Genomic DNA, 62,556 nt, shown 5'->3' with positions numbered 1-62,556 from the left:
GTAACATAATTCAAGTTGCAGTTCAAGCCCTAGCACATATGCAGAAGGTGTGCAGCTTCGTGTATTTAGTCAATTCATAATCCAGCCCTAGGCACATATGCAGAAGGTGTGCATCTTCCAAGACATAATTATTATTGCATAAATTCCAGCATAGATCATATAAGTCATGGTTTTGCCCAAGTAAAGAAGTAGAATATTTCCCAAATCCCTATCATGCTTACATGTTCCCATAAAATACCCTAAGATCATAATTTTACCTAGTGATAAAGCATAATACTCCCCCAACATGCTCACATGCTTCCACGAGATAAAGTTCAGCGAAGTACCTGAATTACCACTTACAAATGGTTTACCGTTTTCATGCTATGGCGGTTCCCATGTTTTGTTCAAAGCTTTCCCAAATGTAATTTCCCTGTGCTACAAGATCTCTTAGGCACAGACATTAATATAAATATGAAAGCCCCTTTAAGACAGGGCTGCAAAGAGAATTCGAACCCTAGATTATATAATCCACTGCCACAACTTGGTTCCCATATTCATATCCCGCTGAATTCATTCAAATTTTCAAATCCCATCAAAGATCATATATTATGCCCGATTGTTAAAGTATAACATATCCCAATCATACTCTTCCCGTTGATAGAGTTCAGCGAAATACCTGAATTACCACTTACTAGTGGGCTACCCTGTTTTACATTATGGTATTTACCATAATTGTTCAAATCGTTCCCCAAATTTGTTTATCCTGTGCTACAAAAATTCTTAAGCACATATATATTAGTAAAATATGAGAGCCCCTTAGAGATAGGGCTGTAAATCAATTAACAAGTAAAGAAGTGTACGCTTTGCTTTTCCCAAGCAACAGTGCCGCCCTAAACATTTATTCCATCGAATAAAAGTTGTGAGAATCCCAAAAAATGACACATAAATTAGAATATTGGTATCCCAATGGCTGAAATTCACAATCCTGAAATCACGATTCTCAAAGAGAAAATATAATGGATAAACAAATAATTATTTGTCAGTGCATATGATCTGAAACCACGAATTTAATAATGTCTTTAACCCAAAAACCCATATCACGATTAGTCTCTTTTTTTGTGAGTATGTTCAGCAGCCCTGTTTTAACGCTATAACATGCCCCAAAAGTTGAGCTTAGGACCCGAGCAAGTAACTAGCTGGGCTGTCATTTGTCCCCTTTTGTCAAGAGCTCCCATGAATAAACCATATTTGGCTCAGCTAGGCAATCGTAGTGTTCTCAACAGCGAGCAAATGTTGAAATACCCGTCTTGGCGGTCCTGAACTCACCATGCGAAATCAGGGCTAAATTAGTCCAACAAAATGACAGAATTAATCCCCAAAATCAGAGCAAAAATCATAGCTAAATCACTCCCAAGTTCAGAGTTATATCACAGTAATATCAAGTCCCAAAACCCATAATAGCATCATAGCTTACCAATAAAGTAAAATCACAACAATAACAAGCTCAAAAATCCCAAGAATCAGCAAACGGCAGATGATGAACTTAAAAAGGTCAATCGCTACATGATTAATGTATAACACATTTTGTCAAACCCATCATATTTGGCATCTTGGTGCCCATACACCTGTATATATATGCAAACATAAACCTTGCGCAGACACCACAGAGTAAACATCAAGGTTGATACGTAAACTGCAAATTCAGATCTCACATAAAATTAAGTATAATGAAGACTTTCCAGAGATGCATTTCGTTCCATGTTTTGCCCTCACATTACTCGATTCAAACCAGCCAAGGTAGAACAACTCTCCCTTTTTTTTTCTTCAGCAAAGCATCAAGAGACAAAAATCATAAAACAAGCAATCACTTACCCCAATATGCACTCAAAAATAAATCCATATACACACAGATTCATGCATATATCGGTGCCTATGATTTTTCCACAAAAAGTAGGCCCAATATCCAAGGGAAAGATTAGAGACACATGAATTCAGTGGATTAGAGCTGACCCTAAGAATTACTTGATACTCGAACAACCTTGCTCTGACTCCCTATTTCTTTAAGCTCTAATAAAGTAATCATAAGCGTAAATAACCAGACCATATGTCCGTAAATCCATCCCACAATTAGATATGCAAAATTCCTTGAGTTTGAGCAATTTAAGCAACACACAAAATTCCCCAGAGATCATAAATATTCCTCATATACACGCAAATATCAATGATTAACATCATAAATTAAAATCGACGCTCCAGAGCCTATTCTTCAAATCAAGAAAACGTAAACCTATATACCCACATACAACATTTTTCAAAACTAGTTCATCTTTTCCCTAATTAGTTCAAAGAGAGATCAAGTTGAAAGAGATGTAGACCCGAAATCATAGCCAACTTAACTCCAAAATCACAGCAATATCAGCTTCAATTAAACCTCGCAAAATCAGATATAATTCAGCCCACTTTTCCCTAATCAATCCCAAATCAGATTCAATATGGAGAGAAAAGTCAAAATAACTTAGCTTCGATAACTTAGTTGATACCAGTCCTTGCTGCTCTGTCGTAAGAGACATCAGGGTGGTGCTGCGACGAACAGAGCCGGCGATAGCTACGGCGGAAAATGATTTCGTCGGACGAGCGCTAGCTAAAGCCAGAAATATACAGCGATTGGTGTTGTCGGATCTTCCAGAGCTCGATGATTTGTGGGTGAAGCTGCTTTGCCATGGAGATTGATGAGCCGCGTCGGGCTCCGGTGCCACCTCCACCGCCCCGATCTGTGGCTTCAGGGTCGCCCCGGAGAGCGGCGGCGAGCAAACGTGTGCAGCGGCGAACGCGACGGCGACTGCATCGATGATGGGCGGAGTAGGGTCTTGCGGCCCTTGATTTTTGTGGGGTTGTCCAGATTGGTGGAGGATAAACTCCCCCCTTCCCGTCGAAATCTGGAAGCTCAATGTTTAATGAAAGCAGCAGAAGGCTCTCCGGTCGAGAATCCAGCGGCTGTACTCGTGAATGCTGTTTTCATTTAAGTGGCGGAAGCCTTTGATTTGGATCTGTGAAGGCGATTTAGATGAAGAATTTGGTGGGGATCCTCGATTGGCTTTGAACCTAGTCGTTATTGAGAATGACCAAAAACGGTGAAGAGCCTCGCTGCCGGAAACTCTCCCCCTAAAATCTGGAAATTGGGACCAATTTTTCCCCCTGCTTCTCCTTTCGAATTTTTTTTTTTTTTGACATATTGGATCGGATCCCGACTCGATGAACAGTAACCCAAAAACAGATGAACAGTGATCTCACCTCCATGAACAGTACTCGATGAACAGTAATCACGCCTCCATGAACAGTACCTTCGATGAACAACGAATCTCACGCCTTAGCTCGATTTTCCCACAGACGGCGCCAGTTGGTGAAACGAGAAACCAACACCTAAACTAAAAAGCAGTAAACGACACCGGATTTACGTGGTTCGATCGAGAAGACCTACGTCCACGGGGTGTTTTGGGGTTTTTTCACTATACTTCGAGAGAATTACATTTTACAAGAGATGAAAGAGTAAAAAATGAGATGATCCCCCCCTCTAACCTACCACTAAGTCTCTATTTATAAGCATGTAAATAAAGCCTTAGGGCCTCAAGCCCATTCCCTAAGATAATTGGGCTTAAGCCCCTTTAATACATTGAAGGGTAAGATAGTAATTTCAGTTTTACGCGGGAGACCTCCCCGCGCCTTTAGTGACTCCTCTGGTGAAAATGTCTTCTCTGGCGAGGATGACCTCTCTGGCAGATACACCTCCTCTGGCGAAGATGACTTCTCTGGTAAGCACGACTCCTCTGGCGAGGATGACCTCTCTGGCAGATACACCTCCTCTGGCGAGGATGACTTCTCTGGTAAGCACGACTCCTCTGGCGAGGATGACCTCTCTGGCAGATACACCTCCTCTGGCGAGGATGACTTCTCTGGTTTACACCATTTCCCTACTATGCACATATCACTCCTCATCAACTTTAAGTCCCTAATTTACCTTACCTTAATCTCCGTGCCCAAATGAAGTGTGTCTTCATTATTGGGACGGAGGGAGTATATTTTAGGAACATACAATACAAGCCTCATTGATTTCTCCTTTAGATACAAACAATTAACGGATTTAAATTATTTAAATGGGCCTTAAATCTGATAATCTAAACCAGGCCCAAGATCTGCAAAAGTCAGATTAACTGTAAGATCATGGGCTTTCCAACCTATAAAAGGCAAAAAGAATCTTGAGTTGAAAGAAGCCACGTGTTTAAAAATCATCTCTCCCTCTGTTCAACGATATTAGCTGTTTCTACACCAATCACACACACACTTGGACACAGATCGATAGATCTAAACTCTGAACCCTAGTGATACAGTTTTCCCAGATTATTTGATTTCAGGAGTAATTCGGATCTGCAATTATGTCTTCGACATTCAGTGGCGATGAAACTGCTCCCTTCTTCGGATTCCTTGGCGCCGCTGCTGCCCTCGTATTCTCATGTAAATTTTCCGATCTCATCTGATGTTTCACAATTTTCGCTATAATTTTACCTTTCTACTTCCAGGAGTTTTGTTTTTCTTAAATTTATTGTAAGCAAGTTTTTGTTTTTCAGCGACTAGAGATTATTGATTGATAGTTGTATCTGTTTGTTTAGTCGCCTCCTCTAAATTCTTTGATCTCATGTTCTTATTAACTGTGTTCGTTCTAATTTCTATTTTTCTAACTTGTTGTATGAGCTATATTTCAATATCTGAGTTACAGTTCCTTCGAATTAATAAAGAAAGTAACGAAGCTTTTATGCACATAGATATTTTACACACTGATCTGGTCCATCTGGATCACTGTTGGTTGGAATTCATCTTTGTTTTTTTCTTTCTTTTGGCTGAGTAATTGTCTAGCTTTCGTTTTCTAAAATGTATTTTGTTCGAATTCAGCTCAACTTTTTAACTTCCCATACAATATTGCTCCTTGGTTCTTCCTTGACTGAATTTCATATCCTCTTATGAAATCTTGTTTCCGTGCATTAGATTGTGTTGTGGAATGTCCTGTATTCATACTATATTTTTGTATGGTAGTATTGTGTTGATTTTTTCTTAGTCTATTTGTTGGGGATCTGGTAATGAAATTGTTATTATAGGTATGGGTGCGGCCTATGGGACAGCTAAGAGTGGTGTAGGTGTGGCATCAATGGGAGTGATGAGGCCGGAGCTGGTAATGAAATCGATTGTGCCAGTGGTTATGGCTGGTGTTTTGGGTATATACGGTTTGATTATTGCTGTCATTATCAGCACTGGTATTAACCCTAAAGCCAAGTCCTATTACCTTTTTGATGGTTATGCCCATCTTTCTTCTGGTCTTGCCTGTGGCCTAGCTGGGCTTGCTGCTGGAATGGCTATCGGCATTGTTGGAGATGCTGGTGTTAGGTATGGAAATCTTAAAACCTCTTGGTCGTAGTGATTATGATTCTTTGTTTTGGTGGATAAAGTTGTAGTCGATTACCTTTGTTGTTGGATTAGCATGCCAGGTTCAATTGATTTAACTGTTTCTACTTCTTTTTTTGAATATGAGCAAAAAAATGGTTATATTCAAATTAATGTTCTATTTGTTTGTAACTTTTTTACTTCTGCAATTCTTAGTTAATAGTTACTCATTTTCAGCAAATTAATTATCTAAGAATTTTCCAGTTTGAATCTAACATAATGTAATTCCACTCCATAGCTCGTCGTGTTTGTCAACTTTTGACCTGATTTATGTTATGTCATACTAGTATGGAAGGCATTCCTGATTATGTGCCGCATGAATGCTGAGTTGTGTAAGGAACAAATGATATGTAAATTAATAAATTTTTATGCTATGGAATCAAATGTCTCTATTTGGAGGGTGAGCTTATAAGATGTAGTTTCTCAAGAGCTTATAAGTTGCGAAAGTGTTTGGATAATTGAGCTTGTAAGCTAGAGAGAGAAAATCTTTGTTAGAGAGAGAAAATCGACGAGATGAAATTAAAAGAGTATATGATGAAAATTACAAATTGTAGTTGAATAATATTTGTAAAATGATTGTTGCATATAAGATTATGAATACATAAGTTCAGATAGATGAACTTATTTTTTGAGTAGCTTATAAGCTCTTATTTTTAAAGCTTATAAGTTTTTAAGAAGCTTATTTTGCTAAACACTTTGAATGAGCTTATAAGCTCCTAATTAACTTATAAGCTGTTTTAAGAAACTTATAAGCTCAGGCAAACACCTCCTTAGTCTAAAGACCTGAAGGAAACAAAGCCTATTGCATATAGAAATTACATACCGTGTAATTGTCTTCCTATCAATATCTTAGTAGATATAATTTACTTATGTTGGCTTGGTATTGGACACTTGGATTATACTAGTAGTTTCTTCTTCTGTCTTTCTCATAGTAAGCATGCAATTTTATTTGCAGGGCCAATGCACAACAACCCAAGTTATTTGTGGGAATGATCCTTATTCTCATTTTCGCTGAAGCTTTGGCGCTCTATGGTCTTATCGTTGGAATTATTTTGTCTTCGCGGGCTGGCCAGTCTAGAGCCGACTAGGAAGCACGCCATTAATTTAATTGCACTTCAGAGTATATAGTACTCCTGGAAATCAGAGTCTGGAGAAATTTCAATTGTGGCAGGTTTGAGTGAACCTTGTTGTACTACCATTAATTATCACGGTTGATGATGCTGGATCTTTTTTGTTTCTTGATGCTATTTGTATACAATTATTCGTTTTCTGCAGAATAAAAGCTTGTAGAGCTGTCTGTATTGGATTTGATTGATTTTGTGTACCTTGGAGTTGTGATAACAGTTTATAAGTCATGGACATGGAAATCAATCATATTTGGCGTCGTAAGGTTTTCCTGAAGTTGATGTTACTCTTATTAGATTTCTAATAAAATATCACTTCACGTTGTCTTCGTTTGATTTTTTCTTTCATGCTAGAGAATATTCAGTCATTATTAGCCTCTTTACTACGAAATGCTGAAATTATGTTATTTCAATTGTTGGACTCCTGGAAAGTAGCATGCGATATCGTAGTCAGGTGCATTTAGATGCATGTTGTATCTGTCCTAATGAAAGATGAATAAATCTTAAACGATAATAATAAATTTCAATTAGGAATTCGTGAGCTCTAATTGAGGTGGATGTCTTAAAAAGTATGTGAGGGTTGACTTTCTAAAATAATGGCTATATTATTTTTAACGGTTGACTTTGTAGGATAATGCCTTTTTTTTAGAAACGTTGTAGGATAATGCTTATATCTGCGGATAGCGGTGTAATCGAATCGAGCCGAACCGAATAGTGATGTTCTCAAGTTTGGTTTGATTAGTATCGAATCAAATCCCGAACTTTACTTACCGAATACTTTGAGGCTCACGAGCTTAATCGAGCCTATACGTACTTTCTAAATTTATATTTATATTCAAAATATTGATTATTTTATTTTAAAAATAAATTATTTTATTTAAAATAATAAATATATTAATTATTTTCTTATGACAAATAAAATTAATTAGAGATTTAATACAATTATTATTAATTTTAGTGGATAAATATAAATTGTATCTACTAATAATTTATATTTTTCAAGTTGAATCACTTGACGAACATGTTCACGAGCTAATGAGTTGAATACTACTAAGCTCAAGCTTAGTTTGTTTATTTATCGAGCTTCTCTAATTGAACTCGAACAATTTTTTTTCGAGCCGAGCTCCGAATAGTTCGCGAACGGCTTGGTTTGTTTTTATCCTTATGCTACTTTGGAAACATCCTAGTTATTCTTCAGAAAGAAAACTGCAGCTTGTTGATATAAGCTCAATTTTGTCGAATTTATTAATTTCTTCCTTCACTCGTCACTCCCTCTGGTTAGAAGCGCTCTTTGCCTTTGCCTTTCATTTGTTGCTGTCACTCATTACCCTTTATATTTTATTAAGATTTAGGCTTTACAACGTAACTGAGCTCAAGTTAGATAGTTTTTTTTTTCTTTCTTTCAAGGATCAATAATGGTTCTCTATTTCTCCACTTGGTGACTTGAACTCTCGACCTATTAGTTGAAGGGAAAATGTGTTACCAATTGAGTTGCGCTTCGTTGTCGTTCAATTTTGCAAGTTGCTTGTCTAACTTTTATAAAATAAAGGGTTAATTGCATCAAAATATCTGACCTTTTTTTCCAAAATTTGGTTTTTTGACAAACTTTTTAATTGTAGCAAAATTTTTAGCTACGTTTCAATTTTTTGCAATGTTCGTCCCGCGTATATTTCCGGCCAAATCCATGCTGAGGTGGACCTCCGTAAAGCTTAAGTGGCATGTCGTGCCGGGTAATGAAACATTGTCGTCTCAAATCCATTGCAATAAATTAAAACGTAGCTAAAATAAATTGGTCGGAAATGAATGGATTTGGCCGGAAATATACGAGGGACGGACATTGCAATAAATTGAAACGTAAAAATTTTTGCTACAATTAAAAAGTTTGTCAAAAAATCAAATTTTGGGAAAAGGTCAGGTATTTTGATGCAATTAACCCTAAAATAAACTAATATAGTTGCTAAGTTTTGTACCCTTACGCAAGATTCTAACGAATTTATTAGGCTGCGTTTATTTTGATGGATAAATTTATCCATGGAAAAGGATGGATAACATAAATGTCTCCTTCATTTTCCAATATTTGACACAAAAATGATGCTCACCATTTTTCTTTCCTTATTTTCACTTCAAAGATGGATAATATTATCCCTCCATTTTTGGCGTGAGAATATTATCCATCCTTGAAGTGAAAATAAGGAAGAAAAAATAGTGAGCATCTCTTTTGTGTCAAATATTGGAAAAGGATGAAACATTTAAAGGCATGAATTTTTGTTATCCATCAAAATAAACACAGCCTGAGGAGAAAAGAGTAGAATCTAGGCGGTTTGTTGCTCGATAAGTTTGTATATTAACGATTGTGAACAATACAACTAAAAGTTCCTTGGAGCTTCATATAGTTGATTACCGAAGAATATGAAATTTGACTTTTAAAAAATTGATGACGAGCTTGGGTGGTAATATTTCAGAGGGAAAATCTGTAAGTGGAAAGAAGGAACCATAATTCATTCACAACTTTATAATTTATGTTGTTTTCAATCACTGTGGCGATGCGGCGATTGATTAAGTGATTGAAGAATACTCAACTAATCTGGCGTCATTTCTTTAATTTTTTTTATATTACTTGTCAATATTATGCTGCCTAAAACTTGTTTACTCACATCAATAACTCATGAGTACCTAAAATGTAACAACATTGGCTCAATAGGGAATTCTGCAACAGAAACTGATTCTTTGCATTGCACTATAACTCATAAATAACACCATGTTTCCCAAAGTTTGATGCTTTTGTCGATCAAATTCCACATTTTGTTTGCTTGAAGTATAAAAACTAAATTATTTAGTGACCAATTAGAATCGGACTTATTTTACAAAAATAACTTAATTGTGATTTTTTATTTTCATCATATATCATTCTAATTTTATTTTTCTTCAATTTTCTTTCTCTAACAAAAATTTCCTCTCACTAACTAAAAATTCTCTCTCTAGCTTATAAGCTCAATTACCCAAACACTTTGACAACTTATAAGCTCTTAAAAAACTATATCTTATAAGCTCTTGAAACATCTTATAAGCTTCAAAAGCTTATAAGTTTATAAACTCTTTAAAATAAGCTTAGTCAAACACCCTCATGATCAGATGCTTCTAATAGTTTATAACGGAAGACATGAAATCAAGAAATGGAACTTAGGTGTTAAGATCAATATAATTGATCAAATTTACTTAGGTTTTACAGTTCAGAACCTGTTCTGTACTGTCTTGAATTTGATCATGTTCCGCCAACTTACCTCAAAAGAATATTTAATTAAGTTAAGCTATTCAACATATGTATATATATTTAGGAGTAGGCTAAAATAATAACACCTCTTAAAATATAAAATAGGAATAATTTTCTGCCCTTAAATCATCAAGATCTACGGTTGATTCATCACCTTATTGAATGAATTCATGGTCTTGAGTTTGAATCCATATGTAGCAAAAAATTTAATTTTCACAATTCATACATTTATACAGCGAATCCATATGTGTTCTACATAAAATTCATACATTTTAGTTGGTTCCTATTTTATAGGGAAGAGCTACCGTGAGAACACCTCTTAAAATAATAAATAAGAACAATTTTCAATGTATGAATTTTATGTAGAACATGTATGAATTCGTTGTATAAAGTTATGAATTGTGAAAAATAATTTTTTTGCTACCTTTGGGATTTGAACTCAGAGCCATGAATTCATTCAACAGGATGATGAATCAACCGTAGATCTTGATGATCTAAGGGCTAATAATGATTCTTATTTTATATCTTAAGAAATGTTCTTATTTTAGCCCTCCCATATATATATATATATATATATATATATATATATATATATATATATATAGGAAGAGGTTCTAATAAAAACCTCTGTAAAAATGAGAACTATGAACCTAATCTTGACATTTTAAATATTAGATCTAATGGTTAGGATTTAGTCAACAAAAGAAACTGTGCATGTATTATATTTTACTGTGCAATTAAAAAATATGCAATTTATGCAATTGAAACCAACAATGCAAAATACTCAATCAAATCGAAATTGTGCATCTATGCAATTGAAACTGTGCATCTATGCAATCGAAATTGTGCATCTGTAGTTTAATCTCAGCCCTCTATTCTATTTAAATCAATGGTTTTAAATTGGTTCCTAGTTTTCATCTTAAGAGGGGTTTTTATATATATATAAAGTAGACGGATGGCTAAAATAAAAATACATTTTTTTTAAAGTACTCCCTCCGTCCGCAATATCGTTTCCACATTTGCCATTTCGGTCCGTCCGCGATATCGTTTCCACTTCCATTTATAGAAGTAGGGTCCACAATCTTCCACTCACAACAATTGTGGGACCCAAACTCCACTCACTACATTTCCACTATTATCCACCACTTTTCTTAAAACCCGCGCCGTCCACAATGTGGAAACGATATCGCGGACGGAGGGAGTATAAAATATGAACCATTTTCAGTCCTTAGATCATCAAGATCTATGGTTGATTCATCACCTTGTTAGATGAATTCATGGTCCTGAGTTCAAATCCTATAGATAGAGAAAAAATTATTTTTCACAATTAAGACATTTACACAGAAAATTCATAGGTGTTCTACATAAAATTCATATATTTTAATTAGTTTATAGTTTATATGTTAAAAAGTGTTTATACCGTAGCCCTTTGTCCACTTTAATAGATTCATTTTTTATTTAGAGTAAAAAAATGTACTCCCTCCGTCCACGAAAAAGAGTCCTATTTGCCCTCTTTTTTTTGTCCACGAAAAAGAGTCCTATTTCACTTTTTATACAATTTTACCCTCCTTTGACTTTCATATTTACTTTATTTGCCATTCATGGGCCCACCACAATAAATGATAAACATCATACCTAATTCTTTAATTAAATCCTAATCTTATTACTTAATTAATTCTATGCATAACTCCAATTTCTTCCCTCATTTCGAACGACCCATCCCCAATTTCTTCCATTCTTTTGGCAAAATCCTAGTTTGCCAAACACTTTTGAACAACATCCTCTGAAACCCCAAATCGGAGTTCATCCCCACATCCATCTGACGACCCACGCTGAATCTCATTCAATTCCTTCGTGGACCTAGGAGCCGGACACGATGGTGCCGAAAAATGACGCTGACAAAATCGATTCCTTCGTGGGATTTCACGCCGGACGTTGTGGTGCCGGAAAGCCTCTGACGCCTTCGACATTTTAGCCCGCCGCTGGAGCTTCTCACAAACCTCCGGTTTTGTCGCCCGGAATTTTGTTTGGATTTCGAGAGAATGATAAGCGAGTTGCCTCCATTTGATGAACTCACCTGAATTTATTATGAATAGCTTTCTCTATATTTTTAAAGTTTTTTTTTGGTGCGGTTCATCTTCCTTTTTTCTGTGAAACCACTGCATAAAAATCCAATCTTGGCTATTAGTCTTTTGTTTTTTTGAACCATTGAACTCCAAATGCGAATCTGGTGAAACTGGGTTTAGGAAAAATAGGTTCTTGTCTCAGTGTTGAAGGAGAAGAACATTAGCAGATATGGCCTTTGATTTGGAATTTTTTCTTTACATCGTCTCTGTTTGTGTGTATTTGCAAAGTTTGAATGTAAGATTGAGTAAAGTTTGCATTCTCTTTTTGGCAACACTTTGGAATTAATTAGCTTGAGAAGTTTTGCTTTCCTTTGAATTAAATTATTGCACAGTGAGGAAATGAATTCAACTGGAAACCACAATTTGCTCCGATTTCAGTAATAAGGAAATTTGATTTAAATTGAATTCTTAATTAGTGAGGAACTCGAATTAAGTTCCAAATAAGTAAGGAAATTTGATTTAAAATGAATTAATTTCAATAATTAATTTAAATTTTTAATTAAAGTTAAACTATTGCCATCAAAAGTTAATTGAGGACTAAGAAGTTTTAAAAGTCATATTAGCACTACCCCTATAAATTTACTTCTCTCTCCACTTACACCTACTTTAACAACTTTCTTAAAACCCGTGCCGAACCCCAAATGGGACTCTTTTTCATGGACGGAGGGTGTACTTAATTAGTGTGGAGCACACCACTTCTCTCCTAAAAAATAATTTTTTTAATCTGCGTGTAAAAAACAAGTAACATTATTAAAGTGAGATGGACGAAGTATATAAGATTTTACTGATTTTTAATGGATTTTATTTACCACCAAAATATAAATACTAAGGTTTTGCCATTTGAAGCAATTAAGCAAAGACAGCTACCGGCTATTAATATTTTTCCTAAATTTAATACCAAGTTAATCGAGTCGAAATGCACATGGAAGAGTATATAATTCTATGAATCTATATATATATGAAACATCAGTTTTTAACGGTAACTTTTTACCGCCAGATTTTCTCTCTCCTTTTATCACTCATTTTATCACACTTTCTCTCTCCTACCTCTCTCTCCTAACTCTCTCTCATCTTACACGTTCTCTCACCATCTTCATTATATGATTTTTACCAAATTTTATCTCACTTCTCTTTTTCCTTTTGATTATTTTCTAGAAATCATCAAATTTGATTCGTGAAAAATATTCAATATGGATGTTAAATTAAAGATCATGACAATATCTTTAATTTGATGTAAAAATTATATTTAAAAAAATTGACATAAAAAAGTTATAATAGTTTGAAATCATAAAATTAATTTATTCCTCTCTCCTCTCTCCTCTTTCCTCTCTCCACTCTCCACTCTCCACTCTTTTTTCTTTAATATTGAAGTAACGTTAGTATTTTTTTAAAAATCATATTAGCTCATTTCAAAGCTCTTCAATTTAAAAGTATTGTTTTTAAAGTAGAATTTAAATTAATTTAATATAAATTTATAGTTGAATAATAAATTATATCATCTTAAAAATTATATTTCAGATATGGTTTAAATTTATTAAATCTTTAATTATGTTTGTATTGTTTTTTATATTTATTTGTATTAACATATCTACTATTACTATTTTTAATTAAATATTAAATTAGATTTACATTTACTATATATTAAGCATCAAAATGGCTCATTGAAAAAATATTAATTGGAGAATCAGTATTGATACTATTTAAAAATAAAAAATAAATTGAACTGCTTAATTTTATAGTGGCACATCTATTTAAATTTAAAAAGATCATGTATATTATTTAAAAATGAATGACAATTATATCATGTTCAACCCATGTTTTTCCACTAATCGATTGATAAAAAAAATATATTTGTTTGTAAAGCAACACAAATTAAAATTTAAATGCATATAAAGATAAATATTGTCATATTTATTCAAATTACTTGGCACATATAAACTTACAACTCATCAATAACACCATTATTGAAATAATCTATATATAATACTCCCTCCGTCCCAACGAAAGCGGTGCTCTTCTTTTCGCCACGGGATTTAAAGAGAATAAGATTGTAGTGTAAAAATGTGTAAAGGTGTGTGGGGCCACATTGTTTGTAGTGTAAAATTATTACCAAAAAAGAAAATGCACCACTTTCGTTGGGACGACTTAAAAAGGAATACGCACCGCTTTCATTGGGACGGAGGGAGTATAAAAGAGGAGTTTGTTAACCTTCAATTTTTCTCTCTACTCATAAACTTTCCCTTCAAATTTTATATCTTTTTTATAATTCTTTTTAAAAAATCATTAATTTCTATTATAAAAATAATGCAAATGGATGTTAAATTTGAGATTATTAAGTTATGATCGATTAAAATATTAAAATTAATTTTTGTTCGCTCTCATTTATCTATAATGTTGAATATCGTACTCTATTTTCATTGTATTTTCGTTTATTGGTGACAAACATAAGCATATGTCATTTTTTTCCTTTTAAAAAAGTTTACATGATTTTTAAATATAATTATTTAAACTACAATAATTTTTAATGCAATTAAGGAGGAGGAAATTTGTATTAATTTTAATATGAATTTGTAAATAAAATATTAGTTATATATCTTAAAATTAGAATTTAAAATATTATATATATTAATTTATTTATGTGTACAAATTATTTATTTATTTATATAACAATTTAATAATATACGATTTGGACTTTTACGAGCCAAAATTATTATATTAAATGACGGCTATTAATTTAGTTATATTGATGCTTCACTGTAATCGTAACCCGTGCATCGCACGGGAGAGCGTACTAGTTAATCATTGAGCCGAAGATGAGACAGCAGGAAGTTTGCGTAACCCAATAAATTTTAAGCGGCATGACACAAATATTAAAATAGAACAAATGGGGTAGAGTTGGTTTATAGTTAACAAAATAAGGAATCACATGTATAATAGTAAAATGGAATACTATATTTTTATTTATTTTACTTCTTAAATATTTTTATATTTATTTATTTTTATTTATTTAAATCATCTCACCCACATTGATTTTTTATGAGATTTTATCATAATAAAATCTATATAAAAAGATACTCTTACTTAACCAAAAACTCACATTTAATTGGAGTGATTGAGATTAATACAATTTAAATTTCCATGTCAATTTAATTTGATCAAATTATTTAGTTAAACAAAAATTATTTAATTTAATTTAAAAAATAAATAATTGTGACTAGATAAATTATTTCTTTATTTTAATTTAACCATAAAATTAGATATTTTGTACAAATTTTTAAAATAAATTTTGAATTCCATATTGATTTTTATAAAAATTCATCAATTGAAATACTAAATAAATTGATATAATTTGAATCTTATATCAATTTTCTAAAGCTTTAGACGAGATGATTCTCATAATTTAGTTACGGTAATTCTAACTTCAAACAAGATTATGCTCACAAGCCAAATTTATTCTTTCAAACTTCAAACGAAATTATGCTCGAAACTTAGTTATGGTATTTTAAGCTCCAAATGAGATGAAACACAAAATTTTATCATGATTTTTCAAGCTTCTTATGAGATGATATTTAAAAGTTAGTTATGTAATATTATATAATCTCACAAGTCAGCTCTGGTATTTCAAGATTGACGCATAAAAGTTATATATATTATTTCAAGGTCCAGACGAGATGATGTTTAAAAATTTGGCGTTGAAAAGTCAAACATTATCTTTCAAGCTGTAAATAATGATATGGTCTTACAGAATTATGATGAGATGATTCTTAGATGACAGACGAGGTCTTAATTAATTCTTATCTGCCTATGTAAAAAATATGTACAAAATTAATAAATATTGTCTATATACAGTTAACAACAAATATGACATATCAATCCCTCTATTATATCCTCCATCAAGCTTATATATTTTTTCTTTTGATTTTTCTAAAATCTTCAATTTTACATCAATCTTTTTTAAAATTTCATCAAACAAAAATTTATAACAAAAAATTAATATTTAATTGACGAATATAGTCCAATTAATAAAATGTGAACTATATTACATCAAGTTAAATCAATTAAAAAAAATAATTTATATAAAAATAATTACATTATATCTCTTTTGTAGTGAAAATGAAAATTAAGTAAGGATTAAATTCTATTTTATAAAAAATATAGAAAAAAGAAAAAAAATTTAAGAATAAAATTTTATTTATTCATCTTTTTCTTAGAATAAATTTACAAAAAAAAACAATATATGCACCCTTGTCAAAGAAATGTAGAAACACATATTCGCGTAGCAGTGCATGTGTAACATGTGTATATTCTCCACACATATATCTTTTCTATATTTTATTTTTTGGATGTAATGCTCAGCAGCTACTTCTGATGTAAACAATCGTTCTCTATGTTTATTAGATAGAAACTTGTGTAAGCTTTTCATCATTTTGGATGTAATGCTCCGTAGCTACTTTCTGATGTAAAAAATTCCTTTCATTTTTTTTAAGAAATAATTTCATCGTTTCTCATTCATTTTCTTCAATCTGAAAAGAAATAATATTATCTTTCTATTTTTAATGTGATAACATTGTCCCTTTTAAAATGAAAAAAAAGGAATAAGAAAGGATGAAATTCTCTTTTATGAAAAATGAGGAAAAAGAAAGGAAGATAGTAAAAAAATAAATATTTAGAGTAATGCTAAATAGCCACATTGTAGCCACCCACAATTCACTTAAATAGAAAAAAAATTAATTTATTTAACTTATTTTTTAAAATAAAAATAAGATTTAATTATTTTATTGTATTCTCTACATTGTAGTTATTTTTTTTATAATTTTTTTGTAACTTTTATTTTTATTAAAAAATAAATTAAAAATAAAAGTTGCAAAAAAAATTACAAAAAAATAACTATAATGTAGAGAATACAATAAAATAATTAAATCCTATTTTTATTTTAAAATATAAATTAAAAAATTGAAATTTTCTCTATTAAACTAAATTATGGGTGGCCACAATGTGGCTGCATAGATTTATTGAAATATTTATCCATAATTTTTTTTATGATAAATTTATCAACCAAAGAAAACACATCCTCGTAGAAAAATATCTAAATTTATATAAGTTCTCCATCATTGTATAATACATTTAGAGAAAAATATTAATTACTCCCTCCGTCCATGATTCAGTGCCCCATTTGGGTGTGTGCACGGAGTCTAAGAAAAGCTGAAAAAGGTGATGTGGATAAATTATAAGGGTAGTGATTAAGAGATTAGATGACTTTTACTAATTTTGTGTTAAAAAAGTGTTTTTAATTTATGAATTTATTTTTAGCACCATTTGGGTTTATTTTTTTAATTTAAAATTTTCAGTTTATTAAATTTCATTTTTTTGGCCCTATTTTGCCTTAAATTTCATTTTTTTGGCTAAATTTTTCTGCCATTTATTTTTCCCCATTTTTTTAATTGAGATACATTTGTTGCCTTATTTCAATTGGCACCACAAACAGACATTCGACAGCAAATCCCCACCAAAGACAACACCAATACGACAAACACACATTCGGCAGCAAACAAACATACGGCAGCAAAGACTCTCTGATCTCGGCGATTCGTTGTGCCTCTTCCCGATCGCGTTTGAAAGATTCTCGGAAGGCTGCAATTCGCTTGGCCTTTTACTTCTCTCTTCTGATTTGTTCAGAGAGATGGAAGCCATCGGAATCGTATTCCGACGATTCAGAGAGAGAGAGGGGCGCCGGCTCAGTTTCCGGTAGCAACCATGGTCCGCTTTCGTAAGGAGGCAAAATCTGCTCCGATTCAGAGTGCGCCGCTTCGAATTCCGGTGGCGACGACTCTGATCCGGTGAGAGGGAGCAACCACGGCACTGCACACAAATCGTAAGCCCCAGTTTTAGTTTCAGGCACAATCGACTTCGATCCAGAGAGAGGGAGGCGCGCCGCTACGGATTTCGGCAACAACCACGGCGCCGCTACGAATTCCGGCAGCAACCACGGCCTTGGGTTCCAAAGAATGGAGAGAATAAATGATAGGGTAGAATACTTAAAATAGGGAGAGAGTAATATAATTAGGTGTTAATCAAGCTTTAATTAACTGTTTTTAAAAAAGGGGTGGGGTAATGAATGGCAAAGAGTAGCCATTTTAAATAAAGAGGGAGGGTAAAAGGGTACAAAAAGCAAAACAGGGCATTCAATTGTGGACACTTTTTAAAGGCCAAACAGGGCACTGAATCATGGACGGAGGGAGTATTATAAATAAAAGTGATAATTATTCTAAATAAAAGTGCTAGTTATTTTAAATAAAATTAATAGTGATGAATAAAATTTATAATTATAAATAAAAATAGCGGATGTTATGATCGTGTGCATAGTACGGGAGGTCGCACATGAATGAAAGTCTCTCTTTTTACTGTGTATTTGACCAACTAAACCCAATAAGTCGAGACAAAGTCCAAAAATACAAATAATGGGAGATCTCACTAACTAATTTATTAGGGAAAATTGCATGTAAATAAACAAACTTTGCAAAAAATCCATATTTGACACGAAGTTTGGAATCGAGAATTTTAAGTAGAATCCCAACTAATCACTCTTCAATTGAAGAATCTAAATAAGACTCTTCTCTAATCTAGTTTGGAATCAAGAATCTTAAGTAGAATCTTATAATTATAACTTAAGAATGTTAGTTTTGATTAGTAATTCACTCATCACTCATCACTAATATAAGATTCCTAGTAAGAATCTTATAATTATAACTTAAGAATGTTAATTTGATTAGTGATTCACTCATCACTCATCACTAATATAAGATTCCTAGTAAGAATTCAAGATTCATAGTAAGAATCTTATAATTATAACTTAAGAATGTTAATTTGATTAGTGATTCACTCATCACTATAATAAGATTCCTAGTAAGAATTCAAGATTCTTAGTAAGAATCTTATAATTATAAGATAAGAATTAATGTTAATTTGATAGTGATTCACTTATCACTCATCACTAATATAAGATTCCTAGTAAGAATTCAAGATTCTTAGTAAGAATCTTATAATTATAAGATAAGAATTAATGTTAATTTGATTAGTGATTCACTCATCACTAATATAAGATCCATCCTAAGAATTCAAGATTATAATACTGATTGTGTATAAACTAGATTGATTATATATATAAATATATATATATATATAATAATAAAAAATTAATAAATAAATATTTTTTCGATATAAAAATAAGAACGGAAACGAGACCGATCAATAATTAACGCATCTTTTGGACATCATCTAGACATATTCTAAGGTTATGAATGTATATTGTATATTGTATATTGAAATAGAGTTTAAATGAATTAATATGTACTCCCTCCGTCCGCCAAGATTATGTCACTTTCGTGTACAAATTGTACATGAAAGTGACATAATCTTGGCGGACGGAGGGAGTACTAGATATATCAAGAACTTCAAGGTTAAGCGTGCTTGACTTAAAGCACAACTAAGATGGGTGATCGACTGGGAAGTTCGTCTAACTTATGCAATACTGTATAAATACAAAAATAAATTGTGGATATACAATAAAATAAATAAATAAAATAAATAAATAAATTAAAAAATATTACCGACGGCAAAATATCGTCGCTAATTAGTGGCGGCGTATTGCCGGCGGTAATACTTCGGCCAAGTCCGGCGAGTGTGCCACCGCCGTCCGGCCAACGATTACCGACGACGGTGGCAACTCTCCACCGATCAATGGCGACAATGCCGGTGCCGCCACCGTCGTTAATTGCCGACAGCGTTCGATCGCCGCCGGTAATCACATTACCGACGGCAGCTCGCCGTCAGTAATGCCGCCGATAACGTGTTTACCGACCGCTGTGTCCCGATTAGGTAATCGCACGTTTTTTTGTAGTGATATGACCATAAGTATCATTCGTGCAACACTGAGTATATGACACTAATAGTGCTATGTGTGCCTAACCCGCACAAACTCGAATTTGGTTTGCCCTAATTAAGGGCAAAACAATCATAAAATGTAAAAAATGACCAAATTTTGTGTTTTTTTTAATTGTTGGCCAAATATTGTGTTTCCTTTTCCAAAATGACAATGCGAGTAATAAACATTATAGTTAATAAATTTTAATTAAATATTAATAATGCATAGTTGAAAATTGATATAGTGTGATTAGATTTAATGATGAGGGATAGATTGATGTATAGCATGTTTTTCGTAATATACTTGTTTTGATTCGGAAGTGTGGAAGCCCAGTCCGGGGCCCACAGCACTAGTGTATATAAGATGCGGCTTCGAGCATGGCTTCTCATACAAACTCCATAATAACGCCCGCAATATTTCCCTAATTTCTCTGTATACTCTCTCAAAATTTCAAACTGCTCTTGACTCGTTTCCGGCCGTTTTCCCTCCATTTATACAGTTAATTTTGATAATCATGGCAGCGATGTCGTGATTGAGATCCTTTGTTGCTTCTTCTGAGGGGGTAGCCGGGGCTCATCTGGCCTCGGCGGATTCTAAAGCCCCCATTTTTCTCTATAATGCGGTATTTTTGTTGTTGAATTCTATTTCTACAGGAGAAGAGAAGAGATCGATGGTGGAGGATAATCATAATGCTGATCCCTACGTTCTTCCCGCCGCCGCTGCATGGTCCCCGGCGCACTCGGCGATGCTGTACCGTGTGGACCGGTGGGGCGCCCCTTACTTCGCCGTGAACGCCGCCGGAAACATCTCCGTCCGCCCAAGTGGAGACGATACATTGCCCCACCACGAAATCGATCTTCTCAAGGTCGTGAGCATGGCCGCCGCCCCGAAATCTTCGGGCGGCCTCGGGCTTGAGCTCCCTCTGGTTGTTCGATTCCCCAAGCTGCTTCAAAATCGAGTGGAGGCGCTTCAATCCGCATTCGGTTTGGCGATGGAATCGCACGGGTACGACGCCCATTATCAGGGCGTTTACCCTGTGAAAAGCAATCACGACAAGTATGTGGTGGAGGACATCGTTCAATTCGGGTCGGGCTTCCGCTTCGGCCTCGAATCCGGATCCAAACCTGAGCTTCTGTTGGCGATGAGCTGCCTCTGCAACGGAAGCCCCGATGCGCTCCTGGTTTGCAACGGATTCAAGGATGCAGACTACATTTCTCTTGCTCTCGTCGCTCGAAAACTGCACTTGAATTCTGTTATTGTGCTTGAGCAAGAGCAAGAGCTCGACCTCGTCATCCACATCGCCCGGAAAGTACTCGTCCGCCCCGTGATCGGGCTGCGGGCCAAGCTGAGGACGAAACACGCCGGCCATTTCGGCTCCACCTCCGGCGAGAATGGGAAATTCGGCCTCACAACTGCACAGATTCTCCGAGTTGTGAAGAAATTAGGTGAATGCGAAATGCTCGATTGCCTGCAGTTGCTGCATTTCCACGTCGGTTCCCAAATCCCTTCGACTTCGCTACTGGCTGATTGCGTCGCCGAAGCTGCGCAGATCTACTGCGAGTTAGTCCGCCATGGCGCTTGTATGAAGGTCATCGACGTCGGCGGAGGCCTCGGTATCGATTACGACGGCTCCAAGTCGGAAGATTCTGGCATGTCTATTGGCTACAGCCTTGAAGATTATGCCTCGACCGTCGTCCAAACTGTGGGTATTGTGTGCGACGGCAAGGCCGTGAAGCATCCGGTGATCTGCAGCGAGAGCGGCCGCGCCATCGTTTCACACCACTCCATTCTAGTGTTCGAAGCTGTTTCAACAAGCAAACATGGTGATGATCCGCAGCAGATTGTTTCTCCTTGTCTCGTTGTGGAGGGGTTGAGCGACGAAGCTCGCGCTGTTTACCGGAGCCTATATGCGGCCGCCATGAGCAATGAGTACGAGAGGTGCGTGGTTTATGGGGAGCAGCTCAAGGAGATATGCGTGGAGCAGTTCAAGCAAGGGTGTTTGGAGATGGAGCATCTCGCCGCCGTTGATGGCCTCTGCGAGTTTATCAGCAACGCCGCTGGTGTTTCTGATCCTGTGCTCACTTACCACGTCAATCTCTCCGTTTTCACTTCAATTCCTGATTTCTGGGGCATCGGCCAGCTCTTCCCGATCCTTCCCATCCACAGGCTGGACGAGCGGCCGGCGCTGAGGGGATTTCTGTCGGACTTGACCTGCGACAGCGACGGCAAGATCGACAAGTTCATAGGCGGGGAGTCGAGCTTGCCTCTGCACAAACTGGAAGGCGGTGGCGGCTACTATCTGGGGATGTTTCTTGGCGGGGCTTATGAGGAGGCGCTGGGAGGAGTTCACAACCTGTTTGGTGGGCCGAGCGTGGTGCGCGTGGGGCAGAGCGGCGGCGGTTCTGGCTTTGCGGTGAAGAGCGCGGTGCCCGGGCCGTCGTGCGGGGATGTGCTCCGGGGGATGCAGCATCGGCCGGAGCTCATGTTCCAGACGTTGAGGCACCGTGTGGAGGAGTTTGTTGGTGATTGTGAGGCGCTCGTCGACGCTCTTGCTTGCTGTTTCGGTAGCATGCCTTATCTGGCCGCGGCCTCCTCTTGCAGGCTCACAGCTGCCGTCGCCGCCGCCGACGTAGCTGAGGAGTAGCAGTTGCGCTACGGTTATTAAATAAATAAGCCACGTTGCTTCTGTTAAATTATGGTTGGTTGGTGACTCACCTTATATTACAAAATGGCGTATTGCTACACCACTTAGATTCGATTCGATTGCCTGAGAAAGGGACAGCAACGCCAACATGGTATATATATAACATTTTTAGTAGTTCTACTGTGTTTTTTTTTTTTTGAAGACAAAGTAGTTCTACTGTGTTAAGACTGGATTCTTGATTATTACAGAATTGGCATAGTTTTAACTCCATTATCATTTTTGTCCAACATAGAGGGGCCTACCTATATTTGTTACTCCATATTGGGCTGGAGTGCTACTTGAACTACTTGAGAGTTATATATATCTCGTGTGTGAAGGGTTTCCAAGTAAAGGAAGCATCATCGTCATAAATATATAATTACACTTAATACTCAAGTTTATCTCACCAAAAATGTACAACAAACAATAAAGAATAACAATGTGCAAGCCTAAGACATGATTGATCTGAGAGCTTGTTTAATGTAGGGGTATTTGAAAGGGAAGCCCAGCTCCTTAGCTCTCATTGGAACCACCTTTTGTCCTTCAAGAACCTATCAATAATACAGAAATGGATTAGCTTCAATGCTTTGTTTCAATATGATGCTTCTAACAATTTCAATTACCACACAAGCGCCTTCTCCTAGCACAGCCTTGAGTGCCAGCTCTGGCACTGGAAGCCACGATGGTCGACCTAACACTGATCCCAGATGATCACACATCTCTGACAGCCTAACGGGGTTTGGTGCTGTGCCATTGATCACTCCTGCCATTCACATCATACACATACATATTTCACTTATTTTGTTATGTGAATTAAGGATTCAGTTGAAAGCACTGTCCTAGTAATTTTCACCTTTGTAAGAAGGGTTGGACAGAGCTTCGTATATCAGGCTTACTAGGTCATCCACATGAATCCAGGAGAACCTGCAACGTTAACCATGTTGCTGCAACTGACACGAAAGGTAGATTATTGTAGATCAAATTCAGAGTAGTTACCACTGCTTTCCAGAACCCAAAGGTCCACCAGCAAACATCATGAAGAGTGGTATCATTTTAGCTGCAAAGCAGCCAATAAGTTTCAGTGTGAGATATTGTTAGTAGCAAGAATGTGTGCATGGTTCCGAGCCAGCACTTTGAGCTGTGATTGGGTTGATATTTTCACATGAATTATCCATCTTTTACCAACATTTATCAATAAAATTAATGGTAATGCGTACCCAAAGCACCACCCTCTTTTCCAAGAACCACGCCAATACGTATTCGTGCTAGTCTAACATCTTTATTGACTCTTAGAGCTGTTGCTTCCCATTCTCTACAAACCTGAGGAAATAGACTACTCAGTAAAAGTTTAAATCCTCCCAAAAAGCAATTTAGTTAAGACTACAAAAAAGCTTTTATACCTCTGCTAAGTAATCATTTCCTGATGGACTTTCCTCATCAAAAACTCGAGTCTCACTAGTTCCTAAATAAAACAAATACGAAATTAGAGCATCTCAAAAGTGGTTCATCTAATAATGTATATAACTGCAGTACAACTGTACAGGCTCCTTAAATGATGCATGGAAAAGCATTTCAAGATGCATACCATAGTAGCCGACAGCTGTTGCACTAACCAAAACCTTGGGGCGAAGGTCATCCTGTGTGCTATTAATAAAATCTACAACCTAGAATATTTATTGTTTTCAATAAGCGATTAGCAGATGATTCAAAACTTAAGAAGAGATTTTAACAAGGACGTACAAAATATACCTTAGAAGTTACTTTAATCCTGCTTTCCTTGATCTCTTTCTTGATCTGCAATATGGGCTTCGAGATTAATGTGTGCACAGAAAAAATTGTGGTGGCACTCTGATGTCTAACTAGATTATGATGTGAGATGTAGCAGAATCATTCTGAGGAAAGTCGTAGAACAGCATACCTCGGGTGACCATCTTGTGCTTATAGGCAATCCGGCCAGATTTACAACAGCCGTAGAACCTTGAATGCAGTTTCTCCATTCTGGTTCCTCTGCTATTTTAATTCCTGGATAGTCCCTGGCTACACATAAGAATGAAATAGAAGTTCATTGAGCTGTTACATTTTGTGTCCCATCTCACAAATCAAATAGTGCTAAAACATGCTATGTGTTTATATATGACATGACCATACATGTCGTATATATAAACGATACGAAAATAGGAGATGAAATACTACATTTAATAAAGTATGTCAAGCAACTTAACAGCAGGAAAAGTAGTTGAATTTGGTGATACCTAGGAAATAAGGTGAATAATACATAATTGGGAAAGCAACGAGATAGAAAATTTAATCTCATAAATTTGAAAATTTTGAAAAACAATACAAGATAGAAGACAAAGTAGAGAGGAAAATAGAAGATGAATACAAGTTTCTTTCTTCTTCTTTTTTGGCGAACAAAATAGGATGTCAAAGTGATGATCCAGAGTAGGTTTTTGTCAACTGCTTTTCTTATATTGAACTTCACAACTCATATATATTTAGACTGATGAGATGGTTAGCTCATCCTAGTTTCTTCTTGTTTGTCATTCAAGAATAGACAAGAGAAGGAAAATCTATGCACTTCCACTCGACTTTCTTATCTTTTACATTTAATCCAACTTAAATCAAGGCCACTTTAAATGCCACTAGTAACTGAGTTTAAGTTGATTTTGAAGAATACGGAAAATATGAGGGTAGAAAATAACACTTGTGCAACTATAGCTTCATTACCTTCTTACCCGGAAAAATTGACAGGGCTTTTGACCTAGATCGTGTCAAGACCCGCACACGATGATCATCTACATTCAAGAAGAATGATAAAGATCAATGAGTGCACACAAGTACACATAATAATGCACAAGTTTTTCTGTCAAGTAGATAATTAGCAAAAACCAATTAGTTTACAATTCAAAGAGTTCCACAACTGTAACAAAAACTTTATGCAATAATAAGCAAGCTACTATACAAGTCCTCTTTTAGGAACTAAAAAACAGTGTAGCAGCTAAAACACTCAACTAACCAACTGCTTTTATGATCAGATAAGGTTTTTTGCTAGTGCAATAAATCAGTTCGGTGATCATGGATATGAAGTCCCTAGAGTCTATACATACCTGCAAGCAATCTCTGCACCAATCTTTTACCTATGAACCCAGTGGCTCCAGTTACTGAAACGATCATCTCATCTGCCTGCTTCAAAAAGGCCAAGTAAAACATGTCTGAAATATACATATTAATGGACCTTAACATGCGACTTTCCATTACAGAGTACAGACTACATTGCCGTTTTGGAAAATGGAGCCCCGTTTCATTAGATGAAACAGAACTAATTTCAAGCACAAATTTACCCAATCCACATACATCTTGATTGTATATAGCAAGAATGAGCTCACTAAAACTTGTTCAGATACCATTAGTGCATATACAAGACCCTGAGTTTCAAGATTTGAGTCAAATTGCAACAATTTAATGGGGAATTACCTTGTCATTGCTGCTAGTTACAGAGAAAACTCTTGTTTGCCGAAGCTTCCAAACCTGTGAAAGCACAATGGGGTGAGCAATATGAAATGGTTTAGGAAAGAGCAGAAATGAGATAAAATAGAGAGCATACTGAGAGTGTTTGTGGAAAGTGATGAGGAGTTATGGAATTCGCCCAAGAAATTGAAGTGGCTCCACAGAGTTCCATTTTTCATAAGAAATTGAGAGGATGAATGTGAAAGTATGGTGTGGTGGTGGTATTGTTTGAGTGAAAGGGGTCCATTGCTCCTTGGTTGAGCAAACAAAATGTGTATCATGTAGAGCCACGCCATATCCATCCATCACCCAAATTACCTTCTATCGCTACTTCCATTTTTGAGTTTTTTGTTTTTTTTTCCGCTTATTTTCTGTTCGAGGTATTTTTAGGATTTCACAAGATTATCAATTCATATTTATTTGCACATAAAACAATGGTAGTATAGCTCTCAGGTTTGATAGAAGAAATCACATGTGAATTTAGCTGTTTTGTATATCCAATGAATATTAAATAAATTTAAGTATTAAATAATGAAGGGAACACCATATAATTGATAGGGTTAGTTTTAGTTTATAATCTCAATTTTATTTTATTTATTTTTTAACTCTGAATTTTAAAATATTATTTAATTATAATCATAATTACACCAAAACTATAACAATAGCCCATTTTTTTTTATCGTAATTACACTTAAAACAATGATCAATTACAATGAAATCAGAGTCGAGTATATTTCACACGCAAAGAAATTTCTAACGGTAAGTAGCACATCACCATCAAATCATCGATGTAATATGAATCCTACTTGAAAGTTAGAGCAACAATGCAAATTTTCAAATGCAACTCCGATTTCACCAATCTGATGATGATAAGTTACCTATTATTAAAAATTCCCTTTAATATAGAATACATTTGACTCTAATTTCGTAGCGATCCATCGTCATTTTATGTGTAATTTCAATAAATTAGAGCTAATGTCATAGTTCTAGTGTGATGTGGCTGTAATAGAACTTCAGGGATAATTTAAATGATTATCTCAACTGAAGTGATCATTAAAAATAGATCCGTAGTAAAAGATCCCATTTTTAAGATCCCAAAAGTGTATAAACAGGAAAATCGACCGATCGGTACATTATCAAGATAAGCATTACAAATGTCTCTTCAAGACTCGCTGCATTATTAGATACAGAAAGCAAATCGATAACAGAATATGAATATTTCCATCAAGAGTTCCTTGTAACAACTCATTTTATCAGTCAGCAGCCACTCGATACATCAGCCGAGGTATCAACCATAAAATAAACTTGAACCACACAAACCAAATTTCAAATCAGTCTCCCTCGTATTGCGATCTGCATTCCGACATTTTTCAGCATATTAGTTATTGCTAAAATATAGAGAAAACAGTAGTAATTGCAAAAGTTAGAGAAAAGCATTTAGATGCATCTAGGAATTACGTGAGCTGTTATACTTTTGATATTAGTTGTCCCACATTGTAATCATTTTTCTTGACAGATTAGTATCTCAAGTAGCTGAAAATTTTACTTGAAATGAAATGTGTCACCAACCTTTAGTTATTCCCATGTTGATAAATTACTTCATTAATTTTCTTCACGACCATAGTTATGTATTATCTCAATCTGCAGCAACAAGAAAGAGTAAGGTGTGGGAGCAAAGTCGCTGTAAAGACAAAATGGCAGTTCTTTTAAATACATTTAGAAGAGGAAAGCAAACAATTACAGACTATAGAGTGAACTGCTTCAGACCAAACAAATCAAAGGTTTCACTTCTTCAAGATACATAGGCTACTTTGAGAAACATATACTTGATAAAGCCCACCCCACCACCCCTCTCTCTCCTCATACCAATCACACAAATGGCTGACTAAGCTGAACAGTCAAACCCATCCAACTATAATATGATGGAAAATGAGCTCAGTGGTACTGAAATTATAGACTTATTATATAGAAAAAACATGCGAAAAAAGGGCAGAAAGGAAAATCAACTCTACAACCAGCTATTAAAAGCACTAGAAGCAGCAAGTCTTTGATAAATTACCCCAGGAGTTGGTGTTGGGTTTCTGCAAAATTTGGTGCCGCCAGGTGCCCATGGAACTGTTCACATAGAACGACTGTCAGCCCTCAAATAGTATGTCCAAACTACCTTTGACATACTAAATCAATTCAACCAGAATCATATCTTTCTCAGAAACAAATGATCAAGTTTAAAAGTTTCAAATTTGAAATGGAAAAGAAACAAAGCAAAGGAAAAGAAAAGAAAAGAAAAGAAAAGAAAGTGAGAACAATGGAAAAACAATGGTTCATGTCATACAAGAATCCTAGAGCAAATTCAAGGTCTGTAGGACAGAAAAAGTTTAAAACTTACCCAGAAACATGCATTCACAATATGTTAGCTCTCATGTTGATGAGAGCATAATTTTACTTGGTTTCCATCTCTCATTGTCAAACCACTTATTGTAAATAAAAACTAACCTGCAAGAGATTAAAAGTTGTACAGATTCACTGTTCCCTACGTACAGTAAAACTTAAAAATCTTCAAAAGAAAAAATAGTAGACATGTATGTTCTCCATAACTCCTTTGCAGGTCGAGAATGTATTTGTTAGAACCGGGTACACGATCGAGATATTACAAAATAAATATTTTGAGATATTACAACTCAAAATAATTGAAAATATTACAAAGAAAATAATTTGAGAAATTACAACTCAAATAAATGTATACAACTGAAATATACTATATAAATAAATTATACGTATAAACTAAGTCGAGTCGAGATGAATCTCTTCCCGCAAGAAGATTATCGCCCCGGTAGTGCTCTTCGGTTTGGCGTATCTCCCCCAAAGGTAAAACGACTTCGTCTCATTGGATGTAGCACCACAATCCGGCGAGCTCCGGCGAACTGAATAGGATTAAGAACTTGTTGGAAATATGGTTTTAAGCCATATCTGAAAATTATTATTTAATTAAATATTTATTATTTAATTAAAATAATTATTGGATGTTAATCTACATCTCGAGTAGATCAACGTGATATACTTGAAGTCTCAAAACCGATTTCCGATGAGTGAGATATTGTATGTCAAAGTTTGGATGTTGAAGAGGGAAAATAACATTTGTTATGCTATCCCACATTGGAAAACATAGAGATGTTTTTCATGTATAAGAATAGCAAAAGCACATGGAGTTGATAAATTGACTTGTGGGCTTGCTAGTGGGCTTGATCTAAAGTACTAGCCTCGCGCACACACACGCGCGCCGCCGCCGACGATCGATCGGACGGATGGACGACGTCGTCGCCGCCGGATGGGCGGGTCGGGTACGGGCCGCGGCCAAGGACTTGGATCTTGGCAATTGGTGCTTTGGGGTGGTGTTTGGGGCCCAAACTATTATTTTGGACCAACTCCACTGGGCTTTTAATTTTGGCCCAACAGAATTTAATTCTTGGCCCAAATGATTGTTTTATTCCCAAGCCCAGCCCACACAGCAACAGGTTGCAGCAGAAGAAGCAGTAGCAGAAGCACGCCAACTTCGACTTCTGCATGGCAACTTCATCTTTTTGACTGCGACCACCGGCCATCTCTTCATCTTCAACCTTTACGGCTTCCAGCCGTCGGAGTAGAATTCAAGGTGTTGAATTCATACTTACTACATGCCTATAAATAGGCTTGTGGAGAGCATGCAGAAAGAACACACAAAAATCAACAAATATTCTGCATTCTGCCATTTCTACACACACTCTCTGCATAACACTTGCGCTCAGTTCTTAATCCTATTCAGTTCGCCGGAGCTCGCCGGATTGTGGTGCTACATCCAATGAGACGAAGTCGTTTTACCTTTGGGGGAGATACGCCAAACCGAAGAGCACTACCGGGGCGATAATCTTCTTGCGGGAAGAGATTCATCTCGACTCGACTTAGTTTATACGTATAATTTATTTATACAGTATATTTCAGTTGTATACATTTATTTGAGTTGTAATTTCTCAAATTATTTTCTTTGTAATATTTTCAATTATTTTGAGTTGTAATATCTCAAAATATTTATTTTGTAATATCTCGATCGTGTACCCGGTTCTAACAATCGCAAGAAGATTATTTCTCTGCCGTTGATACACGTTCGAGAAATGGCTCACACCGACGTCAATATGGACGGCGCCACCACCTCTGCAACCATCGGTTCAACCACGTCGTCAATGTTTTCCTCGTTTGCATCAATGGGCGCTTCAACGTCAACCATGGCCCCATTGCAAACATCCAGAACTATTGGTCTTGCCGAGAAACCATCAACGTTCTCGGGCAAGAATTTCAAATATTGGCAAGAAAAGATGCTATTCTACCTCACAACCGTGGGGTTTGTCGGATTCTTAATGGAGGATAAACCTCCAACCCCGAGTGAAGGGGAGACGAGCCAAGAAATTCGTGCCGGATATTTGAACTGGTGCCGCGGCGACTACTTGTGCCGTAACACCGTTCTCATGTCTCTGGACGAACGGCTCTACCGTGTTTTCAAGGTTCAGGAAACCGCGAAATAATTGTGGGAGGCCCTTGATCTAAAGTATCAAGTGGACAAGGCGAATACTACCAAGTATGTCGTTGCCAAATGGTTGGAATATAAAATGGTCGACTCCCGACCATTGATGGACCAAGTGGAAGAGTTCCAAAATCTTTCACATGAGGTTCAAGCCGAAGGGATGCCCTTGGCGGATGCATTGCTTCTTCTGCTGCTGCTGCAACCTGTTGCTGTGTGGGCTGGGCTTGGGAATAAAACAATCATTTGGGCCAAGAATTAAATTCTGTTGGGCCAAAATTAAAAGCCCAGTGGAGTTGGTCCAAAATAATAATTTGGGCCCCAAAGCACCAATTGCCAAGATCCAAGTCCTTGGCCGCGGCCCGTACCCGACCCGCCCGTCCAGGCGGCGCCGGCGACGTCGTCGTCGTTCGTCCGTCCGTCCGATCGTCGGCGGCGGCGCGCGTGTGTGCGCGAGGCTAGTACTTAGATCAAGCCCACTAGCAAGCCCACAAGTCAATTTATCAACTCTATGTGCTTTGCTATTCTTATACATGAAAAACATCTCTATGTTTTCCAATGTGGGATAGCATTTATTTTCCCTCTTCAACATCCAAACTTTGACATACAATATCTCACTCATCGGAAATCGGTTTTGAGACTTCAAGTATACCACGTTGATCTACTCGAGATGTAGATTAACATCCAATAATTATTTTAATTAAATAATAAATATTTAATTAAATAATAATTTTCAGATATGGCTTAAAACCATATTTCCAACAGTATTCACTTACGAATAGCTAGATATTCTATCCTTAAATATAGTCCTAGTTCATGTTAGAACCGGGTACACGATCGAGATATTACAAAATAAATATTTTGAGATATTACAACTCAAAATAATTGAAAATATTACAAAGAAAATAATTTGAGAAATTACAACTCAAATAAATGTATACAACTGAAATATACTGTATAAATAAATTATACGTATAAACTAAGTCGAGTCGAGATGAATCTCTTCCCGCAAGAAGATTATCGCCCCGGTAGTGCTCTTCGGTTTGGCGTATCTCCCCTAAAGGTAAAACGACTTCGTCTCATTGGATGTAGCACCACAATCCGGCGAGCTCCGGCGAACTGAATAGGATTAAGAACTGAGCGCAAGTGTTATGCAGAGAGTGTGTGTAGAAATGACAGAATGCAGAATATTTGTTGATTTTTGTGTGTTCTATCTGCATGCTCTCCACAAGCCTATTTATAGGCATGTAGTAAGTATGAATTCAACACCTTGAATTCTACTCCGACGGCTGGAAGCCGTAAAGGTTGAAGATGAAGAGATGGCCGATGGTCGCAGTCAAAAAGATGAAGCTGCCATGCAGAAGTCGAAGTTGGCGTGCTTCTGCTACTGCTTCTTCTGCTGCTGCTGCAACCTGTTGCTGTGTGGGCTGGGCTTGGGAATAAAACAATCATTTGGGCCAAGAATTAAATTCTGTTGGGCCAAAATTAAAAGCCCAGTGGAGACACCACCCCAAAGCACCAATTGCCAAGATCCAAGTCCTTGGCCGCGGCCCGTACCCGACCCGCCCGTCCGGCGGCGACGACGTCGTCCGTCCGATCGATCGTCGGCGGCGGCGCGCGTGTGTGTGTGCGCGAGGCTAGTACTTTAGATCAAGCCCACTAGCAAGCCCACAAGTCAATTTATCAACTCCATGTGCTTTGCTATTCTTATACATGAAAAACATCTCTATGTTTTCCAATGTGGGATAGCATAACAAATGTTATTTTCCCTCTTCAACATCCAAACTTTGACATACAATATCTCACTCATCGGAAATCGGTTTTGAGACTTCAAGTATATCACGTTGATCTACTCGAGATGTAGATTAACATCCAATAATTATTTTAATTAAATAATAAATATTTAATTAAATAATAATTTTCAGATATGGCTTAAAACCATATTTCCAACAATCCCCCACATGAGTGAGAAATCAGTATGCGAAAGTATGCAAACACTTAGCTCAGTCCTCTTAAGAGACAACATTGTATTTGGAAAGGTAGCTTGTGGCTTTGAACCTGCCATAGTCAATATTATCGAGTATACCGGCGGCCTAGTGGATTATGTTCCTTGAACTAGTCCTCCTCGGTGTATACTGAGTCAACAATATTGACACAATATTGCTTCAATCCTTATTCGTTCTCACGTTTGTGTCCATTACAGGCCTTGGAACACCCCTTTGGATTCATAAGTGTTTCAATCGAAGCGGCCCCACTTCACACTTACATAGGTGACTCTTAACTCAAGTATCCTGCTATACTTGTCCTCTTCGAGGAGTTCTAGAGTCATTAAAAGTCAAAGACTTAACCTCACCACGTGCAGGTTTCTGAACACTCACTGTTCTACAAGGAATAGGCAATTCGAGTGTTCAACACACGGATTTTCATAGTTTAGTTGTCCCATTGAACCAAGTTCTTAGGATCCTCCAGTCATCATGGTTGGGTTTCCACTATGATTATCCTTAATTTGTGGACTTCAAACCCATTCCCCCTAACAGTTTATACATCTGATCTCGATGGATACTTTTTGTCAAAGGATCCGCTATGTTATCAATTGATCTTGTATAATCAATTGTGATAACTCCACTAGTGATCAAGATGTCTCACGGTATTATGACGTCGACGAATATGTCTCGACTTACCGTTATACAAATGGTTTTGTGCTCGTCCGATAGCAGCTTGACTATCACAATGAATTATTACGGACGACACAGGTTTCGACCAACATGGAATATCCTCGAGGAAATTTTTAAGCCACTCGGCTTCTTCACCAGCTTTATCCAAAGCTATGAATTCTGATTCCATGGTCGATCTAGCAATACATGTTTGCTTCTTGGATTTCCAAGACACAGCACCACCCCCCACAGTGAATACATAACCGCTCGTTGAAAACGAGTCTTTGGCATCAGATATCCAATTTGCATCACAGTACCCTTCAAGTACAGAGGGTTCCCTAGTATAATGAATCGCATAGTTTTGAGTATATTTCAAATATCTCAAAACCCTTTCAAGAGCTTTCCAATGTTCATTACTAGGGTTAGCTGTAAAGCTGCTCAACTTGTTGACCGAGCATGCTATATCGGGACGAGTGCAATTTGTTAGATACATCAGGCTCCCAATAATCTTCGCATATTCTAACGCGTCAACAGGTTCTCCCTTGTGTACACTCAAATGCACATTAGGTTCCCATGGTGTCTTAGCTATTGGCTTGTCAAGGTGTTGAATTTCTTTAACACTTTCTCGACGTAGTGAGATTGTGATATAGCAATACCATCAGGTCTTCTTAGAATTTTAATTCCAAGGATAACATCAGCTAAGCCCATATCTTTCATGCTAAAATTTTTACTTAGCATGCCTTTGGTTTCTTGAATCACTCGGGAATTACTTCCCATGATGAGCATGTCATCTACATAAAGACAAACAATAACATAGCCGTTATTGGAATTCTTAATGTAGACGCACTTGTCACACTCATTGATTTTAAATCCATTTGACAACATTACGCCGTCAAATTTCAAATGCCATTGAAGCGGTGCTTGCTTCAATCCATATAAAGACCGTTGAAGTTTGCATACTTTGTGCTCTTGCCCAGGTACTACAAACCCTTCAGGTTGCTTCATATATATTTCATCTTCCAACTCGCCATACAAGAACGCAGTTTTCACATCCATTTGGTGAATCTCGAGATTGTGCAAGGCAGCAATAGCGAGAAGCATCCGAATAGATGTTAGTCTAGTCACAGGTGAATAGGTATCGAAGAAATCGTACCCTTCTTTCTGCCTGAAACCTTGAACGACAAGTCGGGCTTTGTACTTATCTATAGTACCATCAGATTTGTACTTCTTCTTTAGGATCCATTTGCATCCTAAAACTTTAGCACCAGGTGGTAGATCTACTAGCACCCAAGTATGATTCTGCATAATGGAATCAATTTCAATGTCTATGGCTTCTTTCCATAGAGCTGCATCAGAGCCAGACATAGCTTCTTTAATCGTCACCGGTTCGCCATCTAGCATCAAGACAACATAATCCGGTCCATAGACATTAGCTTTTCTAACTCGTTCCCCACGTCTTGGTTCTACATCCATAGGTTTAGACCTTGGTCTTTTCCTATTAGGTGGTACAGGATTAGAACCCGTGGCATCATCTACTTTAGTAGAATTACTAGCTACTTCCATAGGTTTAGAACCTGTAGCATCACCATCAACTCCATCATTAGAGTTCGATGTAACTTTATCCTTGTTAGGATAAATATTTTCAAAGAATATAGCATTCCTTGATTTTATCGTTGTCCCAACATGTATATCAGGTATCTCCGATCTGTGCACTATAAAACGATAGGCACTGCTATTAAGTGCATAACCAATGAAGATACAATCCACCGTTTTAGGTCCTATTGTAACTTGCTTTGGTAAAGGCACTTCTACCTTGGCTAAACACCCCCACACTTTGAGGTATTTATACGAAGGTTTCCTTCCTTTCCATAGCTCATAGAGAGTTACATCTTTCCCTTTGAGTGGAATCTTGTTCAAGATATAGTTGGCCGTCAAGACAGCTCCCCCCCACATGTTCTGGGGTAATCCTGAACTAATCAACAAGGCATTCATCATCTCCTTAAGAGTTCGATTCTTGCGTTCAGCAACGCCGTTAGATTGTGGTGAATAAGGTGCAGTCGTTTGATGTATTATACCACTTTCGTTGCATAATTCAGCAAACGGAGCTACATATTCTCCACCTCTATCACTTCGAACCATCTTAATTCGACATCCAAGTTGATTCTCGGCTTCATTTTTGAAGTTTCTAAAAGCTTCAATAGCCTCATCTTTACTTTTCAATAAGTAAAGGTAACAATACTTTATGCAATCGTCTATAAAGGTGATAAAGTACTTCTTGCCACCTCTAGTTTGCACGAACTTTAAATCACAAACATCTGTGTGAATAAGTTCCAATGGTTGAGTGCTCCTTTCTACCGATTTAAACGGTAACTTAGTCATTTTGGCTTCAACACAAACTTCACATTTTTCTTGTGAGTTGTATTCATCAACTTTTAGTAAATTCATTTTTACTAATCTCTTTATAGCATTTAGATTAACATGTCCAAGTCTACAATGCCATAAATCTGAACACTCAATCAAGTAAGCAGAAGAGGTTGATGCATCTTTATTGATTTTAGCCTTGGCAGGCTTACAAGCTCTTACACCAAGTTTGAAAAGTCCTTCGGAGGCATAGCCTTTCCCTAGGAACTTTTCCCATTTGCGTATTACAACATAGTCAGATTTGAAAAACAATTCAAAATCCTTATTCGTAAGCCTAAAGCCCGAAATTAAATTCTTTCGGACAGTTGGAACGTGTAATACGTCTTTCAATGTGATCTCCACGCCCGATGTGAGTTGAAGAATCACATCTCCCATGCCAAGGACTTGGGATGTCCGCTCGCTAGTCTCCATTATCGTTTTGTTTTCCACTTCCTTGTAGTTGTGGAACAACTCACGATTTATGCATATATGGACGGTAGCGCCGGTGTCCACGAACCAAGCGTTAGGATTGTCCACATGATTCACCTCGGAGATCATGGCAGCAAAGTCATCGTGGTTCCAATCGTCGAAGTCCTTCTCGACGTTGTTCACGTTGCTCTTTGCCTTCTTCCGCTTTGGCTTGCGGCAATCCTTAGCCATGTGACCTTGTTTGTCACAATTATAACATACACCATCAAACTTTGATGGTTGACTACCAACTTGCTTCCCTTTACCCTTATTATTAGGGTTAGGACGACCACGTTTGTTGGAGGGACCGCCTTTCTCGGTGAGATTGGCCTTTGCCTCCATTGGAGCTTTTCCCTTTTGATCACGACTTCTCACATGATCCTCCATTTGAAGCTTGGATAACAATATCGGCACGGACATCTCCGAGCGCTCATGCTTCAAAAGGTTTTGAAATTTCCTCCAACTAGGAGGTAATTTCTCTATGATGATTGCAACGAGCAATGCATCCGCCAAGGGCATCCCTTCGGCTTGAACCTCATGTGAAAGATTTTGGAACTCTTCCACTTGGTCCATCAATGGTTGGGAGTCGACCATTTTATATTCCAACCATTTGGCAACGACATACTTGGTAGTATTCGCCTTGTTCACTTGATACTTTAGATCAAGGGCCTCCCACAATTGTTTCGCGGTTTCCTGAACCTTGAAAACACGGTAGAGCCGTTCGTCCAGAGACATGAGAACGGTGTTACGGCACAAGTAGTCGCCGCGGCACCAGTTCAAATATCCGGCACGAATTTCTTGGCTCGTCTCCCCTTCACTCGGGGTTGGAGGTTTATCCTCCATTAAGAATCCGGCAAACCCCACGGTTGTGAGGTAGAATAGCATCTTTTCTTGCCAATATTTGAAATTCTTGCCCGAGAACGTTGATGGTTTCTCGGCAAGACCAATAGTTCTGGATGTTTGCAATGGGGCCGTGGTTGACGTTGAAGCGCCCATTGATGCAAACGAGGAAAACATTGACGACGTGGTTGAACCGATGGTTGCAGAGGTGGTGGCGCCGTCCATATTGACGTCGGCGTGAGCCATTTCTCGAACGTGTATCAACGGCAGAGAAATAATCTTCTTGCGATTGTTAGAACCGGGTACACGATCGAGATATTACAAAATAAATATTTTGAGATATTACAACTCAAAATAATTGAAAATATTACAAAGAAAATAATTTGAGAAATTACAACTCAAATAAATGTATACAACTGAAATATACTGTATAAATAAATTATACGTATAAACTAAGTCGAGTCGAGATGAATCTCTTCCCGCAAGAAGATTATCGCCCCGGTAGTGCTCTTCGGTTTGGCGTATCTCCCCCAAAGGTAAAACGACTTCGTCTCATTGGATGTAGCACCACAATCCGGCGAGCTCCGGCGAACTGAATAGGATTAAGAACTGAGCGCAAGTGTTATGCAGAGAGTGTGTGTAGAAATGGCAGAATGCAGAATATTTGTTGATTTTTGTGTGTGTCGCGTGTTTCTGCATGCTCTCCACAAGCCTATTTATAGGCATGTAGTAAGTATGAATTCAACTCCTTGAATTCTACTCCGACGGCTGGAAGCCGTAAAGGTTGAAGATGAAGAGGTGGCCGGTGGTCGCAGTTAAAAAGATGAAGCTGCCATGCAGAAGTCGAAGTTGGCGTGCTTCTGCTACTGCTTCTTCTGCTGCTGCAACCTGTTGCTGTGTGGGCTGGGCTTGGGAATAAAACAATCATTTGGGCCAAGAATTAAATTCTGTTGGGCCAAAATTAAAAGCCCAGTGGAGTTGGTCCAAAATAATAGTTTGGGCCCCAAAGCACCAATTGCCAAGATCCAAGTCCTTGGCCGCGGCCCGTACCCGACCCGCCCGTCCGGCGGCGGCGGCGACGTCGTCCATTCGTCCGTCCGTCCGATCGATCGTCGGCGGCGGCGCGCGTGTGTGTGTGCGCGAGGCTAGTACTTTAGATCAAGCCCACTAGCAAGCCCACAAGTCAATTTATCAACTCCATGTGCTTTGCTATTCTTATACATGAAAAACATCTCTATGTTTTCCAATGTGGGATAGCATAACAAATGTTATTTTCCCTCTTCAACATCCAAACTTTGACATACAATATCTCACTCATCGGAAATCGGTTTTGAGACTTCAAGTATATCACGTTGATCTACTCGAGATGTAGATTAACATCCAATAATTATTTTAATTAAATAATAAATATTTAATTAAATAATAATTTTCAGATATGGCTTAAAACCATATTTCCAACAGTTCATTCACGTTATACTGAATTATATGATCTCGGAAACAAGCTGATATATTACCAATGTAAGGATCAGGGTGACGCCACTTGTCGTGGCTTGCTTCACCAGCAGCTATCATTTTATCAATGAGTTCAATATCCTCCTGAAAGCGCCACAATATTATACAGAAACTATCAATATAGTGGATGCATTTCGTTGGCAACGGAGTAGATATTATTCACGCCGTTATCGTCCATCCATCCACTCAAACAATAACTAATCATACTCATCATTTACCAAAGAAACAGATTCTGCCTTAATGAGGGCAATGTAATTCACTCCTGATCCTACAGCTACGTATCAGCCTTTAACAGAATTAGGCATATAAATAAATTGCGAGTTTTATAAAAGCTATTTTCTCATCGATCAAATCCCTCATTTTCGCCGAGTCTATTTTCTACTCATAACTAACTAATAGAGCGAGTTTAAATCGAATTTAAAGAACATTCATCTAATAAATAAAAAAATAATTAAGTCAAAAATCTGAATTTAAATAAATAAATAAATTAGAGAAGATAACGAACCACTTGTCTGTTGGCCTCAAACTTCTCTCTGAGAGCATCAGCCTTGGAATAAAAAGGAAAAGAACAAATCAGAAATCATCTATTTAAAGGCTAGTCAAATACATTTGAGCTCGATAACATAAAACTTGGATCGAATCAAGGTACATGAACCCTAGGAGAGAGAGAGAGAGAAATACATCGTGGTAAAAGAGGTGGCGATGTACGGCCCAATTAAGAGTATCCTTGAGTGCTCGCCTGTAGAGGATCCTTACCCTCTCCTTCTGCGCTGCTCGACGAGCTACATACGACGCCGTCGTCACGCTCATTTCTTTCAATTTCTCTCTCTTCACTCCAGTCTTCGCTACCGTCTCATAACAAATTTCTTGCTTCTTTCATTTCAAACTTATGTTGCCTGTACGACGTCGTTGAATATCTCCAGTCGTAAAATAGTTAAAAGGGTGCGTTTGGTATTCATTCTTGCAATGTTGTGATTAATAAATTAAACTCCGTCTCTATCCACAAAATAAACTCTCACTTCATGTTAGAGACGGAGATTAAGAAAATTGATAAATATGCTGTGAGTGGAATAAAAGAATAATAGTTATGATATTTGATTAATCCTTCAAGATATGCATACTTAAACAAATAGAGATGGTTTCCTCAAAAAAAAACAAATAGAGATGGTTCACGTTATTTTTTGGTTTATTAACTAAAATAAATTATTTTTTCATATTTATGTGGTATAGAGAGAGAGAGAAATACATCGTGGGATGATTAATGTGGGATGATTAATGATTTGTTTGATTTAATATAGATATTTTTTGTAATTAAAAAAAAAGTTCACTGTTTTCGAAATAATATATTTACTGTTTGTCTAACAAAAATAAAGTCTACGTATAGTCTAGAAGAAAAAATGTTTGAGTTTTCGAAATATTATATTTACTGTTTGTTTAACTAATGATTCAATATTCTTGTAAAACAAAACAACAAACAAACTAATGATTCAATATTGGACGGTTTTACAGAAAATATGCAGCTTGAACGGGGTTAGGGGCATAATGGATTTTAAATAAAAAATGAGTCGAGTTTTTATGAAAATGGCTGAAAAAATATTTTCTTATCTGAAAAGTCAAAATGGCTACTACAACATTTTCCCGTATCTAGAATGCCAATAGCATTGTTTACATTACACTCAAAACCAAATCATTTTCAACACTTGTTCTCCAGACTGAAGAAAGTTCGCAGCAGCTCAAACCAAAAAAGTCATCACAAATCACGACCACATCAAATACCAAACTCCTAAACCTACAATTTTCTAATAGCTTTAACCTATTAACACAGTAACAAGACCTCATCAGTCATCACAGGAGCGTTGCCATACTGTTTTTCCACCTAAGTGAACGTCGGCCCATCATCCGTTGAGGCGGCATGAAGCTGAGGCCGAGCATCTCCTTCATGGCTTGCCCGTGCATGGAGAAGCCAATAAGCTTAGCAACAACTTCACCACTCTTCCTAATGTGATTCATATCTTCAGTGTCTCTCCACAGAAGCTGGACGAGCCGCATCCTCCTTCGTTTTGAGTTGATGTCGATACCCCATTCCTCATAAATTCTGTTTCTTTCATCTTCGGTGAATGCTTTAGACATACGCTTGCTCAGCATCTCCCTCTCGCGACGAAGAGCTTTCTTGCTGTTGGTCCAAGAAAAACCATCAATAAGTGCAAACAACCAATTTGCAAGGAGAGCATTTTGAAAAGCTCATGTTACAAAGGGTGTTTTCTGTACAATGCTTTAAGAGTCAAGAAAAATACCTCGATGCCAGTGTAAGAGTGCGGCCATCTTGTACAGCAAAATTACCCCTAGAAAAGGTTTCCTTGAGAAAGGATAATCTCCTATGCTCTACCTCCATGTAAATGGAATCTGTCGAATCTTCCTTAATAAGGAAGATGAAGTATGTCCTGTGTACCAGCGATACATTGCAAGCTTGCCAAAGTTCGAATATTGACTTCTGCAGCATCTCAAACTTTATGGGCCAATTATTCATTGGATCCAAAGCAACATCTCGGGCATTCTTTTCGGCTGTTGCATCTCTACATTGCACCTGAGAAGAGAAAAACAAGATTGTCGTTAGGACTCTCCTTAATGAACACCTCTAAAATGGGGATGATGAAAAAATAGAGAATAAGTATGATGTTAGGAAGAGCCTAACCTGATTTGGAGTTTGATTTCCGTACTGAAGCTTTGCCATTTCCCTGAGTCCTGCGACAAAAGAGCCAAGAGTTGGTATATCCTCGTCTCCATCGCCAGCATTGTGATTCTTAGTCTCATCTATGAAGCAATTATAGTCAGTAGATTGAGAATCATTTCCAGTCAGTCTTGCACTATTAGTGCCATATATTACAGGAGGAAGTTTCCATTGCTTCCTCTGAAAGCCACCTTCCGGTCTTCCAACAAAGTCCTTCTCCAACATAGTTGGAGGGGTGCTTTCATTTTGCTCATCACTCCCCATGTCAGGTGATACAGTAATCAAATTAGCTCGACAACTTCGGCTTCTTGTCAATAGTAAGCCTCCAGAAGCAGTCATACTACTTGAGGCGCTCGGAGATGATTCATCAGAGTGAGGTTTAAACAACGAATCTATTGTCTTCTGCACACCTTGAATATTTTGCTCCAATGCAACATAAGAGTAACTGTTGTCAGTGCCACTAAGCGGTGTAGATAAACCTGGTGACAACTGCTGTTCCACAATATGACGGTTTCCATGTTCAGATGATAATGGCATGCTTCCTTCACTATCACTTGTTGAATGGAGAGACGAAGTATATGTTCCATCTTTGGCAGATTCATCTACCTCAATACAGCGAATGTCTGTAGAAACTTCATCCGAATCTTCTTCGGTTGCCAACAAAGGTTCTTCTGTTATTTGGCTTGGATCAGATGCATCATCAGATGAATAACAAACCGGGCTGTTTTGTGAGCGCAGAAGATCCAATGATTCATTGCTCTTAACCTCTCCGTTTACAGACTGTACTCTGTTGACTTTCACAGAACTTTTGTCACTTTCAATAGCTCTTAGTAAATCAGCAATCCGAGAATGAGCAAGATCTCGTTGCTTCTTCAGCTCCCTAATCTCTTTCTCCAACTGCAGATATCAAGGCAGAATATCAAGCATGAAGTTAGTTGTCAATAAAAGCCGCATCACAGAGAATCCAGTAAAGTTAGGTGTATTGTATGCATTACCAGTAAAAATTTAAGTAACTCGTTACATTGTTAAATTAGTTCGGTCAAAACAATTTCTAGCGATACCCTCGTGCTGGTCAATTTGAGAAAAGAAGTTAACCTACTAGGTTATGTGTACTGTAATTTTCAGAAGACAGACCATCCCAAATAAATGGAATAACCAAGTTGGGAATACAAACTACAAAAAATCGAGCAGTGTGAGTATACAAACTTCATGCATAATTGAACTGTGTCCACATTATCTTCCTTGTGGAACAATAACCTGCCTTAACACCATAATAGTTTATGTTATACGTAAAGGACCTTCAGAAACATTTTAAAGGACCTTCAGAAACATTATCTTCCTTGTGGAACAATAACCTGCCTTAACACCATAATAGTTTATGTTATACATAAAGGACCTTTAGAAACATTTTAAAGAAGACCATAAAGTATATTATTTCCTGAAAAGATAATCAGAACCTTTTCAATTTGCATATCTTTCTTTCTCAACAATGGTCCATGGTCACATGTTGATCCTGGAGCTTTTAATTCGCTTTCCAGCCTGGCAACCTCTTTCTGCAGATGTTTTACTAATGCCTTGTCAGACATCACTACATTAACCTTAGCATTTGTTGAGACTTCCTTTGCACAGCTTGCAAATAGAAGTGTATTTCTTGATTGCTCAACATGGCTTCTGGAAGGGTTTAAGGTGCAGATGATTGCAGTTCTTGCATTGCCTCCTAAGGCAGGCTGCAGTATGCGAGTAAGCTTTGAGTCTCTGTAATTGACATGCCCATGTCTTCCTTTGCTGCATCAAATTAAGGTTGTAAAATAGCTGAAGAGAGAGACATCCATAGACAATTAAAAATATCAAATTAACAGTCTCAGAGCCAAACATAAAGCCTCTCAATGCCATGAAATATGGTTAAGACTTAGTACTTTGACCTATCAACTACACGGTAACTAGCATATAACAAGGGCAGGTGAAAGGTATCAGGATCAATCAACCTAAGTTTGCGAATGACCGTCCCCAGAGTCAATAAACTACGGTTAATATGGCAGCCTTCTTTAAGTCTTTGCCCTACTGATAATGCTTGAGATGCCCGCTCGCTTCCTGCTAGATCAACAAAGTTCTGCAGGAAATATGGAACAACTTGTTAGTTTTTTTATGTTTATATACCCTGTTGGATGGATTAAGAAGCATATAATGATAGAAAATTCAGCCAAAAAATCAGTTTAGCTCTACCACACTAGCAGCAAGGGTGGTTGAATTGCCCTTCCCAATAAATTCACGAGCAGAACTTTCAATTGTCTGGAGTGATCAAATTAAAATGAGGCATACATAAGACATTAATTTGTTAACTAGAAAAAATAAGAAATGCATATGAGATATTATACCAAATAATGAATGGGGAGTGAGAAGGGAGCTAACCAATCTAAGGATTTGATGGGACCTTGAGCTTTTCTCATTCAATGAGGTCTCCCCAATTTGTCTTTGAGCTATGAAGTTGAAAGAAGTACGTAAGAAACATGGTTATGACTTTTAATGTTAAGTTGTTCACTAACCAATGCCGGAATTGTAGACACATATTCAAAAGGAAAATTGCCTAACCTTCACAAATGGACAACAACTCCTTGAGGTGATTCCAGTCCCTCAAAGTTTCTTCTGTGAGTTTCTCTATAATCATTCCTTTCTACAGAACTAGGAGAAATAAATAAAGCTACAACGAAGCACCAATCAGAGGAAACTATTAAACTCAGAACTCACTTCTGGATCATCAAGTAGCCGCAGTTGATTATTATCTGAGCTAAGGAGGTCTCTAACAACTTCATTATAGATCTCCATTGCAGAAAACTTCAAAACAAATGCTCTTTCATCGTGCTGAGGGGGGAGACAGAGGAGAAAAATTACTTCCAAGAAATAAATATGTTGAAGGAAAAAAACTTTCTTGATATAGAAAAAGATTACATTACCGGATAGATGACTAAGTCAGAATCTAATTACCTTTTGTATATAATCATAAATATCAGCCACTGTATACTCGGTGATACCATTCATAGTGTAGGTCTTTCCGCTGCTTGTTTGACCATATGCAAAAATAGTAGCTGATACATCATGCAAATTGCCCAGTATGATTAGTTGAAATGCCACTTGTCGCAAAATACATAAAACAAAAACTGGAAAGCATCATTCAACCAAGTTTCAAGCAAATTCTTACAGTTGATGCCACCAACAACAGAAAGCGCAATATCCTTTATCTCTTCATCATAAACTTCTCTTGTTTTGCAGTCACCCCTAAAAACTCGGTCTGCACACACAAACGTGTACAACTTTAATAAAACAGGGTAACCGAATGTTATGTATGGCTTAAAATTAGCAGGTAGAAATAAGGATCGGCATTTAACCTACATAATAAAACAAAAACTCATGCTTCACATTCAGAGGTGGAAATTTTAAATGTTTAAAGCTTCAAAACAGAGTCTTCTCTACATATATCTAGCATCCATTATGATCCAAAATCATAAGTGAAGTTCAGGAATTTTCTTCAGAAATAAAGAGAAGTGGAAATTTTAAATGTTTAAAGCTTCAAAACAGAGTCTTCTCTACATATATCTAGCATCCATTATGATCCAAAATCATAAGTGAAGTTCAGGAATTTTCTTCAGAAATAAAGAGAAAGACAACCTGATTTCTTCCCAAAATGAGAAAAAGCTTATTTTAAGTTCATTCTGAACGATTTTCCCTTAACAGAATGTGATAAATTATACTCACGGGTTAAAATTCTCCTCCTAAACTACAAAGCTAGCATGTAAAACTTACCAAATGAATAAGCTGTTGGAAGTCCTGACCTCTCCTGGAGGCTGTTCCTGTACAAAATGGTGGTTGAGTTGATGCATTCCCAATCAGCAACGTCATTCCGAGCAATCTCCTTCTCACTCAATGGCCTTAATCTCACCAACACCAAAATTTTCTCTTCTGTCCCATTCCCCACACCTTGCATCTTCTCCCAATCCATCAATTCTTCACCTCCCATAGCTCCCATTTGCTACACTAATCCCCTCAAATCTACCCTTGTTGCATTAAGGACTAAATTTGCATGATGATAACTCCACCAGAAATTCAAATGGTGAAGCAATCAGCACAAAACTACTTGCTGGACCCTTCTTGCAACCAAACATGGCAATGTAGTTTATCAGACAGCACTGTCAGTTGCACTCCTTATAGAAATAAAATACCATAGGAGTAATCCAACATGGTTTATCTGCAAGAAAAAAAGCTAATTTAGAATGTTTAAGCAACTAATGTGATATTGATCAAATTAAAATCAAATCATTCGGGGGTTAGTTGTGATTAACCACTTGCTTAATGTTTGCTTCCAACCTTTTCTTCTAACAGAAACCTAAAATTCCATTTTTTTTTACAGTCAGAAAAGAACTCGAGATTAGGTAGCTTTGCTTAATGGGGACCTCAACTATGCTTCAACTCCAAGGAATGATAATAGATGTACTTGTTAGAATAACTTTGAAACAAAAAGGCCGGTGTAAAACATGAATAGTGGACCCTTTACCGCCCCCCCCCCCCCCAACACACACACACATCCCCACCAAACACACATACATGATGTACATACATACATACAAAAATACAATATATACGTTCTTTATAAATTCATGCGTTGACAGAGAGATCGATAGATGATTTACCTGAAGAATGATGTTTCCTATTTACCCGATGCTTCAAATTAGAGCTTTGCAATTGCGCGGAAGCTTCTTTTCCTGCAATTCCAAAAATAAATATTTATCTCGTCAAAAATCTGACAACTCCAAATAAGATTAAAAATTTGCCAAGACAATACATAAAAACTTCAGATGATACAGAATTTGATCACGATATCATGAATACTCCAAAGTAACTGTACATGAAAAAATCTAAATAAAAATAACATGCCAAATTTACCAACAAACTACTGCAACTGCAAACATTAAATTCAATCACATTCTAGAAAAAATGTACGGATCCAGCTAAAATTGTTCCTAGCCCCAAAATCCAACTGAAGAAAGCTCAATATTTTTCATAGAACAGAGCGGTTGAAGCGTGAACTTGTAGAACCAGAAACGACACTTGAATTGTCCATGTGAATACATACACTTTACGCGTCGAATAAAGTTGACATAATACTAATCAAAGCACAAAAAAGAAGACAAATACGAAGACGAAGAGAGAACTACCGATGACTAAAATGCAACAGAAAAATTCGTCGAAACTCTTACCAACCCCACCCCCACCCCCCACGCACCCGCCTAATTCCAACAAGCTAACAGGAGTTGAGATATTGCAAGCTGAAGTTCCTCTAAACTTCGAATAGCATCAGTCACCCTCTCTCTCTCTCTACATAATATGTATATGTTCACACACACACACACACACAATAACAAACAGTCAGACGGTGAACTGAAGCGCGGTGAAAGATCAGCGTGAACGTTATAATTGGTTTGGAACTCCCGGAAAGGAGAAGGGAAAGCTGAAAGGACGATTATACCCTTTCTTTAATTTGAAAAAGCCTGGGAGAGAAGCACGTGCCCACGTGAGAGTCGGAGGTGGGGGGAACTCGAACGATGTCGTTTGCCGGTATCAGCGGAGGCATCTTCATCCAATTACTTTACCGTTGGGGGGGTTGAATTCCGGGGCCCAGTAACTCTGTAGAAAAGGGCCCACTTTCGGGGAGTAATTTTTTATTTTTATTTTTATTCCTTCAAAAAAAAATATATATATATTTTTATTTTTTAAATAAGTTTCGATAATAATTTTGACAGAAAACTGTCAAATGAAAGCTACAACTATAATCAATTTTACGATTTTAATACTATTATTTTTAAAAATCAGCAATTACAAGTTACTCCCTCTCTTCGATTACAAATGATCCACTTTTTATAATGGGATGTCTCATTATAAATATTTCATTCCGTTTTTTGAAACATATTATCTTTCTATACCTAATATTTAAATAATTTTCACCAATCACTCTATAAACTAATTATATATTTCTTAATTTCTGTGTCTAAAAATAATGAGACATTTGTAATGGGAGGAAAGAATATAATTTTACTTTTGCAACTTCTCTTCATTTTCAACATCAGAAAATGCAAACAAAATAGAAAAATCACTGATATTGTACTATTTCTTATAGAACTTTCTCTGAAATATAATATACTAACTTTCTATTTTTGTTTCGTTGGAACGCTTCGTAACTTTTTTATTTTATTTTTTGAATTATACTCCACCACTTATAATACTTTATTTACCTTTATTTTTTATTTTTTAATCACTCTCAATACTAATTATAATAATTCTTCACCACTCTCAGTATATTCAACAATTTTTTCTCCACTCTTTAAACATTCAATAATTTTTTCTTAAAATTCATGTCACTCGCTTTTAAAAAGTTTTTTCATGAGTGAAGAGAATATTAGATGATGAACTGAATTACTGAAGTATCAAAATTTTCTTTATTTTCCCATTTACTATCTTTAAAATTTGACATGGGAATTACGATTTAACACAGGCAGGTTGGAACTATTTCACCGCGGAATTAATGTAGCGTGGTGAAATCATTAAATTGCTCTCCACTTTGGACTAATTTTCGTGGCCCTATTAAAGTTAATTCAAACACTTGGATTGATTATAGTGGTAAAACTATGATTACTTTGGGTAATGTTTGAATTACATAGTTTTTTTTTTTTTTTAAAAGGAGTTACATAGTTTATTATCTGACTTAGATTTTACTGCTACACGAAAAATGCTTTAGCAATACGATAAGCACTATACAATCCTGGAATGAGCACAATGTATATTACTCCCTCCGTCCCACGAAGCATGACACATTTTCCTTTTTGGTCTGTCCCACGAAGCATGACACGTTTCTAAAAATGGCAAAAAAATTACCCTTTATTCACATTTTCACTTTTTCACCTACCACACTTAACACACAAAATATCAATTTCTTAATTCCCGTGCCGATTTAGTGTGTCATGCTTCATGGGACGGAGGGAGTACTATGTTGAAAAATAATGCCCTTCATTGTATTTTATGCAATTCAGAAAATGCTTTAAAATAATAATGAGCAGGGCACATGCTATCCAACAAGATATTGTAAATTTTTGTATCCAGAGACCACTATAGAGCCTAAGTTGTGGAAATTTTTACTTAACATTAATATATAGAGGGTGTGTTTGATAGTCAAGGCAAGATAAGGCTCATTAGTTTTAAACAAAATGGCTCATTGTAGACTGTATTATAGGACATATAAAAATAATCACGCGTTGGTAGTAATTATATTAACATATGAAATCACTTTTTTACCCTTTACTTATTTTTTTAAAGACAAGCGTATATTATTGGTTTGATAGAATTGCTCATGATTTCAGATAAAAGCTTTACTTTGCGTTGAGTTTTTACATGCACAAGAAATGTAACTTCTAATTATCCTTTATTATATATGTATTGCGGATTTCTTCTTTCTTCTTTATAATCAAATTGCATTGTTTCAAGAAAAGAAAAGAGAAAAAAAGGAGAGAAACTCAGGAATAACTTAAAACCTGATTGAACAGTGTAAATTGAATTATCGGAGTAGTTTATAACAAAAGGTTTGACTTTTCGTAAAAAAGGGGATTAAGTGGTTAAGCAGTAGACAGTTGATGATTACCCACAAACCGAACTCTACCAGCCAGTGGTGGGAGGTCGTTGGGCCATTTAACAATTTTTAATTACTCAAGATTAATGAGAAGATTATTTTTAATTACTGTTTAGGCTGTTTGACCTGAAACTAAAAATTCTAAAGTATTTTTTTTCTTTCCAGTAGCAAGTTATAATGTTCTTACTTCTTAGCAAGTAACTTCTTACGTTCAAATTATAATCAAATTGAAAAGTCGTGAATAACACAAAGATAAAGATAAATAAGTTATTAGGAAGAGCCAACTCAATCGCCATGTATCAAAAAATGAATTGTGCCGGAACACTAAACTATCTTTAATATAGGTCAATTATTGCGATAAATTGTTCAGTATAAATGAATTATGTCGGAACACTAAATACTCGTTAATACAGGTCAATTGTTGCTATAAATTTGTTCGGCAAAGACGTTCTAAAATATTGAAAAAATTGTTGTGCTACATAATTTAGCCTCGGAAAATGTATTTAGTTATGGATATTGTATTTGTTAACTGACTATCGTAATATACAACGCAATTGGTATAGAACCACATTAACAACTCATTTACATAACACATTATGTAATGGCACCGATATTCAAATTATGATTGTCTCGACCAGCCAAGGTTCAAATTGGACTAAAAGAGAGAAAGGTAAACCGATGCTTTAATTTAAAGGGATAAATCATGCTAGATATATAGCTTTTCAAGCTTTAATGAAATTTCATAGGATTTCGAAAATAATTTTTTACTTTGGATGAGTGAAAATTGATATCATAAGTAAGCAACAGAACATATTCAAATTTGAAACTTTAGGTAGCCAAAGAAAACATATAAAATCATAAAACAAAGATCGAAATCTCTCCTTTCCAAACACAAATTCGTTTCTTTCTTTCTTTATTTCTGTTTCAGAGGAGTCTAAATACACTTTCTTAATAGCGGCAAATATCAAATCCAAATTCACATAATTATATGATCAATCATGACAAAGTTGACGCAGTGATTAAAAGTATACAAAAATTTGTGAGACCATCTCACTGTGAGACAAGTTAAGATCCAAATTCAAGCTCATATCCAATGGTATATTTTTGCAATTACAAGTATATTGTTGAAATGTGAGTTTAAATATGATCTCTTGACCCGTCTCACACAAGACTCCTCCATATATATATATATATATATATATATATGGGAAGGCTAAAATAAGAACGCTGCTTAAAATATAAATTAGAAACCATTTTCAGCCCTTACATCATCAAGATCTACAGTTGATCTACGGTTGATTATATATATACATATATGCCTTGGTGAATTAGTCTATTATAAAGGAAACAAAGTTGAGATGCTTATAAAGTGGATGAACATCTAGCATCTTCCTGACCAAAAGAAGAAAAGAGAAAGTAAGTGCCACCTAAAACCATATGCAACTTTAACACTGAAAAGCAATGAGCACTGATTTACACAACATACCTCTTCTATGAACATGGGTTGGGATTGATCATCTGTTTCCAACACACGGACTGCTGCTCATTACCACTCATCCCACTTATTCATAAAGTCATTCCACATCCTTGCAGCAATCGAGTCTCGTCGTGCTGATGCCATCTGCTCATGAATGGAGAAAGCTGATGGCAGATCAGGTTGTTCGTCAAGAATAGGGGATTCTTCGACCATCCCAACTTCATTGCTATGGAATAACCAATCGTTCTCCTCCTCACGCCGGATGTGATTGTGTATCACACATGCAGCAATAACAATGTCCCTCTGTGTGTGGAAAGCGTATTGTGGGGCAAGTTTCAGGATCGGGAATCTTTCCTTCAGAACATTACAAGATCTCTGGATCGCGTTGCTTACAGATGCATGCCGGTGATTGAATAGTTCCTTAGCATTCCTAGGTAAGAGATTAGCACCTCGATATTCGTGAAGATAATACCGGACTCCTTCATATGGAGCCATAAATCCATCCATGTTATCGTAACCCAGATCAACAAGGTAATATTTACCTGTAATATAATATGTAGCTTGTGTGTTTCATGAAGATGATATGATATGGTTCGAGTTGAAGAAAGAAACGAACTATATAGAAAGCTCAATTGTTAAAGGATCCACCTTCAGGAACTTTAGGGAAGTTCTGATCCGGATCACTGAGGACGGCTCTTAGCACACGTGAATCGGCAACTGAGCCTTCCCAACCAGGATACACAAATATGAAATGGAGATCAAATGTACAGGCTACCAATACATTTTGTGATAAAATGCCTCTTCTGTTGCGAAATCTGGTCTGATCTTTCGCTGGAACATGTGCTGGAATATGCATTCCATCTATAACTCCAACGCAGTCCTAATAAGAGAAGGATAGAGTAACATCAAACTTTAAAATCAATATGAGCATTTGAAGTATAAGATTCAGATAACACCTCAAAGTATGGGTAGAATCTATTGCTTTTGAGGATCTCTGATGGGGTCGCGAGAGATGGCGGTTGAAGGAACTCACGGGACAGAGACTTAATTGCTTTCAATACATTATTAAAGTGCCTACTAATTGTCTCTCCAGAATGCTGAAACCGTTCTTGTATTACTCGGTTACGCTCATTGTGACCAACAATATTCAGGAAAATAGCCAACTGTTCCTCTATCATGACACCAGCTGTGTCACGTAGCATGCCTCTCTGTCGAAGAGTATCACTCAATTTATGAAAGACATGTTTGTCCATCCTAAACATTTCCCGACATAAATCATCAGAGCCATTCAGTACATCAGCCATGAAACCTGATCCTTTTGGTGACAAGCTACGAGCTGGCTGCCTTGTAAGGCTATTATAATAATGGTAACCTGCAGCTACTGCAACTAATTCCATCTCATCTAGTTCAATGTCGAAGTCGTCCATACTGATTGATGATTCTGTACATATTAGATTTTGAAACATGAGCCCATGTAAAGAAACTGACTTGAAAAAGTTAAGTTGACTTCAACACCAGCAGAAAAACAATTCAAAAAACTTTCCAGAGCTTTCAAGCACTAGCAACAGTGGGTGATCAAGGCAATGTAGGTCATAAGGTATATGAATAACATCATTTCATTATTTCAAGAACAGTATGTGGTCAAAGTTCAAAAACATTTATTAGAGTCAATCGACATTGGATGAATAGGCAGAGCAATTTCTAGTTTTTTCAATAACCACATTAAACTCCTCAGGCAATTGAACTTTAGAAAGCTCTACATTCTCCTTGTGGCGATGCCAGTTTGTCTCTCACACTTATATGGTATGAATGAGTCTCTTGCCAAGGGATTTTTGAATAAATGCAAAGCATAGAAGTAGAGACTCCAATCAATACCGTGCATTTGATCCAATGCTCCAGTCATTTGCTACAGTATATGATCCTCGATCTTGATGGTTGCAGGCTTGCAGCTGCCGTCATTTTTTAAGCTGCTAGTATTTCCAACATAGCAGCATAGTACACATGTAGGCTAATGACTTCTCTAACTGTGACCTGAATGATCAGTCAGAGGATAATTATTGCAAATCCTCTCACATGTTTGACTACTCTACTAATGCAGAAGAAGTGTCTTCATCTAGAAAATTAGAGCTAGCAGACATGCTTGACACTTAGCATCTACTATACTGGCAAGGACTTTGGTTCCAAGTGCCTTCTCCCAGATAGCAACAAAGACCATAATCATTTAAAGATTCTACAAAATCCAATGACCCAATAAAGGAATATTAAATATATCAAGCTAAATTTTTACCACATCACCCAGAAAAAGAAAAATCTTACAGGAATGCAACAGTGTACTACAAGTAAGAAAATTTATGAGAAAGAAGACCAGGTTGGCATGTTATCGTGTCTATTCTTGCTACTAAGAAAGATCTCAAGTTACAGGAAAAATAAATAAATATAGTTAGTTCAATCAACATTAAGGATGAACAAATATGATTTTAGTAGTCTGCGTGTGTTGGCCTAGCGGTAGAGTAGTTAATGCCTAAAGCCAAAGGACTTGGGTTCCAGTCCACCGCGGCGTGGTCTTTAAATTTGCTTATTTAATTGTTAATTTATCAAAAGAACATGTGATTTTACTAGTCTGCCAGTAATGGTGCGGATCCTCTGGAAGAAGGGGATTCAACATTCCTAGAACAGAATATGCAGGACAGGTGTTCAGAAAGAACTATGGAGTGGCAGGGTACTAGTGCATGTACTAATAAGGTTAAGTTCCCCAGTCTGGCCCTGTTAAGTGGACATTATAAAATACTGAATGCAATAGGAGCTCATATGATCTTCTAAATAAGCTATGCAAAAAAACAAGGGCAGTTCAGTAACATACAGGTTCGGAACTCCTAAGAGCGAGCCATACCAAATCAATCCAGAAGTTTGGTGTGCCATTTTACCAAGCTTAAGATCGAGTCAAAGTAGTCCAATTCGTTTCAGTTCAGTATTACACCAAACCCCAAACGTAACATTAGCTAATCCAGTTCAATTTTTACCGGCAGATTAATCTGAAATCGAACTCATTGCAAACTTATTTGAAGCCTATAAACCAATTAAGCAAAAAAAAATGACAGCATTATCTGAAAATAATCAAAATTGCACATCGTAGAGGCTTCATTTTTGCTTGATAGATAAGATGCTAGCCTGCATAGAACCTTTGGTTTTAGGTTTTACCATTCTGAATCCAGAGAAGAATACAGAGTACTAGAGTACGCGATAAGTGAAAATTGTTACACATAAATCAAGCATAAACACACAAAGCGCACATATGGAGATTTGTGAGTGTGTGTGTGTGAAAATATTCACTTTTAGTCGTGGAGCAAAAGTGCAGCGTACAAAAGTGACCAGATTCCGAAGGAGTGGCAGCGAAGTGAAGGAATAGAATAAGAGGATACCTAATGAAGATAGGGCGTATAATTTTGACAAATGAGAGTTTATCCCGGTTCAGTGGTGAAAGTCCTCACTCCCAGCGGCGGAGGACGGTGGTGCTCTGAGCGGACGACGGCGGACAAGATGGGCGAGCGTTAGGCGGAAGAACGAAACGGAGAATAAGAACCATTTTTGCCTTTCCGGACCCTGGCTAAACGGGTCCCTACACCCGAGACTGATATCCGGATTGGATCCAGAAACATAAATATTGCGAACCGCCCCAACATCCGTTTAGCCCTGTGCAGCTTACAGTTACAGCTATGCTTGTAATTTTTTTTATTAAGTTTAAATAAATTATTTTAATATAACTACAAAAATAAAATATTTATATTTTGATTAATGCGTAAAATGAAAGAAAATCATGTTTGTTTCCATTCATTAAATGATAACTATATAAAAAAAATTCCATTCATTTTCAACGTTATTTCTTCTTGCCTTTCTGCTAAAAAATTATGGGCCAACAGTTTTTAGTTTCAATAATCTGCTAATTGAGCAAAAAGTATTTAACATATTTTCAATAGTTGAGCAATCGTACGCAGTCTAAGCATTTTCCTCGTGATTTTGATGCTATTAAAGATTCTTTAGAAAAATGATTTTGCGAAAATAGGTTTTAGAATGTGTGAAATTGCCTGGATGTTTAATTTCAAGAGTTAATCGCTTAAAAAACAAATTTTAGTTTTATTTTTATTTTTAATACATTTTATAGATTATAATAATAGCACTAATATATAATTTTTTTAAGGATAATAATAACAATAATATATGGATGCACTTCAAAATGTAGCAACGAAAAAGAAACTGAAAACAAGAATAATAATAACAATAACAATAACATATTAATATCACACATTTTATTAATTATCACAATAATAATACTATCACTTTTCAATTCCAGCAAAATATGGATGCACTTCAAAATGTAGCAACGAAAAAGAAACTGAAAATAAAATGGATTATCAATCGAAAATTTCAAAAGACAAAATTCCGTTGCCGGGACTTGAACCCGGGTCTCTCGGGTGAGAGCCGAGTATCCTAACCAACTAGACTACAACGGATTTTTGAATTTCTAAGTGTTTCTATTTTATAAGTATTTATAAAAAAACTGAAAATCAAAATGGATTACCAATCGAACTTTCTAAATTATATTTATATTACAAATATTTATTACGTTCTTTTGAAATAAATTATTTAATTCAAAATAATAAATATATTAATAATTTTTTATACTAAACATAGTTAAGAATTATTCTTAATTTTAGTAGATAATATAAGTTATACGTAATAATTTATATTTTCAAGTTGAATTACTTAACGAACTTGTTTACGAGCTAATAAACCGAATACTATCAAACGTAAGTTTGATTTGTTTATTTATCGAATTTCTTTAAATGAATTTGAACAAACTTAATTTTTTCAAGCGGAACTTGGATTATTTACAATCCTAGCTTGCCAAGCACAAATATGGATGGACATTTTTAGTATAACTTTAAGATATCAATGAATTCCATTTCTATTTTATCTTAATATTTTGTTGCGCATTTCATGTGTCTTTTTCAGGTAGCTAAATAAAGTGGGGATCGGATAGTACTTAATCTGAGGAAGTTTAATTGTTAACGCATATAATTATAATAGATTATCGAAGAGCTCCAAGAAAGTGATGCAAGTATGTGGATTAGTTGAAAACCCGAATGATGTTTATAAAAATTGAATATTCATATTGCATGCAATTGAAAATTGAGATGACGACATAAGATCATCCGCTACTTCAAATGATATCAACCAAATATTTGGTCTGCAATCAAAACAAACTCGCACATCTTTAAATTAAAAATTCAAAGTATCGATCCATGCAACACATTTAATTTCTTAAAAGTTTCTTGCACTATCGATTCAAAACCCAAACTAATTTACGACTTAATTAATTAATTAATTAAGAGAAGCATGAAGACGGTGATTTGGGATTGCTACAAGTTGGACAGCTCTTGGCGCAGTAAGCCCAAAAAGATCATTCATGTCGAGATCATCAGGTTTCATCTGATTAGGCAATTCCCAATTGAAGGCATGGCAAAGGTGAGCCACAGTCAACTCCAATGCATAAAGCCCTAATTGCATCCCGGGGCATGACCTCCGACCCGACCCGAATGGTATGTACTCGAAGTTACTCCCCTTAAAATCAGGGGCGTCGCTCTTCAAGAACCTAGCCGGGTTAAAAGTATTGGGTTCGACCCAAGTAGTCTTATCCCGCCCAATCGCCCACGCGTTGATCATGACCCGGGCCTTGGCCGGGATTCTGTAGCCGTGGACGGACGTATCAGTGGCCGTCTCGTGGAGGAGAAGGGGGATAGGAGGATGGAGACGGAGAGTCTCTTTGATCACACATCGGAGGTATGTAAGTTTTTCAAGGTCCGACTCCTCCACGTTGCGATCAAGCCCTACCACTTGAGCAAGCTCTTCTTGGACTTTTTCGAGCTCCTTGGGACTCTTCATTAGCTCCGCCATGGCCCATTCGATGGCTGAGGCAACAGTTTCAGTCCCACCAAACATCACATCCTTAATTACGTACAAAAACAAACTTATTATAATATGGACGATCAAAAATAATGCCCCTATCTAAAGATAAGTTTATAATTTGTTCGATCATATTTGATAAACTTATACATAACGTTTTTGCTATTTTCCCCGAGTTTATACGTAGGAAATGTTATTTAGCCACACGGGATCAGACAACGTCTACGTCACAACGATGTGGGGGCCTATTTTTAACTAATTGTGTGCAATATAAAATTAGACAATAGAGATTTGGGCGATTCGTTTCCTATATCAGTGACGTTTAAATCAACTCCTAAATAAATGTGTGGATTTTGGAGTGTGTGTGTGTGTGTAAGGATTAGGTAATTAGTTATGTTTTAAAACTATTAATTAATGGCGTCACCTAACACGATGAGAAATACGCGTAACATTCCAAAAATATACTCCTATAATTTAGACAATAAAAATATCTTAAAGGATTCTAAAAAAGTAGTGACTTTGCAACTAGTAGTTCTGAGAATTGAGATATATAATAATTGGTTTAGCAAAAGAATTTCCTGATTCCTCTATGGGTGTGTTTACTTTTGATAGAAAAGGTTAGAAAAAGTATATTTTCCATCATTTTCACATGCTTCCTATGATGGATAATTTTCTCCGGTCAGGCCCCTTTTCACTCATTTTCTCACAAATGTTGGATAATATTATCCTATTGGGAGGGTGTGAAAATATTTTCCAACATTTCAATTTGTTTATCCATTTATTTCTAACAAAGTAAACATATGATAAAAAAAAGGAGAAAAAGATAATATTATCTCACATTTTCTTATCCATCCTTTTCAAATGAAAATTTATCACCAAAGTAAACACACCCTAGGGAGAATAAAACAACTGGCTAGCACAAAAATGTGAAAGGGAAATTAAGTCTTGCATGTGTCAAATTATTGTCAAGACCCATGTAATCACATGCCAAATTCAGACACAACTAATTAAATCAGACGAATCATTTTGTGAATTATGTAAAAAACTTAAAATGAATGTATGTTGTTACCATGATGAGAGCCTTGATATTATCTCGAGTGATTGTAATAGATGAGTTTGAGTCGTTGATTTGGGCATTTTCAGAGTAAAACTCCATCAACTCATCCACCATATCATCCTCTGCGGAATCGGAATTATTCTTGTGATCTCTCTTTTTAATATGATCGTCGATTATGGTATCAATAAAGGCATCGAGCGAGGCACGAGCTGTGGCGAGGCGTTGATTGAAATCGCGGGCGTTGATCCATCCCAAGCACGGGATGAAATCCGCAACATTAAAAGCTCCAAAAAGTTTGGAAAATTCCTGCATAATCTTGACAAACTCCCCCTGGCCCTCTTGCGAGATGGAGCCGAAGGCGGCCCGGTAGGTTATATTCTTGGTCAATCCGAGCACCATTTCTCCGATGTTGACAGCCGCGCCAACCCGAGAATCCACGTCTTTCATCAAGGAATTGATTTCTTCGCGAACCGAGGCCCATGATTCGGCCCGCTTTCGGCTGAAGACTTTGGTTACGCAGATCTTCCTCATCTGCCTCCACAACGGCCCGTAATGGGCGAACGCCATGTCGGCCCGATCGTAGGTTAAGTAGCTTATGGCGATAGTCGCGGGCCGGTTCGAGAACACGTTGTCCTGGGCTTGGAGGACTTCCCGGGCCATCTCCGCCGTCGACACCGCCACCATGTGCACTTTTCCCACTTTCAGGTGGAACAGCCCGCCGTGGACCTTGGCTAGCGCCGCCAGCCCGCGGTGGTTCAGCTCGCTCACCATGCCCATGCTGCCTATCACGGGGAGCCCCTTCGGCCCGGGAGGTAAAGGCACTTTCTTTCTCGCTGCTTTCTTTATCAAAACGGCCATGGATAAGACAAGGACTGCTATTGCTAAGGGCATCATGATCATGTCCATGCTTGTGCTATTTTTGCAGAGTGGCTCGCTATATATGAGTGTTAAGAGATTTTTCAACTCTACATTTATTTTAAAAACTTGTGTAGAGTTTTTAGGAAAAGGGAGAGTAGTTAATGGAATGAGATTCAGTGTACCACACTGAATGTCTCATTGTGTGTCCCACTTTCAATTTTGTTTAGTTTCTTATATATTTTTTCTTCAATTTTAATTTTGTATGATTTAGTTTAATTTTGTGATTATTAATTAGGGTTTATTCCATCAATTAAGGGTATATAATTATTTTTTATTATTTAATTTCATTTTTATTAGCTAATAATAGGTTGATAAATTCAAAGTCATGGTATATACTTTTTAAAAAATTTACTTTTTTGAAATAAAAATTAATTATAATTCATAATATTATAATAAATTTTATTTTTATAAAAAATATTTTTAAAATAATATATATAAGCATGGGACACAGTGGCACACATAGAATTGTGGGACACTGGATCTCATCCCGTAGTTAATACAGTATATACACAGGAATGTTATGCTACATACCTTACGTGAGCACCACTCACGTTTAGCTATCGTTACATTATCTTTTTTGTTTTAGACATTTATTTTTATTCTTATACTTCATAACTTGTTATTAGGATCATTAATTTTATAAATAACATAAAAATCAAAGTCCAATTTGTTCATATTCTCTTTAACTCCAAATAATTAATAAAAAGAACAAATCGGACTTTGATTTTTATGTTATTTATAAAATTAATGATCCTAATAACGATTTATGAAGTATTAAAATAAAATAAATGTCTAAAACAAAAAAGATAATGCTAACGATTTATGAAGTATTAAAATAAAATAAATGTCTAAAACAAAAAAGATAATGCTAACAATGGTTAAATGTGAGTGTGCTTACATAAGGTGGTCAACATTCCTCTCTCTATATATAGTAGATATATTAGTTCTCGGGTCCCATAAATATATCACATTAATTGTAGTATATGTTGTTTGATATGAAACCGAAATTGAAAGGGATGAGAATCTCTAATTAACTAATTTTGGGGAATAATGATTTTCTAACATGTGCGAAAATGGGAACTTATACAATGCGTTTTTCATTTGTTACTATTAGTTTATGCACAATTAAGGTAGAAATATAGAAAAAGAGCTTAAGGCAGTTTAAGGCACAATTTATGGATTTTCTATTTTATTCTTTTTATATATTTATTATTATATTTATAAAATATAAATCTATTTTGATATACATTTATTTGTCACCCAAATCTATAAAAAAATACTTTATATCTATAGCTATTGATAAGGCTTATAAATAAATATATTTAAATTAATAGATTTTTTTAAATAATAGATTACCAATTAAAATAACACTAATTACACGTACAACGTATGTTCTTTCGGCTAATTATGAAAATGGTAATGTGCTCGACGCCAATTACTTTTTCTCGATCGTTTTATACGCAAACTTAATATACAAATAAGAATTCATATATAATTTTTGCTTCCATGATAAATCATACTATTATGTTGGAATTACGTTACGTACATCCGTGATATAAGTCATAATTGAATATTACATATACTTGTTAAAGTCCCATTCAATTTAAATAAAATGGAAATTGGTGTTTAATGAAACCAACACCTAAAACTATGGAGAAAAACCATGAACTATACCTAGTGTAATGACTGGAAGAAGACGGAGTAAAGAACAATCGGAAATCTTGCACGAAAGGAGAAAATATCAGTTGTATTTGAAAATATGAGATAGCGTAAAAAATAATACACGAGCTCGGGCCCTATTTATAGATTTACAAGCAGAGGGGTAAAATGGTAAAAACATCTTCGGTGCATGCGTCTTGTGTGACGGAAGGGTACAATGGTAATTCCGATAATACGCGGGAGACCTTCCCGCGCGTTTATTGGCTCCTCTGATGGAAATATCTTCTCTGGCGAAGGCGTTTTCTCTGGTGATGTTGACATCTCTGGCGCGGATGACTCCTCTGGAAAAGAGGGCTCCTCTGTCAGGAATGACTTCTCTGGTGCGGATGACTCCTCTGGCTAGAGTCATTCCTCTGATGGGTGAAATCCTTCTGGTAAAAATGGTTCTTCTGACCCATACGGTTCCTCTGATGAGAGTGATTCCCCTGATTTGTACTCTCTCCCTACTCTGCATATATTGCTCCTCACCAACCACTCCCCCCTCTAGTCTGGTTGAACCGGGTATTCTTCGTGTTCAACCAGTGGTGTGTTATCAGCATCAACACTTTGTTGTTTTCCTTGACCCCTGTAAATCATAAAGACATAAGCATTTTGATATTATGAGAGAATAAAAAGAAGCCCTGTAAATTGTTCTCTGGCGTTTTTGTTACTCCTGCCCCCTGGTCTGGCTAGTTCACTCTGGAGAGGTGCAACTAGTCAGAGGACTCGCCCGCGTGGATGACGTCATCCGCATTAAATGTCTGCCCAGTCTACAGTATTTTCCCCGTACCCCGAGGTTACTTTTTAACCTTTGCGTCCTTTCGCCTTTCCGTAGAAATTCTCATCCGTTGATTTCTTTCGTATGCCACGTGCCGTTCATCCCACGTGCTGATGGTTACCCGCATACAATCTTACTTAGCCGATTCGAACTCCCCTTTTTTCACTATTCTTCTTCTCCAAGTTTTCCGAGCGAATTTTCTGCATTTTCCGGCGATTTCCTCACTGTTCCGGTCTTCTCCCCCGACCCTTCCGCTCCAGGTTTTACCGTCCATCTTTCTCCGGTCTAGGTAACTCGCGTATCCTCTTCACTGCAATTTTGTGTTTAATCGTAGTGTAGTGGTATAACTGTTGGTGCTCTGATTGAGCGTGCTAGAAACCCTAGGGTTGGCATCTCCCATCATGGCCTGCACCTCCGCCCCTCGACCCTCTCGCTCGCCCTCTCCTTCTGCCCGAGACCCTTCATCTTCCTCCCCATCGCGGCAAGATCTTGAAAATCTTCCTTCCCCCTCTGTTTCTGACGAATCTCAAACTGCATCCCCCCCTTCTTCACCTAAGAAAAAAGGGAAAAAGCCCCGCCAACCCCCCAAAAGTGTTCCTCCATCCCGCCTTAGTGTCGCGGAGGTGGAAAAATTGAAAAGCAAATGTAGGCGTCCTGCAGGTTTAAAGTTCGAGGCCTTCTCTAAGGATTCAACGCCTCCCGAGAAACTTCGCCATCACAAGTTGATAGTCGTTTGGAAAGCCCAGATAGAGGCTGGTTTGAGGCTCCCTCCCCCCACCTTGCTGGTTGACGTTTGTAATTACTTTCACATCCCCTTTTTTCAAGTCGCTCCTTCTGCTATTCGGAGGTTATATGCCTTCCATGTTTTGTGCCGGGCTAACGGTGTTGGGGACACCGCCAAGCTATTTTGTCAGACCCAGACCCTTCGCATGCAAGGCAGTCCCTTGTATAGTTTTGCCTCTCACCCTAAATATCCTACTACTTTTCTTTCCTCCCTGAATTCCTTGGATAAGGGCTTCCTGAAATATTATTGTTATGTGCGCACCCTTTTCGGCAACTGGCGCGATTATGGTGCTTCGAAGCTGGAATGGCATACAAGTCGCACTACTTATAAACCAGCCTCTTCCGAAGTCCCTTCTACCCGTGACCAGGGTATTATAGCTCACCTTAATGCTATGAATAAGGCCCAGCCTCTAGACTGTAGGTACTTGGCCGAGAACAATTCCTCTCTGGCATATAATGGTCTGTTTCCCCTGTATCCAGCGAGATCAATAGGTAAAAAATATACATTAGAAAACACATTAGCTTTTGTTACCCTGCTTTTAATGATGTGAAATTTTGGTTTGCAGATATGTCTTGGAGATCGAAATGTGGGGACAATTTGCCTGACACCCCTTCTCTTGCTGGCAGCGGAGCGCATGGCCCAAGCGGTTCTGCTTCCAGAACAAGTCCCTCGGAGCAGCCTGCTGGTTCCGAACTGATCCCCATTCCCCCTGTAGTTGAAATCCCAGAGGGGAATGTGGAAGCCTCGCACCCCTTTGATGCGGAGGAAGTTGATGCGGGGGCTCTTGTTCACAGACGTAGGCACTCCAGTGCTGGTGACACCGCTGACACCCGTGAAGAAGATATCCAAGTCGTGGATATTATCGATGAGGTTCCTTCACCTGATTCGGCTCCCGATGCCACCCTTGCCGATCTTACGAAGAAGAGGAAGAGAGGTTCCCTGATCTCTGTGGGTGAGAA

The 62,556-nt window shown here is 36.8% G+C and overlaps 8 protein-coding genes and 1 non-coding gene across 18 annotated transcripts in view; 3 read left to right on the top strand and 6 right to left on the bottom strand.

Annotated features, from left to right (window-relative positions):
- Positions 1-4,161: 4,161 nt before the first annotated feature.
- LOC131001006 (V-type proton ATPase 16 kDa proteolipid subunit) lies at positions 4,162-6,923 on the top strand. Its single transcript, XM_057927167.1, has 3 exons — positions 4,162-4,491; positions 5,130-5,415; positions 6,428-6,923. Exons 1-3 carry the CDS (start codon positions 4,413-4,415, stop codon positions 6,558-6,560), a joined length of 498 nt encoding a protein of 165 aa, XP_057783150.1. The 5' UTR covers positions 4,162-4,412; the 3' UTR covers positions 6,561-6,923.
- A 13,354-nt stretch (positions 6,924-20,277) lies between these two features.
- LOC131001003 (arginine decarboxylase-like) lies at positions 20,278-22,783 on the top strand. Its single transcript, XM_057927165.1, has one exon. It carries the CDS (start codon positions 20,585-20,587, stop codon positions 22,556-22,558), a length of 1,974 nt encoding a protein of 657 aa, XP_057783148.1. The 5' UTR covers positions 20,278-20,584; the 3' UTR covers positions 22,559-22,783.
- A 162-nt stretch (positions 22,784-22,945) lies between these two features.
- LOC131001004 (epimerase family protein SDR39U1 homolog, chloroplastic) lies at positions 22,946-26,403 on the bottom strand. Its single transcript, XM_057927166.1, has 13 exons — positions 26,202-26,403; positions 26,072-26,125; positions 25,705-25,780; positions 25,333-25,392; positions 24,516-24,634; positions 24,347-24,391; positions 24,183-24,261; positions 23,998-24,059; positions 23,815-23,917; positions 23,594-23,654; positions 23,451-23,521; positions 23,221-23,360; positions 22,946-23,148 (listed from the first exon to the last, which is right to left on the bottom strand). The coding sequence occupies exons 1-13, from the start codon at positions 26,274-26,276 to the stop codon at positions 23,047-23,049; spliced, it is 1,047 nt and encodes a 348-aa protein (XP_057783149.1). The 5' UTR covers positions 26,277-26,403; the 3' UTR covers positions 22,946-23,046.
- A 769-nt stretch (positions 26,404-27,172) lies between these two features.
- LOC131001002 (NADH dehydrogenase [ubiquinone] 1 beta subcomplex subunit 9-like) lies at positions 27,173-39,615 on the bottom strand. 4 transcript variants are annotated; one of them, XM_057927164.1, is made up of 6 exons: positions 39,209-39,615; positions 39,033-39,074; positions 38,530-38,611; positions 28,164-28,219; positions 27,674-27,745; positions 27,173-27,457 (listed from the first exon to the last, which is right to left on the bottom strand). In XM_057927164.1, exons 1-5 carry the CDS (start codon positions 39,335-39,337, stop codon positions 27,707-27,709), a joined length of 348 nt encoding a protein of 115 aa, XP_057783147.1. In that variant the 5' UTR covers positions 39,338-39,615; the 3' UTR covers positions 27,173-27,457; positions 27,674-27,706. The 4 variants fall into 4 exon arrangements, with proteins under 4 accessions (XP_057783147.1, XP_057783146.1, XP_057783145.1 ...); XM_057927163.1 differs by lacking the exons at positions 27,173-27,457; positions 27,674-27,745; positions 28,164-28,219 and adding exons at positions 28,674-28,723; positions 31,423-31,471 and having other exon boundaries at positions 38,482-38,611; XM_057927162.1 differs by lacking the exons at positions 27,173-27,457; positions 27,674-27,745; positions 28,164-28,219 and adding an exon at positions 28,674-29,025.
- A 482-nt stretch (positions 39,616-40,097) lies between these two features.
- Positions 40,098-46,732, bottom strand: LOC131001001 (kinesin-like protein KIN-7C). 4 transcript variants are annotated; one of them, XM_057927156.1, is made up of 14 exons: positions 46,463-46,732; positions 45,938-46,009; positions 45,054-45,495; positions 44,452-44,541; positions 44,238-44,338; positions 44,001-44,114; positions 43,845-43,926; positions 43,665-43,732; positions 43,479-43,544; positions 43,241-43,365; positions 42,713-43,040; positions 41,220-42,152; positions 40,822-41,111; positions 40,098-40,700 (listed from the first exon to the last, which is right to left on the bottom strand). In XM_057927156.1, exons 3-14 carry the CDS (start codon positions 45,274-45,276, stop codon positions 40,373-40,375), a joined length of 2,748 nt encoding a protein of 915 aa, XP_057783139.1. In that variant the 5' UTR covers positions 45,277-45,495; positions 45,938-46,009; positions 46,463-46,732; the 3' UTR covers positions 40,098-40,372. The 4 variants fall into 4 exon arrangements, with proteins under 4 accessions (XP_057783139.1, XP_057783141.1, XP_057783143.1 ...); XM_057927158.1 differs by lacking the exon at positions 46,463-46,732 and adding an exon at positions 46,191-46,354; XM_057927160.1 differs by lacking the exons at positions 45,938-46,009; positions 46,463-46,732 and adding an exon at positions 45,615-45,731.
- A 3,406-nt stretch (positions 46,733-50,138) lies between these two features.
- Positions 50,139-54,050, bottom strand: LOC131001000 (uncharacterized). Of its 4 annotated transcripts, none has more exons than XR_009093837.1 (6): positions 53,821-54,050; positions 52,277-52,432; positions 51,358-51,842; positions 51,050-51,281; positions 50,411-50,943; positions 50,139-50,316 (listed from the first exon to the last, which is right to left on the bottom strand). XR_009093837.1 is itself a non-coding variant. In XM_057927155.1 (5 exons), the coding sequence occupies exons 2-5, from the start codon at positions 52,302-52,304 to the stop codon at positions 50,471-50,473; spliced, it is 1,218 nt and encodes a 405-aa protein (XP_057783138.1). In that variant the 5' UTR covers positions 52,305-52,432; positions 53,821-54,050; the 3' UTR covers positions 50,139-50,470. The 4 variants fall into 4 exon arrangements, 1 of the variants encoding a protein (XP_057783138.1); XR_009093838.1 differs by having other exon boundaries at positions 50,139-50,312; XR_009093839.1 differs by lacking the exon at positions 52,277-52,432.
- Positions 54,051-54,836: 786 nt separating this feature from the next.
- Positions 54,837-54,909, bottom strand: TRNAE-CUC (transfer RNA glutamic acid (anticodon CUC)). The gene has a single exon. It is a non-coding gene; the product is annotated as a tRNA-Glu (tRNA).
- Positions 54,910-55,654: 745 nt separating this feature from the next.
- LOC131000998 (cytochrome P450 84A1-like) lies at positions 55,655-58,404 on the bottom strand. The gene is made up of 2 exons (XM_057927154.1): positions 57,432-58,404; positions 55,655-56,404 (listed from the first exon to the last, which is right to left on the bottom strand). Exons 1-2 carry the CDS (start codon positions 58,323-58,325, stop codon positions 55,781-55,783), a joined length of 1,518 nt encoding a protein of 505 aa, XP_057783137.1. The 5' UTR covers positions 58,326-58,404; the 3' UTR covers positions 55,655-55,780.
- Positions 58,405-61,537: 3,133 nt separating this feature from the next.
- Positions 61,538-62,556, top strand: part of LOC130998077 (uncharacterized) — a 2,572-nt gene continuing 1,553 nt past the window's right edge. Inside the window, exon 1 of the mRNA XM_057923510.1 lies at positions 61,538-62,556. This exon is cut by the window's right edge and continues 349 nt beyond it. Within this exon, the coding sequence (XP_057779493.1) occupies positions 62,165-62,556 (392 nt within the window). The 5' untranslated portion in view covers positions 61,538-62,164.

This window comes from Salvia miltiorrhiza, chromosome 8, assembly GCF_028751815.1.
Source record: "Salvia miltiorrhiza cultivar Shanhuang (shh) chromosome 8, IMPLAD_Smil_shh, whole genome shotgun sequence".
In the NCBI taxonomy this organism is placed as follows: domain Eukaryota; kingdom Viridiplantae; phylum Streptophyta; class Magnoliopsida; order Lamiales; family Lamiaceae; genus Salvia; species Salvia miltiorrhiza.
Note: the sequence above shows the minus strand (reverse complement) of the source record. Positions and strands in the feature narration are given on the sequence as shown.

Excerpts from the sequence above, each read along its gene's own strand:
- LOC131001006 (XM_057927167.1), top strand. The coding sequence starts at position 4,413 with ATGTCTTCGACATTCAGTGGCGATGAAACTGCTCCCTTCTTCGGATTC. Across the intron at positions 4,492-5,129 it reads TGCTGCCCTCGTATTCTCAT|GTATGGGTGCGGCCTATGGG; the intron begins GTAAATTTTCCG and ends TTGTTATTATAG. Across the intron at positions 5,416-6,427 it reads GTTGGAGATGCTGGTGTTAG|GGCCAATGCACAACAACCCA; the intron begins GTATGGAAATCT and ends TTTTATTTGCAG.
- LOC131001003 (XM_057927165.1), top strand. The coding sequence starts at position 20,585 with ATGGTGGAGGATAATCATAATGCTGATCCCTACGTTCTTCCCGCCGCC.
- LOC131001004 (XM_057927166.1), bottom strand. The coding sequence starts at position 26,276 with ATGGAACTCTGTGGAGCCACTTCAATTTCTTGGGCGAATTCCATAACT. Across the intron at positions 25,781-26,071 it reads TAACTAGCAGCAATGACAAG|GCAGATGAGATGATCGTTTC; the intron begins GTAATTCCCCAT and ends TTTTTGAAGCAG. Across the intron at positions 25,393-25,704 it reads GGTGCAGAGATTGCTTGCAG|ATGATCATCGTGTGCGGGTC; the intron begins GTATGTATAGAC and ends TCTTGAATGTAG.
- LOC131001002 (XM_057927162.1), bottom strand. The coding sequence starts at position 39,337 with ATGAGCGTGACGACGGCGTCGTATGTAGCTCGTCGAGCAGCGCAGAAG. Across the intron at positions 39,075-39,208 it reads GCCACCTCTTTTACCACGAT|GCTGATGCTCTCAGAGAGAA; the intron begins GTATTTCTCTCT and ends TTTTATTCCAAG. Across the intron at positions 29,026-38,529 it reads TCACCCTGATCCTTACATTG|TTCGCCGGAGCTCGCCGGAT; the intron begins GTAATATATCAG and ends AATCCTATTCAG.
- LOC131001001 (XM_057927156.1), bottom strand. The coding sequence starts at position 45,276 with ATGGGAGCTATGGGAGGTGAAGAATTGATGGATTGGGAGAAGATGCAA. Across the intron at positions 43,545-43,664 it reads CCCATCAAATCCTTAGATTG|ACAATTGAAAGTTCTGCTCG; the intron begins GTTAGCTCCCTT and ends TGATCACTCCAG. Across the intron at positions 40,701-40,821 it reads ACTCTTACACTGGCATCGAG|CAAGAAAGCTCTTCGTCGCG; the intron begins GTATTTTTCTTG and ends TTGGACCAACAG.
- LOC131001000 (XM_057927155.1), bottom strand. The coding sequence starts at position 52,304 with ATGACTGGAGCATTGGATCAAATGCACG. Across the intron at positions 51,282-51,357 it reads GATTCTACCCATACTTTGAG|GACTGCGTTGGAGTTATAGA; the intron begins GTGTTATCTGAA and ends TTCTCTTATTAG. Across the intron at positions 50,944-51,049 it reads CTTCCCTAAAGTTCCTGAAG|GTAAATATTACCTTGTTGAT; the intron begins GTGGATCCTTTA and ends ATTATATTACAG.
- LOC131000998 (XM_057927154.1), bottom strand. The coding sequence starts at position 58,325 with ATGGACATGATCATGATGCCCTTAGCAATAGCAGTCCTTGTCTTATCC. Across the intron at positions 56,405-57,431 it reads ATATCAAGGCTCTCATCATG|GATGTGATGTTTGGTGGGAC; the intron begins GTAACAACATAC and ends TACGTAATTAAG.